Source organism: Podarcis raffonei, chromosome 6 (assembly GCF_027172205.1).
Source record: "Podarcis raffonei isolate rPodRaf1 chromosome 6, rPodRaf1.pri, whole genome shotgun sequence".
NCBI lineage: Eukaryota > Metazoa > Chordata > Lepidosauria > Squamata > Lacertidae > Podarcis > Podarcis raffonei.
The window spans coordinates 33606736-33678272 of NC_070607.1; the positions used below are offsets into that span (position 1 = coordinate 33606736).

At 41.1% G+C, this 71537-nt stretch overlaps 3 protein-coding genes across 3 annotated transcripts; 1 reads left to right on the forward strand and 2 right to left on the reverse strand.

The window, feature by feature from the left end:
- Positions 1–326: 326 nt before the first annotated feature.
- Positions 327–38605, forward strand: LOC128415576 (vitellogenin-1-like). Its single transcript, XM_053391961.1, has 35 exons — positions 327–369; positions 1271–1288; positions 1407–1549; positions 2793–3044; positions 5391–5552; positions 6643–6803; positions 7841–7988; positions 8118–8278; positions 8392–8557; positions 10018–10143; positions 11387–11596; positions 12324–12541; positions 12643–12740; positions 19537–19661; positions 20320–20391; positions 21156–21275; positions 21506–21692; positions 22290–22383; positions 22523–22708; positions 26429–26564; positions 27393–27579; positions 28231–28346; positions 29153–29569; positions 29687–29770; positions 29884–29958; positions 30393–30518; positions 31866–32066; positions 32791–32933; positions 33035–33173; positions 34036–34168; positions 35273–35471; positions 36159–36262; positions 36729–36823; positions 36941–37106; positions 38382–38605. The coding sequence occupies exons 1-35, from the start codon at positions 327–329 to the stop codon at positions 38420–38422; spliced, it is 5052 nt and encodes a 1683-aa protein (XP_053247936.1). The 3' UTR covers positions 38423–38605.
- Positions 38606–48382: 9777 nt separating this feature from the next.
- LOC128415578 (interferon-induced protein 44-like) lies at positions 48383–56286 on the reverse strand. The gene is made up of 8 exons (XM_053391964.1): positions 56171–56286; positions 54454–54953; positions 54311–54362; positions 52602–52797; positions 51159–51311; positions 50194–50365; positions 49884–49984; positions 48383–49029 (listed from the first exon to the last, which is right to left on the reverse strand). The coding sequence occupies exons 2-8, from the start codon at positions 54944–54946 to the stop codon at positions 48817–48819; spliced, it is 1380 nt and encodes a 459-aa protein (XP_053247939.1). The 5' UTR covers positions 54947–54953; positions 56171–56286; the 3' UTR covers positions 48383–48816.
- A 4008-nt stretch (positions 56287–60294) lies between these two features.
- On the reverse strand, positions 60295–70206 carry LOC128415577 (interferon-induced protein 44-like). The gene is made up of 8 exons (XM_053391962.1): positions 70191–70206; positions 68623–69122; positions 68480–68531; positions 66654–66849; positions 65710–65862; positions 64641–64812; positions 62082–62182; positions 60295–61180 (listed from the first exon to the last, which is right to left on the reverse strand). Exons 2-8 carry the CDS (start codon positions 69113–69115, stop codon positions 60968–60970), a joined length of 1380 nt encoding a protein of 459 aa, XP_053247937.1. The 5' UTR covers positions 69116–69122; positions 70191–70206; the 3' UTR covers positions 60295–60967.
- Positions 70207–71537: the final 1331 nt, after the last annotated feature.

The window sequence follows — 71537 nt, forward strand, 5'->3', positions numbered from 1 at the left end:
CAAAACAGATAGCTTTGAACTCACCCCTCTCCTTTTTTAAGTTTAGATGTGACTGTTTTTATTAAATCTGTACCATTTTATTTCCCATATCTATAATTTATTAGAATTTTGCTTTCTTAGTTTACATCAAACATATATTTGAGCAAAGTCCTGCCATGGTTTTGTAATATCTCTTTCTGACCCAAGCAATGTTTGTTTGCTTGGTCAATCAATAATGTACCCAAAATATGCTGGTTCATCAAAAAAGATGTCCAAGATAATCATGTGACCGAATATCCCTCACTATAAAAGTGGCAGCAACCCATTCAGCTATACCTTCCTCATCCATGATGAAGGCCTTAATTCTAGCACTGGCATTGACCCTTGTGGGTAAGTATAGATGTACTATCTGTCAGAAATGTTGGGGGGGAAGTGTTATAGAAATTTCAAATGTAAAACAGTACAGTGGTACTTTGGCTTACAGACACTTCAGGTTACAAATTCCGCTAACCCATAAATAGTACCTCGAGTTAAGAACTTTGCTTCCGGGTGAGAACAGAAATCGCACAATGGCGGTGCTGCAGCAGCAGGAGGCCCCATTAGCTAAAGTGGTGCATCAGGTTAAGAACAGTTTCAGGTTAAGAACGGACCTCCAGAACGAGTTAGGTTCTTAACCTGAGGTACCACTGTACGGTGCTTGTTTCATAGCTCTCTATTATAGCAAATAATGGGATGTGGTTCATTCTGGCTCATTCCAACTCAGACCCATTGAAATCAGTGGGTGGTATTCAGTTAAGTCTGTCTCAGAGCAGACCTATTAAAATCAATGGATATAATGTATTTTTCCGAGTATAAGACACCCCTGTGTATAAGACACCCCCTATTTTGGGGGGGCTCCAAATTAAGAAAATGGGAGGAAATTGCCCCATGTATAAGGTGACCCCCCTTTTCTTAACATAATTTTTAAAGAAAAAAACCTAGTCTTATACACGGAAAAGTACAGTACCTTAGTCACATCCACTAATTTCAATGTGTCTGGTCTTCTCTGAGTATGACTGAGTGTGAACTTAAAATTCTTTTCAGTAAATGGAAAATACCTAAAAGGTTTGCATGAATAAAACAACATTTTTTTTAAAAAAACTCTTTTTTGGCACAATTTGGAAGATGCTTAACTGTAAATAAAACCTCTAAGCAGTTTACAAAGATTTCATGCCTATGTATTCCCAAAAAAAAACATGAAGTACAAATATTCATGGAACAAATGCATTTAACTTTATTTTTTATTTTTCAGGTTGTCAGCAACAAAAACGTAAGTATCTAAAAAAGAAGTACGCAATTTTGAAAGCTGTTTGGCAGTTTTAGAAATATTTGACGTGAAATTTTTCACATGTTGCCTATAATATTTCTTTGGATTTCCCTCCCTCCAGAAACTGAAGGTGATGTTGCCACATATGCAGTCGAATTTCAAAACACGATCAGACTCCCAGGAAAAGGTGCAGGAAGCTCTGGACTGAAATTAAAATGTAAAATTGCCATTGGCCAAATTGCACCAGACCGTAAAGTTCTACAGGTAAGGGAACTTTTTCAGTCTTGAAAGTTAACTTTCTCTGTGAATTTTTAAAGTTGAGGGGGAAATAATTCAATTTTGTCATGCAACTTGCATAGACTTTACCTAACATTATTATTATTATTATTAACATTATTTATGCGATGACCGAAATTCCTTTTCACACATTACCAGGCAATTCTCAGTCAGCTCAAGCCAAACTCAGGCTTGAAGGATTTATTCTGCTTAGTGGTCAAAAAGACAATAGGATGTAATTTCAGATGCACAATAATTTTATTGTGGCATCAATTCAATTGTTCTCAAACTGTGATGCCTTGAAAATTATTTAATCAAATGGTGGTTGTAACTAATAAACAAAGACTAATGCATTTTCTAACAAAGTGGGATGTCATTGAATATTGACAATTCTTAATTTCATGTGGCTACTTTAGTACCTGCAGACCGCAAATGATATTCTATGCACCACTCTGCATATTTTGAGCAATCTGGTGACATTTAAATATCTTTTAAAAATAACGAATGCAGCATGAAAACCTTTGCTGCCTTTTCCTACTGAAATTGCAGGGGAGGAGTGAGAAAGGGTTTACCCATAGGTTTGCAGCAGAACCCATTGTTCCCTGTCATCCTCTCCTGGTGTCAGAAGTAACCCTGTTTACATAATGTCTGTAGCAAAGGGTCTAAGACAACGCCATTTCCATTCCATAGACCTGAATGTCTGTACCATTGCTAACTTCCCCCAGATGGTAGAGATGCAAGAAGCTGCAATAGGAGTGGTGGCAAGTGAGAGAACTAAGGAACAGGAGGAAGCAGCCAGACTGCTTTGGTTAGCTGATCAGCCTGTCAGCCCAGGACAAAACTGGTCTCTTGGCAAAGGGGAAGGATCCTATTACCATACTACATTTGTCTTCACTTGTAGTGTTCTTGAAAACTCTTAAAGGTCAAGTCAGTGATACTAAAATGGCTTCGTTAGCGTCACTTCAGTATTCTTTTAGGCTTCTGACTTCAAATGGCTAGCCTTAGATACAGTAAAAAGATTCTTACACATGTAATAATGAAGTCCTGTCATTAACATGAATGTGTAGTTTACATGTGGTGAAATAGATGCTAGGCGGAAAACATTTAAGCTCTAATTTGTGTGGTTTTGAGAAGATGTGGTTTTGAAGACTGCCGTTTAAATAACCTAAATGGATTCTAAAGGGAGGTGGAAAATAACATGAAATTTACTCTTTTTGTGTGTGTGTGACAGCTTCATAGCGTTGAAGTGCTTGAGCTCAATGGCATCCAGCCACAGCAGGACTTCAAGCAGTCATCCAAGCTGACCAAGATGTTTGAGGAAGACTTACCTGGCATAGTTACATTTCGCCACAGGAAAGGCTTTGTTGATGACATCATGGCTTCAGGACACTTCTCAGAATATAAACTTGGTGTCTACAAAGGACTTCTGAACAACCTGCAATATTCCATGAAGCTAGACCAGAAAAGCTACAACTTAAGAGAGGTGAACTTTTAATTTCCGTTGCATCTGTAGTACTGTGGCTTTTATTTTCACACCAGGCACTTACAATTATATGTTATTTTTATTGGTATTCTCTCTACTGCTGAGAATTTCAAAGAACTTCACGTACATTTTATCAGCAGTCCTTTCAATAGCTGTAAGATGGCCAGTTTATTTCAATATAATAGTTTGCAGGTGGGTGGGGAGCAGCTGTAAACTGAACGAATGTGTCTTACTTAAGGCTACTTGCTGAGTTTGTAGCTCATATTTGAACCAGCACATCGCTGTTGACATTAACTACTTCATATTCCTCCAATACCACAACAAAGTTAATAGACCAATATGGATTATAAATATATAGAAATAAGCAGGAGTCAAACTTCCATCCCTAAAATGAGGCTCATGCACTTGAATTCAAAGAATGAATTGGAGTCAACAGATAAACTTCTTAGCTCTGGTTTAGATCATAATGATCAAATGATGTGGTCATTCCACACACACACACACACACACACACACCATAATTTCTATTTGCAGTTGCAGATGATCAAATTACCTTTAGAATACCTAATCTCCTACAAAATAAATCTGTCCAAGTTAAAACTGCCTTGGGGATAAGCTTACAATAAAGTGATGTCAGGACTACACTGTGTTAAATTGTAATTTGGCTCATATTGAAATCCTGACTACAGACTACAGTTAATTTCACTTCCACAGTCCCATATTTACATTAATCAAGCCAATTTTGATTCAGATGTTGATATTTGAAAACGTTTGAAATTATTTTTTGGTATGAAATTTAGAATAGGGTTGCTTTAATTTAGAAAACAAATACTTTAATACAGTAATATTTAATTTAGGAAATTGGTTTGGAAACTGCGACCAATATTCTGTCCCTGTATCACATTGTGCCTAGTTTTACAGCCATCCTATTTTTTCTCCACACTTCCCATTGCCTTAAGTAGGCATCAGACAATGGCATGTGACATCTGTTACCTGATCCTATGTACTGTGAGGGAAAAGTTATTCCTTTTGTCTCTCCTGAATCTCCCATCATTCAGCTTTGCCTCAGATTCTCATATTATAAAAGTGGGATAAAAAATTCTCTCTTTCCATGTCAATGCATAATGGTATACACCACTTTCATTGCTGCCGCGCCTCCCCCCCAAAAAATTGCTTGCCTTTTTCTTAACTAAAAATCCAATTTTGAATTCCTTCCATTTAAATCCTTTTGACTTAATGCAGGCAAACCAGGCAAACCAGGTGATACCAAGGTTAGCTGTACAGTTTTAGAGATTATTTTTTATTTTGTTGCATGATATCAGCATTAAGTAGCTTATTATCATTTATATCACCTGATAAACAGTTCGAGGAGGAGTAGGCAATGAGATTTTAATGATCAAGCCTAATGACTTAAATGACTGTGATCACAGCTTGCCAAGGTGTTCTGTGTGGCCAATGCGATGTCCCTACTTATGGTTACTCACCCACAAGAAGCTTGTTTTGGGAAAGGGCAAGCGTGGGAAATACTTCAAGGGCCAAACGTCACACATTTTGAACTGCATAAAGTGCCAGCATGTTCATCCAGTGCAAGCTCTTCCCCCATCCTTTCATTTAATGTTGAGTTCCTAGTTTGTGAGACTGATCTGATTTGCAGGGTGCAAATTTGCTCATTAGCTAACGGCCGAGCATAAGGCATATGGAAGACACTCCAGACTTGAAACACTTTGAAAAACAGTATTCAAACTTGGTAAAAACTCTCCGCATATACTAATATTGCACTTCTGATGAATACAAAATCATGTCGTGATGTTATAGATCTGAGTGAAACCTGCTAATGTAAGAAAAGAGAGTTAAGGTTCCTCAGTTCTTCAGTGGTGCTTAATTATTGCTGCTTTCATGGCACATCTGCTTCTAAGGATTCTAACAGAGGATTGTGTGAGTTGTAGATTAGGTGTAATGGGATTTTTAGGGGCAAAGAGCCAGCCCCGACTCTGAAATCTCTTGCTTTTGAGGTTTCATTCTGACTGATCAAATTATTTCACCACATTTTTTATTAAAATTTTCAAATTATCCTTCATATACAATAAGCCCTAATTGGAACTGAATAAAGAACTTCCCAGTGGGACAGGCCATGGCTTCACTGAAGTCCGTCGGGGTTTGCCAGTGATCTTTCAGTAGAAACCTGTGTTGGAATTTTTGACGAGAAATGTGTGTAAGGGGAAGGGAGGGAAGGATATAAGAAAAACTGAGAGGTTCATTAAAGGAGTTAGAGTTAGAGCAATTTCACAAGAAGACCAATATTCTCTCAATGAACCTGCCAATCTGATTTATTTATTCGTTTTACAGAATAGTATTTGGGGAAGGTGCAATACAACATACCTTGTTCAAAATGCTGTAAAAGCCGATGAGATCTTCATGACCAAGTCCATGGACTTAAACGACTGTGACAATGCTGCTTTCAAGATCTTTGGTGCGTCGCATGTTACTCCATGTGAAGCCTGTCAACAGGTTAGTATGGGGGTTGTGTGTATATAAATATATCATCTGTGGTCCTGTTCACATTTGCAAGAAGATCCACGATTGGTTGTTCATTTGCAGACAGTTGCATGGATGCTGACCTCTGTTGCAAGTCATTCATTTGTGAGATTTGCCATTCTGTTCAAGCATTTTTAACATGCGATCACAAGCTGCTCGGTGGGTGGGGGTGGGGGCAATGATGTGGTAAAATTTCTAGTACCATGTAGTTAGACACACATGGGTTTCCATGTAGAGCACTCGCAATGTTGCATTGCACTGCAACCAATCTATGCAGCTGTTTGCATGTGCCATTCATGCCTGAGTTGGAAAGCATAAACCACAGAGGGAGGCAGTCAAGTTGGTTGCAAAGGTGAAGAGGAGAAAGAGGTCTAGAGGACCCTTGTCAGTGACCCACCCCCTTGTTGGGTTCTAGACCCAGGTGGCCATGTTACATATAATTTACTTTGCACCAATTTTTTCATCTCCACCTTTTTTCTTCAAAATGGTTGGTGGAGTGGAGAGCAGAGGGAGAAGGGGTGGGGGGAGCTCAGAAACAATATTATTTTCTGATAGGGCAATCCATTTGTTCTTTTCTTTCTCCTTCTCTCTCTCTCTCTCTCTCCTCCCCACCCAATCACTTGACCAAGCAATCCAATAGAGATCTATTGGGCATCAGGTGCCTGGATAGATTCTGTGGCCTGCTAGCTGCCAAACACAACAGTAGAGATTGCTAATGTAAAATAATATTGATTGGGTTGTATCCAGTGCTTTTTTCTAGAAAAAAATGCTGGTACTCATCATGAAGTTGTTACTATAAGTGTCACACTTATTAACCAAAAAAAGAAAGGTGCCGGCAATACACATCCTTGAACGCACTGGTTGTATCCAAACAAGTTCTCCTCATCAGATTGGACCAATTGAAATGAATGGGCATAAATTAGCCATGTGCCCATTACGTTCCATGTGTCTGCTCTGCATGGACCCAGCATTGGGTGCAACCCTATGTGTGATGATTTCTGGACTTGCTATGATTATGTTAAAAATTCTAATATATGACTTGCCGCTGCCTGTTTTCATACAGAAAGTCAAACCTTTCCAAGGCTCAGCTACATTCAAGTACAGATTTAGGGATGCACAAAAGGGAGACAACGAGAGAACGATTATGCAGGTCGAAGGTGTGGAAATCCGTGAGTTCGCACCATTCAATGAGCTTAGTGGAACAACAGGCATCATGGAGGCCAGGTACCGTACCTTTGTATAACTGCTCCCTTTTTACAAATGCTTTTCAATTTATCAATTCGTTAGGCTTGCCATATGTCAGGAAAATTCCTGACATGTACTGGTTTTCGGGTTTTCACTATTTTTGAGTTAGGTTCCTAAACAAAAAGCTCGACCATTTTGTGGGTTTCCTAATGAAAAATAAAAAAATGGCAACCCTAAATTCATCATCCCAAAATACCTAGTCAAACTCCTTAAGAGTAGTCTCAATATCTACCAGCATTTCATTTCATAAACCTATGGATTTCCCTGGAGTGTCATGGTTAGCTATAAATCTGAAACATATGCAGACATATAAAAACCATAACAAATATAATTTGATTTTTTAAAAGGTATACACTAATTTAAAGCGTGGAAGCCCAGTGAATAGGAGAATCCTGGAAAATCACAGTACAGTAGTGAAAAAATCTCTTCAGGCCAAAGTACATGTGATAGCAGTTCATGTTTAAACATGTGCTTAGCTTGCCTGGTTTTATTTTGGAGAAAAAGGAGCCCTGATGCCCCAATCTGGAACAAGCTCCTAATCTGGATTGGGGATGCTGCACTGATTTTCTCCTGAATGTCTTCTTTTGGAGGGATGGGGTAGTTCTCTTGTACTTGATATGACTGCTTCCCTTTTTTAGGACTGTGTTTCATATTAATAAATAAACAAGGGTTTCTTTAAAAGAACAGTACACCCATTGAAATGAATATGCAAAAGTTTGTAGAAGTCAACAGATATGATTAAGACAGAGTATTACCCATTATGTGTTTAGATGCAGCAAATCTTCATAATCCAAAGGTCAGATCCACCTTCAAGTAAAGAAGCATTTTAAATTTACATACTATATTTGCTATATAGTTTAGTCCTGTTTTTTCTGCTGCAAAAGGAAAATTATTATTATTATTATTATTATTATTATTATTATTATTATTATTATTATTACAAAGCCAAGAGACAAAAAACAGCTTTCTGTATTTACTATTTGCTCACTAAATTTCATTGGGTCTTTCCACACTAGGCTTAAAATGGTATTCATCGATATGCATGGCCACTTGCCACATGTCCCTTCTGACTTGAAGAGATGGGGCTCACTTACCTACAGGTTTAATTATGAACTTCCTCCTCTTCCTATTCCATTGATAAAGAGCAACAACGTAGAGAGAGAAGTAAGTTTTAAAAATGGTAATGCAAATGGAACTTTGCAACATACCAGTGTTCTTTGCCTGACGCTTTAAACAATACCTGACAATGCTCTCTTTTTTATTTTATTTTTTTTAAAAAAATCTATCCAACAGATTGAGGAAAGATTGCAGTATTTGGCAGGACACCCAAATGCAAAGTTTCCAAGAGATGGTGCAATTAAATACCTGCAGGCTATCGAACTTGTGCGTGACATGAACGATACAAAATATTTAGATTCGCTCTTTAGAAAACACGCCAATGAGCCAACACTCAGGTAAGATAACAGAGGAAGTGTGTTATGCTTTTCATGCTTGAAAAGCATAATTGAATAAGATCTAAATTAAAGTGATCAGAGCTCAGACTTGATTGCTGCTTCTTTTGTTGTAGACACCTCATCGTGCAACTAGCTGCTGCTGCTGGTACTCCAGATGCACTTAGATTCTTGAAACATAGGTTTGATCAGAGAGAAATCAGCAGGATTGAAGCGACAATGGCATTTGTTACCTTCTTTCATACCTGCACTCCATCTCCAGAAATCCTAGAAACAGCTATGGTAAAATACATCTTGCATTACGGGGTTTTTTGTTTGCTGACGTTGGCTTTCCCTGAATTGATCTTTTTGCGGGGCGGGGGGTTTGCAAGAATAAGTGCATGCAACTTTAAAATTTGACAGTTCCTACAACCTAGGCATCCTGAAGACTTCAGACTAGAATTGTTCCATCATTGTATCCTCCAGATGTTGCTGGGCTGCAACTCCCACCATCCCTGACCATCAGCCATGCTGGCTAGGACTAATAGGAGCTGGAGTCCATCAACATGTGGAAGGCGCCATGTTGGCTCTTCTTGATCTAAGTTCTTGTTTCCCATGCCTTTGAGCAGCTCTGGCCAAGTCCCAAGAGGCGACAATTCCCATGGGGGCAACAGTTTTAAAACCCTGAAACACACCAGTTTGGTAACCACCTCAGACATCCATCGTCTCCCCAAGTGCCACAAGCCACTTAAACCGGAGCAAATTCTGAATAATAAGTGATATCCAAAGCTACTGGTGCACAAAGTAGACCCACTGAAGTCAGACAGAAGTAATTTTGGTCCACACGGAGTTCAGTGGGTCTATTCTAAGTATGATTTCATTGGTTTTCCCTCAATATCCGGTAACAGAGCTGTGTAACCACACATCTGCCGGACAAAAAAACCCTATTAATATTTAACTTTAAATTCATAGCAGAGGAAATACAGGTTAGGTCAATATACAAAGGTGTGTGTCAGAGACTATGAGGCAAATAAAATCTAACCTATATGCATACCGGTTATGTATGGTCCTTTTAAAATGGCAATTCCTTTGGCAAGCAAGTCAAGATCCTATGGCTATGGCTATTATTGTTGCAGTGCAGATGATTGATAGCTCTGGAGGCCCATCTTATGGGTTCCCCTTAATTCAGGTCTCTGAAATGCTGTGGGCATCAAGGATGCTATTTGTACTTAAGTTAATTTTATTGGGTGCTATAGTCATACCCAGATAGATCCACTGAAATCACTGGACAAGTTCATCATGATAAATGAAGTGCATTTAATGGTCCTACTCTGAGTTTGACTTAGTTGGAGACAACCCATTTAGTCGAGTCTCTGAGAAATTGTTGGCCTCCTGAAGGCTAGTGTTCTTATGGGCTATGAAACTGAGCTGGAGTTCCCCAGTTCAAATTTTACCTCCACTGTGATGAGCCATTACTTCTCCCTTGGCAAGCCCATTATGTATCAGCCACACATTTATAATATAGGAGGAATAATGCTGTCTTACTTGGATAAACAGTTGCAAAGCTACTGAAATGATATACATTTGAAACTCTTGGAACACTATCAATCACTTTATACACTCCCAGCAATTGTTATGCTTTGGGCTATTTTTTCTCGTTTAGTCTGAAATGCATTCAGACCTGATTTAATTGATGCATATGTTAAAATGAGATGAATAATTTGTTTTCTGTAAGTTTCAATGACCAACTTTTCTCTCAATAGGCAATTGTGACAGATGCCCTCAAAGGCCCCAGAAGTTTCTACCGCAGCTTTACCTGCCTTGCCTATGGAACTGTTGTTAAAAAATACTGTTCTTCCTCAGAAACCTGCCCTGACAAATACATCAAGGTATTGTGCCATGTTTCAATGACATTTCATGTTTAAAGAGTAACAATATAAGGTGCTTAAGTAGGCCTATTATTATTAGCCTACAAGTTAAGATGCGTGTGTTGAGCACAGTCTTTAGAGGAAATTGCAACACATTGAAAAAAAATGAGATTTTTTGCTGCTAGTTTCAGTGAGTTCAGGATTACTGTCTTCAATTTGAAATAAAAATAAGGTGTGGGAGGGGAAATTATTATTAGCAGTACACTACCATGGTATACTTGTCTCAGTAGTTCTCAGAATCTTTACATATTATTTGCTTAATCGATCATTCAAATAATCATATAATACTGCTATAAAGTAATTATTACTGTAAATTCTTTGAAAATGTTTAAACTAAGTATCATTCACTCCTCACTGAAAGCAATAGCAACACATATCTGGTCATTTGTTCCAGGTTATCTTAACATTAAGCATGGGCAGGTCAGTCTATTTCTGGTCCATGGCAATTCTGCGTTACTTTCTATGTCCTTTCCATCCTGTTTCCACATTATTATTTGATTAAAAAATATCCACACAAATAATGTTTAAATATTTAATGCATTTTTAAATATGCATTTCATTTTAATGTACGTATTCAAACCTAAAATTGGCATTTTCTAAGTTTTTTGAGCCAAAATTTGTAAAGAAATATTTTGAGAAATGTGATATCCAAAGGATAATTATGTCCTGATTTTTGTATTAGTCAAGGAGGTGCAGCTTGTTCTGGATGGGCTTGTACATCCCTCTGAAAGAGCTTTTTTGGGGGGGTGCTCCTGTATTCATCTTTTTCACTAGAGCTGGTGCAATATTTCTGGCTGTTCCTGCTTTGGGATGGCTTTAATATGGTAGTCCAGGCATTCATAACATCCATATTGAATTACTGCAATGCACTCTGTGAGGTGCTTTATTGAGGTTGGTCCAGAACCTATAGCTAATGCAGAATGCTTCAGAAAGACTATTGGAGGGGATGCCCTATTGACAGTGCATAACACCTATTCTGAAAGACCTGCACTGGCTATGCATATGGTACTTGGCCAAGATTATTGAGACCTGCAACATAGGAGATGCTGATGGGCAACCCCTGTCAAACCTACTCGTGTCTAACTTGAGATCACAGGCTGTTCATAAAGCTGTCCCCAATATCAATTCAAGATTCAAATCATATCTTTTTTAAAGCAACTATTTTTCAGCTAATTTTGAAACCACTTTTTTCCCCCTAAAACAGCCTTTGAATGATTTTGCAATTAAAGCAAAACGTACATCCGACGTAGATGGACAAATGCTTGTCCTGAAGGCCTTAGCAAATGTGGGACATGTCATCATTGAGAAGCCAATCATGAAGACCTTTGCAGCTCTCATTTCTTCTCCTGACTCCCTGCATCCTTGCGCTGCCATCTTAGCTCTAAGAGGCCTTGTCGAGAAGTATCCTGCACGGGTAAGAAGGCATGGCATTTTTGTGGGGATCTTGTGGGTTTTTTTCAACAACATTATAGAGCTGTTAGGAATATCTTTTTTTTCCCCTAATGCTAATTGATCATGGTGATACATTATTTCTCAAAGACCAGTTGCATTAGGTACAGCTAGGGAATAAATGTCCAAGCGGGGGAGGACTCAGCCCCTGTCTGTGTAGATATGTATACCATTATGTACAGAATTGAAACTCATGGGGGGGTTTTACAGTGAGAGAGCGGTGTGTGATATATTGCTTTAAACAGTTGAGGCGGCAGATAATGTGCAAGTCACTCACGTTGCCAATGGGTGCTTTATCCAATCCAAATGTGTCTTTCTTCTGTACAAGCAAAAACACACCAACAGAAAATATGGCTTTGCATTTTCTCAAGTGGCAGATTTTTCTAGGAGCAGGCCTTTAGAGGCTCTGTTCTCAAAACGCAGAGAAGGAGAAGGGCCTAAATCTTGCCTGGGCATGTTATTCTGAAAAGCAGGAATCAGGAAAGTTACATTGCAGATAATTGCTTGGAAAGCTCCATCTTGTTTTAACAGAAGTCCCTTACATAATATTGCAAGCCACTGAATTTTGTATGCTGTGGAAGTTGGGGCTGGCTGCTTAGCATTTACAAGCTTTTTGAGCTGTGAGCCAAAGTCATTGTGGGAAGGAGAAAAATAAGAGTGCAAAATTTATATTTTCAATCTATGTTGCACAGGTGGAAGCACTTACTGTTCCAATCGTCATGGACAACAAGATAGAACCCGTAACTCGAAAATGTGCTGCCATGGTTTATATGGAATCCCTACCAGCTCTCCCTTCATTGATGGCAATGACTAATTATGCATCAGAGACACCCATGTCAGAAGTGAAATATTTCCTGTTAACTCTTATACGTGAAGCGGCCACTTGCAGAGCTCCTGACTGCCAAGAGATGTAAGCATAATTTTTAAAAAATGATTTCTTTTTAAAAGGAGCAGTGCACAGCAAACAGCAGTAGTAAATATGAACATTGTTGGTTAATTTGCTTTATTCAGGGCTTCTGCCTGCAGAGTGGCACTTAAAGTACTGAGCATCAAGATTCAACGGCCTAGCTATCGCCACAGCATGGTTTACTTCTTTGGTCTTCACAGTGGTAAGAGACATGTGTTTTTTCCCCAGATACTATTTATTCCTCCCAGAATAATAGTGATTGCTTAAAATATTAAAAAGATGAACCTGTTGTTTCAAGAGTAAAAGCTGTTTGTTTCAAGAACCAGAAAGAAATCAGCCATGTCTTGTCATGTGACTAGCTCAGAAAGCACAGGGAAAGACCTGGGGAGGAAAGTATGCATTGGGCAGGGCGGTGTGCAGTCTGCAAAACCAAAATGTTCTCTCATCCCTAAACTAGAACCTATAAGCATTTTGACTCATATTTTAAGGGGGGGGTACATTTGCTTTTTATGCCACAAACCTATGTTATACAGTGGTACCTCGGTTTTCAAACGTCTCCATTGGCGAACGTTGAAGTTTTCGAACACCGTAAACCTGGAAGTAAATGCTTTGATTTTTGAACGTGCCTCGGAAGTCGAACATGAAATGCGACTTCTGTATTGAGTTTTCTGTTTTGAGTTTTCCCGCTTTGAGTTTTCGGTATTCGAACGTTTCGGAACACGGACGGTCTTCCGGAATGGATTACATTCGAAAACCGAGGTACCACTGTATTTTTTTTTTACTTCATCCTCCTATTAATAATGTAATACCAATGATACATTTACTGGTTGTTTGGAGGGAGAACAAGATAACACACCTTGTGTATTCTAGGCCAAATGTCATGTTATTTTCAGGCAAGTCAAAGTTTTACATTATATGATTTAAGTGGCTCCATTCTTAAAGAACCATGAAAATCCTAGAGTTTTTCTGCATATCCCTGGGGAAATATTTTTAAACAACAACCACCCTACAAACAAACTCAATACCATACATAACTTAATAAAAATAATATAGGCTCATTTAATAGTTGTGTAACTTATTAGTACACTTGAAAAGCTAATGACAAATATTTCATGAAAATTTCAGAAAATGCGAAGTTAGATTTTTGCACAGTGCCTTAGGTTACTGCTGTGCCTCATGACTTTTACATGACCATGAAATCAGTTTCATAATAAAAATAAGTACAATGAACATGACTAGGATATACAGACCTACTACTTCACAGAGGTATGTAGGGAGCTCTTGAAGAGATAAAATAATTTCATGGTATATGAAATTTTCTTCCCTCCAAAGCATCTTTATTGTCATATACTATTTTAAAAGTTAAAGGAATGAGATTTATCTCCTTAGTCCTTGCTCAGTTTTTTTCATGCACTATAAATTTAAGTAGAGTGCTTAAAGTGGCATAAACTGCTGGTAACTGTTGATGACCATATTTGGATATTAGCTAAATTGATATCATAGCACGAAAAATCTATTAGAAATTACTAATATTCTATTATTAGTATCTCCAGAGCAGGAGTAGCCAATGTTGCATCCTCCAGATGCCACTGGACCACAACTCCCATCAGTCACATATAACATACTGAAAATGATAAGAAACCAAAAGACATTTGCCACCTTTGCTAACAGTTTCATAGAGGTGGCATGGTGTCCTGTTAAAGACAGATGTTAAGATACAGATTGCTGCGACAAATTACTTTTAGGAAGCTTAACATGTCTAGCAATACATGTTGAAACGCCAAATCAAATGGCACTCCTTTTTCAGTAACAGTTAATTATCAAGTAAGCCGCAGCAAGGGTGAAATGCTATATAAAATATATTCTTTCCCTTTCATCGCATCCCAGCACTGTTTTGTGACAGCCTACATAGAGAACAAGTAGTTCAGCAACAGAATGGCTTGCATTTCACTTTTGCATTCAAGCTAGCATAGCTGAGGGGGATATATTGAAACTCCCTGCTTGATGTCATACAGTCATATAGAGGAGGGAAATAAATCACACACAAAAAAAGTCACATTGGGCATTATAAGAGAAGGGTGGAGAGCATGGGTCTACCATTTTGACAGCCCTATGTCTGTCATAACATCTTTCTTGTGTGTCTATTCACACTACAAAAAGAGTCACTTTTCTGTGTTTCTTTAGGCGAGGCATAGGCAACATAGCTTCCTCCAGATATTGTTGGCCAATGAGGTGTGGACATTGCAGGGGGTGGGACTAGATGACCCTTGGGGTCTCTTCCAACTCAATCTACAATTCCATGAAACATCTAGAATCTGCCCATTGATTTAAACCAGGGATGGGGATATTTCCCAGTCATGATAACAACATTTTTTTAAAAAAACCAACTGGAAATAACAGAGAATCGGTGCATAGGAAGTGCTCTCCTCCAACATGTTCTATAAAGTCTTGCTCCCTCTCCCCCTTCCAGAAGAACTGGTCAAATGTAGAGAGAGTGCCAAGCCCAAATCACAGTACACAGACACAGTAGCTTATTTTTGTTATGCAGCTGGTCTTGTAAATGGAGTTTCTTCGCTTTTTCATAAGATGCTGTTTTTGTTGAATGGTTTATTTAAATGTAAAGGTTCATCATTGTTCCACCTGATGTGTATGTCTTTAAGGGGCCAGAGCAAGGGCCAGAGTAAGATAACGAGACCCAGCTTTACAGCTGTGAAGCATAGCAGGTGCTGCTGAGTTGTATTTGATTAAGGTGTGTCAGCATTTGGGTGTAGTATATAAGGAGCAGCACCTAGCTCTCCCATTACCCTGGGGGATGGGTTGGTGGTTGGGTCTGGTTTGGTTGTTAATGTATTTAGTGTAAAAGGAGTTTTTGTTTTTCTTATTAAAACCTAGTTTAAGTTATTTTTGAGTCCTTAATTTTTTTAATGCATGGTCTCCCCAGCAAGCTCTCTGCGCTACTAAACTGCAAACAGCCAACATCTTTGGTTATGGGCCCAGCTGCTGAGTGGATGACTGCATATTTTTGGACTCTGAGAAAGGTTTGAAAACTCCTTCTCCTGTTAGCGTAGTTCTGTGGGTCTGGAAGAGTTCCAGAATGGTTGACCGGGTTCCTGAAGCTGAGAAGGCTCTGGTCTTCCCACAGCTAACAGATGAGAACTATAGTTTATGGTCTTTTCGGGTGGAGGCGCTTTTGACCTCTAGAGAAGTATGGACCTATGTAACTGACGACCCTCCTGACCCTGTGACTAATGCTTGGTCGAAAGGAGATGCAAAAGCCAGGGCGATAATTAATTTGGCAGTCAGCGACCAGCAAGTAGTCTATATAAGAAATAAGAAAACTGCCAAAGAAATGTGGGACAGTCTTGCAGCAGTGCATGTTAGAAAAGAGTCAGCATCTGCATTGATGTTTTTCAAGCAGTTGTACCAGACGAAGTTGCAGCCTGGTGGTGATTTGGCAGCACACTTGAGACGTCTGGAGGCAATACGCTGCGAATTAATTCGAAGGGACATGGAGATACCTGATATTCAGTATGTTTTTATCATTCTTTGTTCCCTTAATGAGGACTTCGATGGTATAGCTAGCCAGATATCTGCCGTTCCACCAGCACAATTAACTGTGGAAGGGGTAACGGCAAGATTAATGGGCGAGTTGGATAGAAGGGAGGCTTGTGTCATAAGCACTCCTATTTCCAGAAAGAATGAGGAACGCCATATGCAAACCTGTGGTGATACAACTACATTTAAAGCTGCAAAGCGTTGTTGGTTCTGCAATAAACAAGGACATTTTGCAAAGGACTGCAGATCCAAAAGAAAGCAAAGTACTCCCAAGCCTGTTTCTGTTTGTCAGTCACGGTCGTCAGCCCAGCAGCCGACATCGTATAGTAGAGACAGAAACGAGCCGCGAGTTTTCCATGCTAGGACAACAGATCGTAAAAGACTTAAACGTGCCAAGTGGAAGTCTTTTGTTGTGGACTCAGGAGCATCTCAGCACGTTTGCAATGATCGAAGCTTGTTTATTTCTTTCGAAGAGGAAATTGGTAATGTACATTTAGCCAATTCACAAGTCTTGCAGTCGCTTGGCAGGGGTACTGTTAAACTTGACTCTTTAAACATTACAATAGTGAACTGCATTTACTGCCCGTCAGTGGACAATTTATTGTCAGTAAGGTGCTTTGCTCGTCAAGGCATAACTGTGCGTTTCTTAAAGTCAATGTGTGAGTTTTTCGATGGGAACAAACGTCTATTATATGCCCGGGAATCTGATGGTTTATATAGACTGTATTTTCGCACCTACTCCCAATCGCCTATAAATTGCAGAGCAGCACAGTCAAGCCAGGGGTTGAGGAATGTAAGGCCACATTCCGGGTGTGTCCATGAGGCGCACAGAATTCTGGGACACCTGAATTTTGCTGATGTAATTAAGACAAAGAATATTGTTGATGGCCTCAACTTAAAACCATGTAAATTCTTTATGCAATGTCTATCCTGTTGCAAGAATAAGATTAAGGTTGCACGCAAGGGTAGATGCTCAGATAGGAAAGTAACTGAGCCATTTGAGCGTGTACATTGTGATTTAGTTGGGCCACTCCCACCATCATTAGGAGGTTCTAAGTACTGGCTTACTCTGATAGACCAGTATAGTAGATATTGTTGGACTTATGCAATAGCTGAGAAGTCCCAAGCATTTGAGAAGTACAAAGTTTTTTGCAACTGGGTAAAAACGCACTTTAACAAACCAATTAAGAACCTATTTTCTGACCGGGGCGGGGAATTTGTTTCTGAGGATTTTGAGAAATTCCTGGAAGCGCAGGGGACTACTCATGAGTTATCTTGCCCCCGAAGTCCCTGGCAAAATGGGCTTGTTGAAGTTGTGCAGCGTGACCTACAGGCAGGGGTTAAAACGTATCTGCACGATGCTAATCTGCCCAAAGACTTTTGGGCTGAAGCGCTTAATGCGTTTTGTTATGTTAGAAATCGCAGTTATCATTCTGGTTTAGATGTCACCCCCTATGAGAAGCTGTTTAAAAAACGCCCTAATCTGAAATACCTACGCATTTGGGGTTCAGATGTAATTATGCATTATCCCGCTAAGCAGAAATTGGGTGAACGTAGTGTCCAGGGAAAATTAATGGGCTACCAGCAGGGGGCGTACAGAATTTACATACCAGCAACTGGCAAATTTCATATTACCAGAAGCATGATACAAACTGTAAATTGGAATGGAGTTGCTGTCTTCCAAGATACTGATGGTATAGATAATACTGAGGAAGAAGAGGAAGCAGCAGCAGCAGCAGGAAATGGTGCTTCTGAATTAATGGAAAAAGACAAAAAGTCTGTTGAATCTGATTTGTTTGATGATTTAAAGTCACAGGCACCCGAGGGGAGGTTAGATTCTCTTGAGTTTTCTGACTGTGAGCTTAGCCTACAGGCATCTCTTCAATCTGACAATGATTTACAACCTGAAACTAGTGGTTCACTTAGTCCCATTAAGTCTGAGGAGTCTGACTCTCCTTCCGGACTGAGACGTTCAGATAGAAAGAGACAGAAGCCACAACGTTTTGCAGATGAACATTTTAATACTGTGTATGCCAATAAGGCAGTTTTTGAGCCAAAAAGCTACAATGATGTTCAGAAATTACCTAAGCAACAAGCTGCAAATTGGTATAAAGCTATGAACTCTGAGATAGCTTCTTTAAAAGAGCATAACACTTGGTCTCTTGTACCACAAACCCCAGATATGAGACTTATTGATTCAAAATGGGTTTATAGAGTTAAAATGAATGACAAAAATGAAGTTGTAAGGTACAAAGCAAGACTAGTTGCTAGGGGTTTTCAACAAATTCCAGACGAAGATTATGATTTGTGTTACTCACCAAGCGTAAAATATGAAACAGTTAAGCTTTTATTAAAAGATGCATCACAATGTGGAAAAGCCTACTACACAATGTTTCTCTGCTCTTAAGAGAGTGGTAATGTACCTTAAACACACCAAACATTATAGGTTGCAGTTTACAACATGTATTGACAAAGGTTTTGAAATTTTCTGCGATGCATCTCATGCAGTGGAACAAAATAATTGCAGGGGTGTGTCTGGTATGGTGTTTTGTTATAACGGTTGTCCATTTGAATGGAAGTCCCAGACACAAACCATTATTTGTCTCTCCACAACAGAGAGTGAATTATGTGCATGCGTTCAGGCCACTCGTGATGTAGAATGGTATCTGCAAGTATTTGCAGACCTACAGATGCAAGTAACACTACCAGTAAAAGTTTACCTTGATTCCCAGAGCGGACTTGCTATCCTGTGTTCAGAGACCAATACGCAGCGCACTAGAGTCTTAAGGTTACGTTTACAGTTTGTAAAGAAACTAATTGCTGACGAAATGATTGTATTTGAATATGTTCCAGGTGACAATCAAATTGCGGACATTTTTACTAAAGCACTTCCAAAGGTTACACACGAAAGACATGTACAAAATATGCTTTATGTTTTTGTTCCACAATGATGAACCGCAGGGGAAATGTTGAATGGTTTATTTAAATGTAAAGGTTCATCATTGTTCCACCTGATGTGTATGTCTTTAAGGGGCCAGAGCAAGGGCCAGAGTAAGATAACGAGACCCAGCTTTACAGCTGTGAAGCATAGCAGGTGCTGCTGAGTTGTATTTGATTAAGGTGTGTCAGCATTTGGGTGTAGTATATAAGGAGCAGCACCTAGCTCTCCCATTACCCTGGGGGATGGGTTGGTGGTTGGGTCTGGTTTGGTTGTTAATGTATTTAGTGTAAAAGGAGTTTTTGTTTTTCTTATTAAAACCTAGTTTAAGTTATTTTTGAGTCCTTAATTTTTTTAATGCATGGTCTCCCCAGCAAGCTCTCTGCGCTACTAAACTGCAAACAGCCAACAGTTTTCACATTAAACAATTAGGAAATTAAATTCATATTATTATGCAGTTTGAAGAACCGACCGGCCTTATTACTTGTTTTATCTCCCTTTTCAGAACGACTTATGGCTGGTTTGAGAGCTGAGGTTGTCAGCATAGGCAAAGAAGGAAATATCCTCCCATTGTTTGCCATGTTCAAAACCAGGGCGAACATCCTTGGCGTCTCCTCTGATCTTGTAGAGGTAACAGATGCTGTCCATTATAAATTCCATTAGGCCTGTACTGTTAGACCTTGAATTTATTTTCTTACAAAATTCATTTGAGTCTGGCTTGTTTCTATAGCATGAGCATTCCATACACTAAGCTTTGATAAGAAGGGGGCAGATCATCCTTACATGATGTCTCCACCCCCATCATTCAGCCCGGGTGCTGAGGTCCAGCTCCAAAGGCCTTCTGGCGCTTCCCTCACTGCGAGAAGTGAGGTTACAGGAAACCAGGCAGAGGGTCTTCTTGGTAGTGGCACCTGCCCTGTGGAATGCCCTCCCATCAGATGTCAAGGCAATAAGCAACTATCTTACTTTTAAAAGACATCTGAGGGCAGCCCTGTTTAGGGAAGTTTTTAATGTTTAATGCTGCATTGTGTTTTTAATATTCAGTTGGGAGCCACCCAGAGTGGCTGGGATATAAATAATAAATTGTTGTTGTTGTTGTTGTTAACAAATTACAACTTTTGCCTATAATGGTTTAAGTTAACTCATGCTCAACCAGCCTTCATAAATGTATTAAATGCAAGTGAGTGAAACATAGTTCTTAATTGTTTAAAATATTCTGAAACTGCTCTGATTTATGTAAAGCATAGAAAGCCCTTTTAACTGTTTCATACACCCCCTTTCAACACAGGTCGGTGTTAAGAGTGTAGGACTATCTCGCCTTTTTGAAAGGGCATATGCAGAAGGAAGGCTCCATGACTTGGTAAGTGGGCAGCATAATAAACCTCGTAATGTGTTATTCCTACAAATGCTATGTCTGTTTAAGGCCCAAAATCATTTAGGCACATGATACCTGCCATACCAGCATGCCCAGTCCATAAAATTTGATAGAGATGCTCTTCTCTGTGTCCCATTGGTACCCATATCCAAGCAAGGCATGGCTGGTTGGGATGTGCTAGATGCTTGGGATGTGCTTACCTTTTCTGAATCTATTTATTGATTCATTTATTGGATTTATACACCGCCCTTCGGAAAAGAGCTCAGGGCAGTTCACAATACAAAAATAGAAGAGAAAAGCACAAATAAAGAGTTAAAACAGAAACAACAAAGCAATAATTCACCCCCAAACACATTTTAAAGGCTGCAGAATGTTAATTGGCCAAAGGCCTAGTTGAATTTTCCCCAAATCGTGAGATTCCCTAACTCAGGGTGTGCCTCTCGTTCCTTTTCACAGCCTAGCTTATTTATTTGTTTCATTCAAGAAGACATTCGAACTGCCAGAATGAGGATTTTTTTGTAGCTGATTCCCCTTCCCCAATCATTTTGGTTTCACCTTCAATTTAATTCTGTTGTTGTTGGTTGTTTAATCACCATTAGATTTCCCTGTTGTTTTGTTTGAGTGTTTTAAGCCACCCTGAACATTGCAAACGCATGTGTTGCAAAAAAACGGGTACACCATCATTTCTTAAAATAATAAACAAACAAAACAATAAAAATTTCAGTACGTTTCTATTGCTTATCACACAGCCCTTCGATCAGAAAAAAGGAGGACACGACCCAACTTTTGGAGGACTATATCTCAAATTAGCACGCCAAGAAATCGCGTATTTGGAGCTCACTCCTGATGTGATCCAGGATGCATTGCAGGTGCCTCTTTTGACTTGCATGTTGTTTAGATATAAATTATATTTTTCTTCTTCTTCTTCTTTTAGGCTCTTGAACGTGATTGCTTTCAGGATTCAATTGGGTGCAATTATAACTTTTCAGCATTAGTTACTATTGCACTGGCAACCTCTTTTTCCTATGAAAGGAACAGTGACGTGAAGCATGTGATATTCTCGTTCTCTTTGTTTAATCAGCGCAAACTTTCTTTGCAGATATTCCATGGCAAAATGCCTCTCCCCTGGATAAAAGATTCTGCAGATGGCCTTAAAAATCATCCAAACATGCAGTGGGAAAACAATTTAGTATCTGCAGAAATCTACGGTGTTGTGCCTACATGCACTGGACTTCCACTTCAAATAAACTTGGTTCATTTTACTCACACATCAGTCAATGGAAACGGTAAGGCAATAGAAATTTATCAACTACCAAGAACAGTGATTAACTAGGGTGGTATCTACACACGTATAAAAAATGCCACGAAAATGTTTTTTTAAAAAAAAGTTTTGAAAAATACATTAAATTTGCCATAGCTCACTGTCGCCATCTAGAGTCACATTTGTATATTACTCTTTACAACACACTTAAAACGTTTCATTTGCAGCTGTATAGCTGACTCCCTAGGACTCCCGGTCTTGGGTTTTACCATGAGAATGGTAGCACCTCATTAAAGTGGTACAGGAAAAATATATAAGGACAAAAAATGTAACGTGAGGTATCCCTAAGACTGTGTTCCCAAGCACATTGAGTTGGAAATGACTGGGTTTCAAATATATTTAGAATAAAAGATGCTGGGGGGGAGGGATTAAATAAGCATTCCAGGGTTAGAGTTTTCCCCCATTATTAACTGTGAGACAAATAGCAGTGCTCAGGGCAAATTTATCCCTTTATCAAAATAATATCAAAATAGAAACAAAATAATTGCATTTTTATATATCACATTTTGCATAATAATTATTTTATAGCATGCATTTGTTTTATTTGCTTGCTTTTAAACAGTTCAATTATCCATGAGTCCCGAGCCGACATCACATTTGAGTTTGCCTGACTTGCTTAACATCGATATGAAACTGAAAACCAGATTGTCTGTCAGGTAAATAGACTCATTGATACATAAAATGACGAGATGCAATTCAAGTGGTGCAAATGTGCCCTCGGTATTCGTAAACTCTTTAACGTATATTTGCCATAACATCACTATAATGGGTTTGTTTGGGTTTTTTCATTTTTAGCATGAACAAAGATATGCTCGTGACGATGGGAATCGTTGTCCCTGAATTCCAGGCTATAATACAAGAGAATGTCAAAATGGTCACCAATATCCCTGTGAACGTTGATGTCTCTATGAACATTAAGGAAAAGACCTTCAAACTTGAACTTCCACCATGCAGAGAGGAAACTGAACTCATGTCTTTCAGGTAGGGGTAGCGAAAATTGGTAGAACACCCCTCTCCCCCTTCTCCCGCAATACATTTTATAATTAGTACTTGATCTCTGGAGTTAATTATTTTATATTATCTAGTGCAATTGACTTATTTTAAAGTTAAACACTCCAATCAAATTTATGGAGGTGTCAAGTTGAGATTCACAGAGTTGAAAGAGAGTGCTTTAAATTAAAAATCAGCTTTAAATGCTTGAAGATCACGAAATATGTTTAAAATGTTTGACATAAGCTTTTTCATAGATAATTAGATTGCACAGAATAATCCTATAATTGGATTTTTGAAACCGTATTGTAAGGTTTATATACTATACAATTTTCCCCTCATCTCTAACGACATTATTAATTGTTACTTTAACATGTAAATATACTGGGGCTTTCTTTTACAGTCAATACAACAGTGTTGCAAGGTAGATCAATATTGGTATCTGTTGTCTGTTTATCTGGGTGACAAACTTCCCATTAGAATTCATAATGGCCTTTGACATTTAAAAAAAAACCCACAAAAAACACAAAAATCTGAGTACTAGTAAAGTTAAAGCGAATGGCATAAACTGTGTAAACAGAAAGTATTTCAAAACCTTACCAAGCAACGTATTTTTGCATTATTTGGTGAGCCAACAAATGAATAAACTTAAAATTACAGTTTTCTACATAACATCAAGAGGAAGAATGAGCATATAAAACTTGTGGAAAACCTAAATCTGAAGATTAAAGCAGAAATATTGGAAAGCCTCCAGAGTGCATTGTCCAAAATATAGCCTACATTTCAGTGACAAGTTGTTGAAAAATATACATAGTACTACCTGCATTCCAGTTTTTAAAATACTTATGAGCAAGGCCAATAAAAATAGCTTCACTTCACATATGTAAATTATTTGCATGGCTGATCACAAATGTGATTGATTATGCATCCTTAGAGGATTAATTGTTTTTCATTTTTCTTTTTGGTGAAAGCTGGGAGAAGATTTAATTTTTCTTTTTCTTTGGTGCTACATTGTATAGAATGGCACAAATAAAAATCGTTAGGAAGGACACTTCCATTTTGAAGGGCATTATTCTTTTTTCTTGTCCTCACAGTCCTTGTACTTTCTACTTATCCTCACATGCTGGTACATGTACCTTCTACCTATTTTTTTCCCCCCTGTCAAACCTTCCTACTTGCTCCAGTATTATCCAACATTCCCCAATCCCTCCTAACAATTTTGCATGTTGGCCTATGGAATTTGTATGGATGCATAAGTCTGGCAGAATCGGTTAGAAGACTGGCCCCTTTAGCCTTGATTACTCAGTAGTTAATTAAGAAGCTGTGCAAGTATCCTAACACAAGGAATGAGTGGAAGATGTTTAGTATCACATCGTTTGATCACTCTGATCTGATGGTGGGAGTGGCCATTGCTTGAAAAAAATGGGCTTTAAGATGTTCTCATGGCATTTGATCTCTGATTGCTCTTCTCAATCAAGAATGTCATATGCTGATGTTGCAGTCAATGAACAGTGACCTCCTTACGAGTAAGGAGCCTTCTGCCCAGTCACATGATTTGTTGTGGCTCCCTGTGCTCACCAGGGACCTGTCTGGAACCTTTAGGAAGTTCCTTGTAACTTTTCTCCACCCATTCTTGTGCTAGAGCTGGATCAGGCAGCTGATTTCTGCAGAAAACAATATGTGACACCTGTGTTACCACTAAATTTATTGGCTCTCTCTTATATTCAGTGGGGAAGAACTGATCATTCAGTTCAGTGGCAAATGTAGACTATTGGGTTAAAAAAAAATAACAGTACTGAGAGAAAGATTAGGGTGGGGGAGTGATGCCAACTATTTCTGCCTGGAGATACAAACTGTAGTTTGGTGACGGTTTAAATTATTAAATGTGAATCAAGTGAAAGCCACTTCCTTTTAATCTATTCTGCCCAGTTGAGACATCTTAAAATGCAAGTTGATTTGTAATTTCTTTCATCCCCTCAGCTTGTCTGTGAGAATATTTTTTGTCCCTTTTCTTAATAAAAGAAATAAAAAATTCCTGAAGGTTCTAGCTAAGCTTGGTGCGGGGTGCAGCTGTCATGCCCTTTCTCTGAAACAGAGAACTTGAGCAGAAAACAAAGCCTGTGGGTGATAAGGTGTCATTTATTTATTTTGACTTGACTGAAGTGCTCCATGTGAAGCACAACTTGCATGTTCTCTACAGTACCCTCAGCACTGCAGGCACCGACAAGAGGAAGAGAGAGAAAGATAAAAGGAATGCAAATCCGCCTTTCAAATAAAGTAGATTAGGTGTTCTTAGGCTTCCCTCACAGAGTGTGAAGCCCATTATTCTCAACATGGGAACACTGACCACCTCTCAGTTCACAGCCAGGCAGGTCACTTCCACCCATCTGTGTTCGCAAAACAACCCCCAGGTGACAATATCAGTTGCTTCCGTGAAATACTAACAATGGAACGTGTGTGTGTGTGTGTGTGTGTGTGTGTGTGTTTTAATGCATTTTGAAGCCATGTAGTTAGAAATGTAATGCCTACATCATAAATATGATTGGACTACCAGCAGCTTAGAGAAAATAGTTTGTTAAAATGCTGTTGAGTAGATATACTGCTAGTGTTTTACAGGATGCAATCTTCAGGCCCACCTCCCTTGGAATCAAACTCACTGGATTTAGTAAGACTTGCTTCTGAGTTAATCTGTGGGATGTGGAAAAGCAGTAGTTTGCTTGGAAGCAAATTGCTCATGTCAGCTGACTGACTCAAAGGAATGATAATGTAGTATCACCTGATCACATTCATAGCAATAGTTTTTATTTTATTTTATGTGACTAATAAGCCAGTGAGTTAGGCTAAGCTAATCCAGTGAACATCACACTGCAGACTGAAGGCTCAGCCTATCCACCATGGTAAAATATCCTAGCTGTATTTCTATGCACCAGAAATAACAACGTAATGTTTTTGCTATTGAGATTTGTGGCTTTAACTGATTGATAGATTGATTAATTAAGATTTTCTCCCCTGAATGGTTTCCTTTGTTCTTTTCTTTTTTTCTTTTTTTTGTCCACTGTACTAAATGCCACACCAGCTTGGGGGCAGGATGGAACATGCCCCACAACCCCTTTCACCGTGCTTGCTCATTGCACACAAGTAACCCATGACAAGGGCTACGTTTTTAACAGAGATCCTATGACACAGGAAATACCTTTGTGTCTAACTGCCCCATGGAAAACATATCATTGTACCAGAGCTTTTGACTTCCTTATATTTTGAAGTGTGTCCTTTCTGCAGCAGTGTCCTAGACAGAACAGAAACCCATCACTTTAGCAGCTAGGATATTGATTAAATTCCAATGCTGGGATTGAAACTATGTCAGTGGCTTGTGCATTGTTTGTTTGTTTGTTTGTTATGTTTTTAACTTTAGTAGAAAATTAGGAGCAGTGAGCATGAAATACTGCCTTTAAGTTGAAGTCTGAAAATGGCCACCCAAAATAGATGACACTAACTTGATTTTGTTTTAAAATATGACTAGTCATGGCTGCCTAGTCATTTTTGCCTAGTCAAAATTGTACCTAGGCATTTGGGTTGCCTAGGTACAATTTATAGAGCAATTTGCAAGGAACTCCATGTGTGATCAAGTCCATACCACAAGGCACAACCCAGATATTTTTTAACATATTTGTGCTTCTAACACAGCATTTCCCCCCTCTGCTTATCCAACAGTGCTATGACATCTGTTATCACTCGCAACCTTGAAGAGGCACCTGCTACCAAGTCAACTCCACTTTTCGTCCCTCAAACTGTGTCTAAAATAATAAGAGGCTCCTTTGAGTCAGCAGAACAACGGAATGAACGAAGGGTAACCCATATTAGATTTTTGTGTGCACTTTTTTTTGCTTGAGAAATGTTTCTTTTACATAGAAAAGAAGTTGTGTGAGCTATTTTTAATGTGCCCCCCCAATAAAACATTTACAGTTCAGTCCTATACACATATACTGAGAAGTATATATCTCAATGAGACCTACTCCCAGGAAAGTGTAAAAACTGACCTACTGGTACAAATATAAATTTAGCAGTCATAAAAGCACTATAGCTACCATAAAGCATTTATTTGTTATTAATTAAAGACTAATTCCCATTACAATCAGAACTTTAATCATGTATTTTATTTCAGGATTCTGGGGGGATTTAAAACTGGGGTGTAATAGGTAGAGAACAGGTATCTTATCGTGTCAATGAAGAACATAATTGCAGTTCTCAGTGTCAAGTAAATAAGTAGTGGCCTTGATCTAAATAAACTTAGCTATGATAAATCCTACTGTGCCTGACAGCTCTGGGATGTAGTTTTAATGGTGTAGTGGATGTAACTTACACTCTTGAAGCAGGATGTAAATTGATGCAACTAAAGATGTTAAGTCCTGAAAGGGTGAGCGCAAAACCCTAACGTAAATTAGAGCAGACCTATTGAAATCAGTGGACATACATTACTTCGCACTGGAAATCATCCTGTATTTCCCCCCTATTAAATATTAGGGCTTCCCTTAACCATTGGTCGAGATGCCGTGTTTATATATGCAGCGTTCCAACTGAATTACTGTTCTTTACCAAAATAATAATAATGATGATGATGAGGCAGAAGTCTGAGATTGCAATCTCTCATGCTGGACTATGTTCATCATCCATCCAGGACCAAATTTCTGCAGAACAGTCAGAACATTACAGGCCTGCCCCTCGTCACACTGAGTGTGTTGAAGCATGCACATTTGGATGTAGGGCTTGCGTTGAATGGTCAAACATTTATGCTGGGTGCTCCATAGATGACTCTCTGTACAACTTGGCTGGCGAACATACTTTTAGAGTAACACTCAAGCAAGGTAACTCTTCTTTATTCTATGATGTTTGTTGGGGTGTGTTTGGTTTTTTTTTTACAAAATGCAGAGAGGTTCAGCAAAAAGAACAGGAGCAATATTTCCCTGGACAATTAGCAGTCCTTCTGGATAGTGTGGGTTGTGTCATATGGGACTGGTGGTGGTGGAGAGCAGCTCACAAAAGGCTGTGGTCATGCTGAAGTTCAGTGTCATCTGTCGGCAAATGGCACTGTGAACCACAGTGGATGAAAGCCTAGGAAAATATACAGAAGGAGATGTGCACACAGAGACATACCATAAAGACTTGGGCTTGGTTAGAACAGACTCATTGAAATCATCTTAATGACAAAGATATTATTATTATTATTATTATTATTATTATTACTACTATTATTTATACCCCGCCCATCTTGAACAGGTGACAAAACAATCTGAGGTTTAAAGTTTTACTACCATAGTTCTCAAGCTGGTCTTTCATTAGGCCTACCAGTGAAGCCACAGATTATGCATTGTGGTCACATAACACATTCATATGCCATACAAATCAATGGACCCAACTGGTGGCTGCAAAAGCGCCCATTGACTATGTTTCAGAAACCATGATTTATTGCATAGATAAACCATGCAGTAACACTAATACTGACTCTATAATTTCAGCTGAGAGAAGAGCACCCATTGAGAAGTTACGATTGACTGTTCAAGGAGGCGCTCATTCTAGTTTACCAATGGTGCGTTTGACGAGAGATGAAGAAAGACATTTAAGAAGAATTCAGGTATTTCTGATAGCAATACATATCACCATGTGGAAGGGGCTACTATCCATATATTTTATATTCTACAACTTGTTCTAGCTTTCGGACAGTGTGTACAGTATTACATTTAAGGCGTTAAACTCAAGGGTGGGGAACCTTTGACCTTCCAGATGTTGCCAGAGTCCCATCAATCTCAGCTAGCATGGCCAGTCGCCAAGGGTGTTAGGATTTTGAGTCCAACATAGGGCTGCCATACACCTGGAATTTCCTGGACATACCCAGGATTTGTTTGCTAAAAATAGCGTCCACGCAGAATTTCCATAAATCAGTTAAAATAAAAATTGCTCAAAAATAGCTCAATTTTTTAAAATTTCAGTTTTTTTATGCAAAAGCAAAGCTCAACAACTTTTGTGTCTGGATTTTCTCTTATTGAAGTATGGCAATCCTAGTCCAACAGCATCCAATATCGTGAACTAAGGAAGCAATTAGTTGAAGACTGATCTTGATTGTATATATGACCTATGCATTTGTGTAAAACATTTTCTTGTGCCCCACAGAGGTCCCTTTTTTTGCTGCAACAATGTAGGAGGCAGCAGTTACAAGCTGTCTTTGCATACACAGCAGGCGCAGTGATTTTTGCCCCCGGAACAACACTCCATTGTCTCTTGAGACAGATGGGTGCCAACAATTCTGTGCAAATGAGAATCTGCAAATTAGCTTTCCCCCTCTGGCCAGACAAGAAGTACCTTGTCTGCAAAATGTTCTTCTCAAGCTTTGAAAACTTAATATGACTGTGTTTGTTTTTCTCTGGGTTCTTCCCCCATTAGCCCATCAGCAGCTCCAGCGAAAGCGATAGCGATAGCTCTAGTGATAGCTCTGACAGCTCAAGCAATGATTGGGATGACCGTGATGACGATGAAATGATAGATATGAAGCAGCAGGAACGTTATCAGAAGCACCCCAGGAAGACTTCTTTGAAGAGCAGCAGCAGCAGTGACGACAGCAGCAGCAGCGACAGCAGCAGCAGAAGCAGTGACAGCAGTAGCAGCAGCAGCGATAGCAGCAGCAGCAGCAGCGATAGCAGCAGCAGTAGCAGCGATAGCAGCAGCAGCAGCAGCGATAGCAGCAGCAGCGACAGCAGCAGCAGTAGTAGCAGTGACAGCAGCAGTAGTGACAGCAGCGATAGCAGCAGTAGTAGCAGCGACAGCAGCAGCAGCAGCAGTGACAGCAGCAGCAGCGACAGCAGCGACAGCAGCAGCAGCAGTGACAGCAGCGACAGCAGCAGCAGCAGTGACAGCAGCGACAGCAGCAGCAGCAGCAGCGACAGCAGTGACAGCAGCAGCAGCAGCAGTGACAGCAGGAGCAACAAGAAACAATCCAAGGGACGCCCAAGCAAACAGAAGCATGTTAAGGACAGCCACATTGGCAGCGGCAAGAGACCTTCAGTAAGTGCTTTCTATGAAACAACTGCCAAATTGTTCCTCCATTTACCAGAGTGCATTTGATTTACCTTTTCCCCCTTCTTCTTCTTCTTCTTCGTCTTCTTCTTGGAATTTAGAAGGACTTGCGAGGTCTGGAATTGGCTAACGCGAAATACATGGCACACAAGGCAAAGCAGCAGGTGAAGCACCAGGTAGTTTTGATATTCTTGATTCTTTAAAATGGACTTCCTCTCTGAGAAAGATGACAGAAATCCATGTCACGCGGGTCAACCTTCTTTGGGGCAAACTCACCCAAATAAAAGGCAATCCACCAGTGAGACTTTTTCTGCACCAATTTAAACGGTGCCTAGGAATATAGCCTGCATGACTTTGCAACATTGGATGCTGCAAATAGAGTTGGCTTCATAACTCTTTAGTTACGAAGCATCTGTGGCTACTGTCTGTAAAGAGGTTGTGAGCCATCCATGTGTCTGAAAAGCACTTGGGACTTTGGAGACAGGGGAAAAAAATCTACCTTATAGTGTGAGTGACAGGTCCTATATATCACAGTGTCATCTCCTTCTCATGCTCTCTGTTTATTTCTCTTTACATTTTTTTATTATTATTATTATGGGGTGAAAATCAGCAAGCATCAAGCAGTTCATCATCATCCTCTGAATCCAGTAGCAGCTCTAGCAGTGACTCCAGAAACACCAGAAGCAGCAGCAGAGACAGAAAGCAGAAAGGTGGAAGGAGCAGCTTCTTGCGAGAGGTAAGTTAATAAAAGTGAAAAAGAAGTCATTGCTTCATTCCTTAGCTTAGGTCCAGGTTTCAGTCAGGTAATTAATGTACAGGAAGTGGCTAGCAGAGTTGTCAGTTTTTCTCCCTACTTTTATTTATTTCCTAAGTGCTTCTTTAAACTGCGATCTGAAGGCAGCCCTGTAATGGGAAGTTTTAAATGTTTGATAATTTAGTGTGCTTTATAGACAGTCGTACCTTCGTTTTTGAACAGCCTAGTTCTCAAACATTTTGGCTCCCGAATGATCGAAACACGGAAGTGACTGTTCCAGTTTTCAGACGTTCTTTTGGAAGCCAAACGTCTGACGTGGCTTTCACAGCTTCTGATTGGCTTCAGGAGTTTCCTGCAGTCAATCAGAAGCCACTCTTTGGTTTTTGAACATTTTGGAAGTCGAACAGACTTCCAGAACGGATTATGTTCAACTTCCAATGACTGTATGCCGTAAGCCGCCCAGAGTGGCTGAGGAAACCCAGCCAGATGAGTGGGATATAAATAATTAAAGTTGTTGTTGTTGTTGTTGTTGTTGTTGTTGTTGTTGTTATTAAATACAAGAGGAAAGCATTTTCAAAACAGCTACAATTCTTGTTCATGTGTCTGTCCTAGTCAAGTGGAGGCTAGAATCTAATTGCAATTAAACAAATGAATGTGGTTTCACTTGCCTTATGCTTTGGGTGACATCTGTAATATTGTTGCTGTTTTTAATGCGGTGTGTGTGTAATCTTTATAAAATGTTTCAAGATTTCTCTTCTAAAAGTAAGTGGTATAAAAATATTACTGAATAATTAAGAAAACATTACTCTTCCTATCTCTGGTTCACCCTTTCAGAAGTACAAATCAAATCAACCGGGAGAAAGCTGGGTGGCAGAGCATAAGGAAATGGAAGCAGAGTTCAGCTCCCCCTCCCCACACACCCTTTTTAGTGTTAAAAGTGGACCCTCCCATTTTATAGATGAATGGGGCAGGCAAATAATTACACCTCTAGATAGACATCTGATTTTGTTCTTAGACAGCATGAAGTACATAAGGTGTCAACCACAGACTTCCTGCTACAGTTCCCAAAGTTTCCTGTAAAGAGATTTGATTGTTAAACCATGCTGGAAATTGTAGCTCAGTGAAGGGATTAGGAGTCTCCCAACATCTCTTAGCACCCTTAGCAAAGTACAGTTTCCAATAGTCTTTGGGGAAAGCCAGGACTGTTCAAAGTGGTATCACAGAGCTTGAAATTTATGGTGTGAATGTGACTCTAGTTGAAGGCAACTGATCATCATAGGCATTAAAATGGTGCCCTTTCATTTTTCTGTCTTTCAGGACCAGGACCAGGACCATGGTGATTCACTACGACCTTACGTTACCATTGTGGCTGAGGCAGTTAGGAGTGATAAGAAAGAACAGGGCTACAAATTTTCAATGTACATGAAGCATGACCGCTACAAAGCCCAGATGAAAATAGTTGGAAGTGAGCTTGCCAGAACCAAGTGGAGAGCATGTCTTGATAGTGTTGTGCAACCTTACACACTCCAGGTAAAAAAACAAAACATTTTTTTAAAATGTGCTTTCATTTATTTTTGGGGTTTGTAAGACAATTTTCAGCAATGCTTCTCTGAAGCTACACGTGATAAACTACTGAAATACAATAAAACAAATTTTCACTAATAATAAACATCGAATAGATTAAGAACCGAGGCAGAGCAGTTCTTATTTTTAAAGATAATAGAAACAATTATCCCACACTAGCTAGGGGGCACGGATTATTACAGGCAGAAGAACTGCTTAAAGTTGAAAGTTCACTAAACTTCAGAAATCAAAAAGCATCTCCTAGAATGTAGAGGGAGAAGTTGCTGCATCCTGGTGCAATAACTTGAAAAAAGAAGTGTTCCACCATACCTATGCCAATCTCAACATGCAAGTTTGTGAGGGGTGAGATAGTTCTTTAAATATCCCTTACCCAAGATCATTTAGGTTGGCCAATTGCTTGTTTATGAACTGTCAACTCATAGGAAAAAAATAACGGTGGTCTACAATATAGTTACTAAAGCACTCATTGGATTCTGTGATAATAAAACACAGAGCAAATGGCCAGTTCCAAATACTCTCATTGATAGAACAAAAATATTTTCAGCATATATAACAGGGGCATTCCCGCCCCCCATGCAATGAGGATGCCATTGTGATAGGATCCAAATGGGTCATTGGCTTTTCATTCCCATGGTATTAAATAACTTTTTTTTTTAATTTCCTACCTAAGAATGAACTGAGCTGGGGTGACAACTGCAAAGATTACAACATTCGAGTAAAGGCTTCCAGTGGGCTGGTTGCAGAACGGGACGCATTCGAAATTGAGATGAAATGGACAAAGGTTCCACGCTATCTAGAGAAATGTGCTGCTTGGTATAGCATCTACCTCATTTCTTATTAAACCTAATTGTCGCACATATTGGGGGGGGTTAATTTTAAAAAATCTGACTAAATCCTGTTTTGATTTCATCAAGGGTTATGGATCTCATTCCTGGTATTGCATACATGAAATACTTCACAGCGGTTTATCAGAAGAATCCTTCACGTCAGGTTCTGTTCAGAATAGTCCAGTCCTCTCCATGGACAACAGCTACAATCTTGAGAGTTCCCGGGGCATGTATTTGTTATCTCTTTTATTAAATATGGGTTATTAAATAAGTGTAGTTTGTCTTCAGGGAAGCAACTGGGTGGTCAGCAAGTATAGAGAATATATATTTTCAGGTTTAATTCAACCACGTACCATCAAATTTGGGTGGTACACACACAGCAGGCCCCCTACTCCACACCTTTAAAATTCAAAGGGGGGGGGAGGAAAAAAGACAATACTCGAATATAAGCCGCTCCCTTAAAATTCCACAGGCACTCACATCCGTTCCATTTTACCGTATGTCTGCTTCAGCAGCGATATCACTAAAAGCCCATTTTTGTAAGATCGCAAATTTAAGCCGCAGTTTAACATTTCACAGTCGGAATTTGGAAAAAGAAGTGAGGCTTATATTCAGGCCAATACGGTAACTTGCCCCAAACAAATCAAAATGGTTGCTCAATCAACAGGCCCCTGGAAGCAATCTGTAGGTTGGATCCACATTCTGTTTGTGTCCTTTCCACAAACAGAAGGGATTCTTCTGTTTGAAGATTCAGTCAAGATCCAGGGAGGAAGGAGGGAGATATTTTCTCGGTGCAGCTGCCTATATTACTTTTCATGCTTCTCCCAATAGTCCCCAACATGTGGAGAAGATTTTGAGGGGACACAGGGAACTTTAAGGGGAAGGAAGAATTGACAAAGATACCACCATCTCCACTTCCTCTAGTGAGAGTGGAACTGCTGAGTTTAAATTGGGATGTATCCCTATGGGTTTAGGGGAAAAAATTAAAAAGAAAGATATGTTTTAGCTTATGTAGTTAAATGATAAATCAAAACACAAGCTTTGATACAGCCACATTGGTCCTTATACATTCATTCTTTGTTTTCTAGGAAACCTTTTACAGAGATGGCCTCTGTTTTCCATTTTCTTTACCCGCTTTCGAAACTCCATATTATCAATCTTCAGCAAAAAGGGCATATGATTTATTTGAATTAATGTCATGGGCACCCAAAGGAGGTGAAGGTAAATTAATACTTTACTTACATCAGGCAAGTCTTTAAATTTAAAGCATTGCCTGTTCTTAGCTTCTAACAGGACCATTTTGCAAGCATATTGTTTCTAACTTTAAGCCTTCTGTTTAGCAATTATATATTGTAAATGGATTTAGTGATTTTATATGGATTTACCGGCTCATTTGATATATTTTTTTAATAATTATTATAAATTATGATGTTCTTCTTCTGTTTTGTAACCCACCTTGCGACCTTAAATACATTGAAATGAATAGATAAATAATTGACAGCGCACAGTCCTATGAACGTAAACTCAGACATAAGTCCCAATAAGTGCAATAAGACATACATATGCCCAGAAAGTATATATAAATTACAACCACATTATCATCGATCAAACTGCCAGAAGGAGTTTTCTTGCTTGCTTATAGCCACAAAAAGGTCACTTATCCATGATCAGGGTGGGCAGCAGTTATGGCCTGGCGCAGTGCCCCAGGACCGGGGGGGGGACCAGCCCTCTTCTCCAGTCTGGCTGCTGGTTTTGGCCTTGGGCAGCTGCAAGGCGTAATGGGATTGCCTGCCACAACTTTAAATTAAACTGGTCAATAGAGGCTAAAGGGGCAGATGGGGCCTAGGCAACGGACCAGAGTGAGCGAGTCTTCGTTCTGGTCCACCGCTGCTCTAGTTAAGCCACCTTGAACTTGGCAGCGCAGTCAGCAGAAGATCAATCCTTGGTGTAGCTTCTGAAGAGTAGGTTGAGTCCAAGCATTACTCCATCCTCAGGCAGATACAATATCTCAGGGTATCCCAGTAAAGATGGCTGGATGGAAGCTTCTGTCCTAATGGCAGCCTGACGGGGGCCAGCTTAGTTGACCTGCATCTTTTGTAAAAGTGGCAAAAGTCTGACAAAAACTGAGATCTAGTTGAACTGAGAGGCCTTTTTGATCAAACAGGCTTCCCCGGTTATTCATCCGAACTGCAAGGGATGGAATCTAAGTCTAACAAGAAAATGTACTTCCAGCCATCTGCCTAAACATTGCATATTTCTGGCTACTGTATCTTATGTTCACTCCTGCATCTGACTTCTTTTTGGGGGGGGGTGTCATCTTGCCAGCTGTATGTGAGGTGGACAACGAACGGATCATGACCTTTGATAACAAGGTATTCAATGTAACTACAACCAAACATGCCTGTGACCTTTTGGTAGTCCAAGACTGCAACAAAAATGAAAATTATGAACCACGGTTCCGTGTTTGGATATCAAAGTCCAGACCTGATAGTCCAGGAGAGGTTCACGTCAATATCTCTTCAGAGTAAGTTTTAACAAATACACAGCTTTTTCAGATAATATAATCACAAGGAAAAAAATAAAGGTTTAACCTTTACAGTGGTACCTCAGGTTAAAAATTTAATTCGTTCTGGAGTTCCGTTCTTAACCTGAAACTGTTCTTAACCTGAGATACCACTTTAGCTAATGGGGCCTCACGCTGCTGCTGCGCTGCTTTCTGTTCTCATCCTGAAGCAAAGTTCTTACCCCGAGGTACTATTTCTGGTTCAGCGGAGTCTGTAACCTGAAGCATCTATAACCTGAAGCGTCTGTAACCCGAGGCACCACTGTATTTCTGTTTCCCCCCTTTAATGGGAACTGCATTAGAAATAATTGCAAACTGGGCCACAGGACCCAGACTGCAGAAATGTGCAGTTTTCTCAGATCTAAATGGAATCAGATCACAGTTATCCCATGCCATGCTGCTGATGCCTTGAGGGGTCTATAGCAACCAATATTGGGGGAAGAAATGCATTTGGTTTCAAATTTAATGTGAACCTACTTCCTTTCAAACCACAGCGAAGGCAGCATGAGGAGCCTCAGGGGCGAATTGGTGCAGTTTTGCAGTGCACTCGTAAATGACAACTATGGGAGAAAGATGGGCTGCTTCACACTGATTGTTAATATCAGTTTTTTCACCTTCTAACAAAAAGCATTCCCCCCCCCCCCCCAGGATCAGAAGTTATATCAGAATCTTACCTACCATGAATAAGCTTTCTTTGTTATACAATGAGAATCGAGTCCTGCTTGACAAAAAGGAGTTTGAGGATGAGAAAGGTACTGCATCTGATATTACGCTTTTTCTTAAATCACAACACAGTTCCATTCACCTGAGTCAACTTAAATCCATGTACTCTGACTATTGGTTATATATTGGTAATCAATTTTATTTTTAAAAAAAACAAACCTTGAATAACTTGGGACACACCCACCCCGCATAATAATGAAAGTAAACATTGAAAATAAGTTAGTAAGCCTTGATCAGTAAAGGTGTGATGGGTTAGCTGAGTATCCTACCCATAAATTTGATTAAAATTTCTGTACACGGTAGTCAATACAAGCTGATGTCACAGAATCTCACAGCGAAAATTGCTGTGTCTCTGGTCCCATTCTGTAGGCAAGACTCAAAAAGTAATGTAAAACGAATGAACGAAATGTGCACATTTCTATGTACACTGCTGAAACATGCTCTTGCTCTTGAAATAATTGGTAAGCCATTTTAAACTATCCCATCTCTCCACAGCGCATGTTAAAATGTGTAAAAATGAGACAACTATTGCTATTGAGGCACCACTGATAGGCCTAGTGAATGTGACGTACGATGGCGAAACTCTGATGGTAAGTCTGACAGCCTGCTGCTTTTTGTGCTAGGATTTCTTGCTCCATTCCTTTAATGCACTGCATTGTAAGGATACAAACACAAGCTTCTACAGTAAATATCCATTATCCATGCAGATTACAGTCGCTTCCAGCATGAGAGGTAAAACCTGCGGACTCTGCGGAAACAATGACGGTGAAATGAGTAATGAAGCCCAGATGCCCAATCAAGAACAGGCATCAACCACTACAGAGCTTTTGCGTTCCTGGTCTTTGACGGATAGGTGTGATAGAGGTGATAGAGGTCAGTTAAATTTGGAAACTACATTTTCCATACAACTTCCCTAGAAAAAAAATGGCATAGCACCACATCACATCCCTCCCAGAGGCACTTGTAGCCGTGGATGGAATTGCCAGGCACTAGTCATGGTGGCAGCAACACCTTCTAGCCACTTAAACTGGTTTTTATCTGGAATTGGGGCAGTCTTTTAAGCTTTAAAGGCAGCCTTCAGAGCAGCCTGTAAAGTTGTAAGTAGCCTTCAACAAATATTAGGGGATGAAATTTTCGGTGAGAATGGAACAGAATAGACCTTGGTTTGTCCACATGCAGAAGTGCCAAGGCTACCTGTCCATGCCTAATTCCCGACTACACAAAGTTGGGAGGGGACAATGACAATTGTGTTGTCATTGATCTGCTATGCATCTCTCAGCTTGAAAGTTCAAGTCTCTCTACTTTCTACCATTACTAAGGCTGCAAATGTGTCTCTTTGAGCAGAATGCATGTCTGAAGCAAAGAGTCTTTTAAGACAGAGGTGGATTGCCATATACCCCCTTCAACTGGGATCACAGCTGTGCCTTTCATAAGGCAAAGCTGACTGCCACTGCAATGGAAGGAAGAAGGGAGAAGCGAGGCTTTGTATCATCAATGCAGACAGCTGGTGCAATGTCACTCTCCTTACTGAGTGGCCCTGTCCAGGGTTTGCCTCCCTTCTCGTTCTTGAAGAGGCTGGTTAGTTCAAACATATGTGTGCCTGTAGAAAATGTAACTTGAGAAAAGAGACATTGCACATACTTTTGTCAACCAAGACAATAAAAAATATGTAAAAACAAAAAATGTATGCGTGACATTCAAATCCACCACACCATTGGGTTATCTGCCCATTAAAATTTCACAGTTAAGAGCTGGATGTAGTTGCTTGGTTGACTGAACTGATCTTTAGCATGTTGCCTTAATAGGATAACCCACATATCCCTGCAGAAGTTTTCTTCACCAAAAATAGCATTATTATTTGATTTTAAAAAGTTCTTTTTAGCACTTGCCTCTTTCTTTGCTTCTTTCAGTATGGAATTGCAACTGTGTGTAAATAACTGAAAGAATTACCAATTTTATGCTGTTTGTAGATGTAGAGACAAAAATTAGAATTGTATACAGCATTGTAAATATTCCATACCCATTCCAACAAATTATTTGACTGGGGGGTTTTGTTGTTGTTGTTAATTCAAGGTGGGAATGTCCACACTGCTAAAAAATATATCGCTTGGACTCTGTTGATTGATGGTAATTTTCCTTTTTTGACAGAAATGGAAGCAACGTCTGACTCAGAGGCTTGGGCAGCTTAGCTCTGAGAAGACTCCAGACTGGGTGAACATTACCCTGACAACGTACTTCAGATCAACCTTTCGATATCTCAAATTAACTGAGTTATCTCGAAAACCACCTTGGGGATGCCAGTGCTACATCAAATGATAAATATATTAATTAATGTTAATTGGAACTAAACTAAAATCAAATGCATTCTGCATTGTATGAAGTTCTAAATAAAAAATACATTGTGCATTAAATAAATATGTGTGATCATTTTGTTCCTTTTCCACAAAGCAATTGGGCTGAAAATATTTTAGAGAGAGAAAGAATCATTTATTGTTGGTTACTGTTCAGCTGTCACTAAAATAACCTCAACATCTTTCATAATAAAAACATGCTAACATAGTCTACTAGTTAACAGCTGACAAATTAACATGCCATACAGGCACAACACAGAATTTGGATTTCAGAAGGTTTATTTCTTTATTATTAATGACATTTATATACCACTTAATTATTCACATTGCTAGGTGATGTACAGAAAAACAATCCACAGAAAATGGGACAACAAAGCCTTCAAAATTTATCCTAAAACCAAATATTACCTTCATATGCCTGCTGGAACAAGGAAGTCCTAGCCATGCGCCCAAAGTTCAACAAGTGGGAGGGAGTTTCACCAGCTTGGACCCAATACTCTGACTCCATGCCTTCTAGTACTTATGAGTTGTATGTCTGAGCCATGGGGGAACGCTAATAGACTCCTCAGAGATTGCAGTGATCAGACAGGTCCTTAAAATATTCTAGGCCCAAGTTGTTAAGGGCCTTGTAAATTAGCAGAAGAACCTTGAACATAGCTTGGTAACATATGGGCAGCCAGTGAGCGCTTCTAAGGACTGGAGTTGTGTGTTGGCAGTAGTCTGTTCCACTCAACAGTCTAGCAACAGCATATTGCACCAGCTGGAGCTTCCAGGCCAGACACAAGACTAGCCCCACACATTGCAGTCCTCAGGTACCGATACCTGAATCACCACAGCTAGCCTATTCCTGTCAGAGTTGGCCAGAGTTGGTAAAATGCACTCCCAGCTGCTGAGGCTACCTGAACGTCAACTGATAAAGATGGATCCAGGAGCAACCCCACCTGTTCTTTCAGTGGGATAATATATTTGCCAGGGCAGGGAGACGGTCAGCTTCCCAGACACTGGAATTACACCCCCACGGTGCCTCTGTCTTCTTGGGATTTAAGCTCAGTTTATCAGCCCTCATCCATTCCACAACTGCATCCAGACAAGGTTTCAGACTATGCTTAGCCTCACCTGACTCAGAGGTTATGGAGAAATGGAGCTGGTTATCATCAGCATACTGAACACCCTTCGCCCCCAAACTCCTCTACATGACTCTCAATGGCTTCATGTAGACGTCAAAGAACATTCACAATGGGATTGTTCCCTGAGGCACACCGCAGCACAAGGAACAGGGAGCCAAGAGACAATCCCCTAATGTTATTCTCTAGACACTGTAAAACTGTATCCCCAGTACCCAGCCTACAACGTCGGTCCAGGAGGATACCATGGTCATTGACACCAACAGACTGAGAAGGTGGTACCCTGTCCCACTCTTGTTACAGGTTATCCATCTTGGTGACCAAGGCTGATTCAGTCCCAAAACTGTACCTGAACCAAGAGTGAAACAAATCCAGATATCCTCCAAGGACTCCTGTGTCTATTCTGTCAGAGTTCAGCTCTGCCTTGTCTTAGAAACTGAGGTCTCCTTGGATAAGGATATGTCTCCCATTCACCCAAGATGTTTCACTGATGCTTTCAAAGTGTCCAGCTAGTGGCACATGAGACTACTTGGGAGGAGGGTGAAGTGCATGGAAGCACCCATGAAGATCAGGATCTGACTGAGAATCAGAAAGAGGTAGAACCTTGACGGAGTCCAGCCGTCATTAAATGGCGCACAGCATAGAAAAATGACACAGAAAGCCAGCTATATTTTCATGATGGATAAGAGCAGCTCCTTTCTCTGCCCTCCTCCGATTTATTCTCCTTTGTTCTCTCCAGCCGCATGGCCGTTTGCCAATGTCTCACGTTACCTCATCCTGTCTAGGCTTTTATTACACACATCACCATATAAGGTCATCACTGCCCAGAGGAAACACAACTCCATTTAAGATCAATACATTCCAATACATTGTAAAGCTCAGAGTGCTGGTCAGCCGAGGTCAGGGGGCACCCTGCAGTATTACAAGCCTCTGCCATGGCTTTATGACTCCCACAGAACCTCAAGTTCCTGCGTAAGGTTCAAGACTGAGATGCTTCACTGTTGAAGCAGCTTTTTCCCCAAGCTCCAGTCTTCCTGAACTAGGCAAATGGACTGTCAGGACTGAGACAGCTCCAAGTGAAAGGTTGCAGTCTGCTGAAGAACAGAGAGAGGCAGATCACACACAGGCTGAGCTGAGTTCACATCAGACAGGGGTAACTTCACCGCCCCGTGGAATGCAGGTTGCCAAGGGAACAATCTCGAATGAGCAAGATCTCAGACAGGACTCTCATGGGGAGGAAAAAGACATGGGAGAGAAGATTGACAGTCTGTCTTCTCAGGAAGAAGTTGGAGGGTATCCAATGAGCCCATGCAGTCGTCGCTGGGGGAGGATGTATGACAGGAAAAAGAATCAGAAACAAAAGGGTCATAGGTTCCGTTTATGTTGGCGGAAGAGGAAGGACTCTTTAGAAGGGTCATCATGATGGATAAGACTGGTGGCGTGTTAGAGCCATCCAGAGAACTCTGTGTTTTGCAATAAATCTTCCTTTTTAATTAACCATGCTTGCTGTGTTATCAAGTCAGAAACTGGGACTCCTGACATGGACATAGAGTGCTCTTTTCCACATAAACAAACACAGCTCCATTACTGGGTAGTTCATAGATTAGCATTATATGTACAAGCCTTTGGCAAATATGGTCCCCTCACCACCAGCAGCAGGAAATAAATAAATACATACATACATACACACATACATACATACATACATACATACATACCCATCTGGCTGGGTTTCCCCAGCCACTCTGGGCGGCTCAGTTGTCTTTTAAAAGTTGGGATAATAATAACAGGGCTGCCTTCAGATGTCTTCTAAAAGTCAGATAGTTGTTTATTTCCTTGGCATCTGATGGAAGGGCATCCCACAGGGTGGGCGCCACTACTGATCAAAAGCAGTCCCTTCTGTTTTTAGCTACCCACAGTTCGTTGTGTCCAAACTTGGATAAACTGTAGTTAGTTTTAGCTTTTACAAACAATGCAATGTAGGACTCTGTTTTGCTCATTCCTGCATTGCAGGGATTTTGGCCAGATGACCTTTGGAGTCCCTTTCAATTCTACAGTTCTACGATTCATATAAACCATACAAACCATAACCAAAACTAACCACAGTTCCCAGTTCAGACGACATGTCAAACTTTGCTTAGCTGGATCTCCTAATGGCCATAATGGAGGAGGAGAGAGGGTAAGCTAGCCTGCACACATAACATTAAATAATGGTTCAGCATTATGCCTGAACCAGACACTGTGCCACTAACTGGTCTTTTTCATTTATAAGACATTCAGTCTTATTTATTACCTGCCAATAGCACATTTTATCAATTCCAGACAGAACATTTTGCCTTATTTGCTTCTGTTGAGAGCATTAAACTTAGAAATGTGCCATGGGCACTTTACAGAAATCTCTGCTATATATAATTTAAAATATTTGTATGTTATATTTCTATGCCAGCCCAACATTACATTAAGTGGGTGATGAAAGCTTAACGCCATTAGATTTCCTTTTAACTCCCACTTGCATTTACAAAAATCATATTTTCCATACCATAAAGTCACAGTAAGCAGTTCTTTCCTTTTTTTATAATTTTGGTAAACAAGGAAAATCTGTGCTTGCAGCTTTTAGAGGAACTCTGGTCTAATGTATTCATTAAAGGAAAGCTTTTGTCTACCTACAGTACTAATTTAAATTACCATTTCCATGAAAAGTTAGCCCAGCAGGCAGAGGAATCGTAAAGATGAACAAAGGTGGGCTGAAAACCCCAGGGAAGGTCTTTGTGGATGGGGACAAATAATTGCAAGGAAATAGATGTATCCTGAACAAAGAGTGTGAATTTGGGGGCAAGGATTGGGGACTGGGTTTTTTGATCCTAAAATGCAAAAACATAAAACAAACATTAATCTGAGGGGAAAATGTGAGGCTAATTTCTCCAGCTTAAAAAAGACTGAAGAACTGCTCTGCTGCCCTGTTTTGTGAGATGCACTTGTAGTACTGATATATTCAAACTTTTTCTTTCTTTCTTTCTTTCAAAAAAAACTTCTATCAAATAGTGGGTAATAAATACACAGCAGGGCAAACAGGACAATCCTTTCTATTTAGGGGACCAGGTTGTTTATGTATGTGCAAGATGCTGTACCTAAAAATCAGTCTTTCTCCCAGGTTTACAACAATGCCTTGACCATTATCTCACTCCTCTTCTTATACTTCTTCATTCTACTTGTAAACTTTTGTGCATTTAAAATTGACTCCAGAATTTATTTTCTTTAAATCAGATGTTCAAATAATTTTGTGTGTACGTGCATAAGCATGAGCATTGGTGTATGTTAAGCGTGATCATATACTTGTACATATATGACCCAGCAAGGTAATTGTGTTGCGATGGAAAATTACAAATATTTATGGCCCTATCAGACATCATGGATATTTACCTTCCATTTCCTTGTTTTTCCCATTACTTCTCATTGCACATTTTCTATCCCTCAAACTGTGGGGGGATACAGTCTTAGAATGGATTACAATGTGGTGAGAATATAGAGCGAACAGGAATGATATTGAGCTTCTTGTTCCTTCTCTGACATATATGATGAGAAGTCTGAGGTAAAATACCATATAATGTAGCTTCCCCTGATCATTTCCATTCTTCTCAGAACACCCAAGTCACACCAGGACATGTTGAACTTATAGTATACAATTGCCCTTCAGGCATGCTCTGTATGTAGTTCTCAGGCCATATGTGGTTACTGTAAGGTGCAAAAAAACCAAAAAAAAACACCTAGCTATAGCAAATGCTTTAAAAATGAACTGCTTTTTTCCAACTTAATAGGAAACTGTTAACTATAATATTCACCTAGCCTACTGGAGTATATTCAGAGCAAGCCTTTGAAAGCAGCTTTGAATCTTCTCGTCTCCCCAAAATCTCTCCCACCATCCTCCTTAAGTGGAATTTTCGTTCTGTTTTACATCTGCTCTAAAATTGCCTCAAGCAGAATCCTACCAGATTGGAAGGCAGACAAGACTCAATTTATATGTTCCGTAGTCATTTAAATAGGAAGTGTGACATGCACCCCACCCTTGACATCACAATACAATTGCCGCTGAAATGCAGCAGTGAAAACAGCATCCTTGTCTCGTCTCCTTCTTGTGGCTTTGACTACCATGAGTTTGACTCTTTGCTACCCCTCCTGCCACCTCAAATGGGAAACACTATCCAGTGAGATGGTTCATTCAAAGGCCGGGCTGGTAGGCTAGGAATGAATGCAACCTGGAGATCTCAGCAGCTGCCAACCGGCTCCGAAAGAGAGGTGAAGCGAGCATGCTGGGAAGAAAGGGAAGTGATGCAGCAGCTGTTTGGTTTTACCTTTGGTAGCACAGAGAGTGGCAGCCATTCATTCATAGTCAAGCAAAGTTCTGTTCCAAAAGCAGCTTCAAAAACTCTGGGAGTGAAGGATGGGGGGGGTGCTTTTGTGAAAGGTGGAGGGACCGGCTTTTATTTCTTCTGTTCCATTCAGGACAGAGGTTAGTCAAGTTTCATATTATTTCCATTTTTAAAGAGCCTCTTTCATTTTTGTGTGTGCGCGCATTGGCTATTCTGCGGACGACAATTCGCGTTCATTAGTGCCCCCATACTGAGATGGCTGAGCAACTATCAAAAGACAGAAGAGATACCCACCGATGCTCCTGGCTGTGAAATCCAAACATAATGAAATCTAGTAATGTGCCTTGAACTGGGTGAAGAAAAGAATAAACTCAGATGAAAATCCATCTTCCCCAAAAACTTAAAAACCATATTAATGTTAGAAGTGTCAATACACAGGTGCTCCTTTCCCCAAATATACCACACACAGGCATCGGTTCCATTGAGGCACATAGCAGGTGTTCAGACTAAAAAGTCACTGGAAATTATTCTTGATCTGTTTGAAAAAGTTATGCCTAAACTGGGTGTGGGGGGACTTCAAATGTATATTCCACAGTCTTCAGTACATACAGTACATATATATAAATTGCTGATTTTGTAGTGTTACTGTAAGGTACATATTGTGCATATTGTATTGTTGGTTTTATTTTGATTTGATTTCATAGCAAGGGGAAGCTGAATAACAAATGTAGGCCCCGCCAGACAATCTCTTTCCCTTTCACGAGCTATTTTGGATGTGATGGTTAGCAGGATCAGTACTACAGCACTCCAGCTGGGCCATATTGATAATAGTTGTTTCTGTGAAAATACATCAATGGGACTCTTGCCCTAGGCTAGAAAGCCTACTCACATTAGTCTTAGGAGCAGGCGTAGACTGGATGAAGGATGATCTTGTATAGAAATGCTTTGCGGGGGACCCCACAAACCACTTCGCCACTGCCCCAAGCTCCCATGGTTGCTTCCTCCCTTCCCACTTTCCAGAAGACAATATAGGAGGGGAATAAGCACAGGAGAAGAAAATGCCCCCTTTCCCTTTCTGATATATGAAAGAAAAGGGGTGATATTCTTTTTCCCCTCACCTTGATCACCACCTTAGCAAGATAGCAAGAAAGGGGAGATTCTTTTCTTTCCCATAGCAGAAAGGGAAAGGGAACAATTCTTTCCTCTTCACTCTCCATCACCACAAAAGATTCTAGGAAGAAGCTGGAGAAAGAACAAAAAACTTTCCCCCCTGATGCCTGAAATAAAAAAGGACACCCGTTCTCTTTTCTTCTGCCCCACAACTGCCTGACATGAAAGTAACGGGTGGCGGGGAAAAGAATGAGTCTCTTTTTCTTCCATGTATCAAAGAAAGGGGGGGCTTGTACTTACCCCTCCCCACGGTTAATAATCGGGAGTGTGGAGGAAATGCATGGGAATGCATGCTACCACAGAAAGTGGCAAAGAAATCAGGCTTATAGCAGTGCCACCATACAAAAAAGCAGCAAAGGAAAGGTAGCATCAATGGCTGGAATTGCCATCTTTGGTATTCAGTTGGTTCGTTTGTACAATGCAGTGAGCTAAACCATGGCTAATCAAGACTGCATGAATGTGCAGCCTCCTAGAATGGAGATCACAGCCAATCCGTTTCTCCCTGGTACAATTTACTGCCATGTCATGCTGAGCGGAGCCAAAACTCTGAACTGGGACTCTCTCGAGTTTGCTGTACTTTGTTTTGCTAACCAGGCCAATGTTTACCCAGACAAAGAAGTTATTTACTCAGGTATTTTCTTCTCTCTCTTTACCTTCAGTATTCTGTGGCTCCTGCAAGTTCACTGTGTGGTTTGGATATTATTATTTTTTATTGCTTTTACTTTTAATTTACAAACTTACATACACCTGCAAATCTAGGAAGTCACCTGAGCATGTAGAACTTTAGTGTTGGATCGCCCTGTTGTGCTTCCAAATTTGCCATAAGAAGGAAAGAAGGAATAATGGATGAAACACAGCACTTTCCTTCACGAGTACAAAAATAAACACATTTGTAGGCATACCTGTAGATTCTTTATATAACCCCCCTTGTGAGTTTTTATTATTAAATCCTAAACTAGAATTTCAGCCTAATAAAATAGTGTATGGATATATGCACAGCTCATCCATAGTTCTGTTGGAGAGTTTGCATCCCATTTCTAAAAGACGTAAGAAAAAAGATCATTTAAAACCAAGGATGTGCCTCTTAACTCCTGTTAAGCTGCTGTATAAAGCAGAAGAACTGCTTTACCCCAGAGGGCATTTGGTACCATATTGGCCTGAATATAAGCCTCACCTTTTTTCCAAATTCTGACCATGAAAAGTTAAAGTGCGGCTTAAATTCACGACCTTACAAAACTTGGCTTTTATGATATTCCTGCTGAAACAGACATACGGTAAAATGGAACGGGTGTGAGTGCCTGCGGAATTTTAAGGAAGCGGCTTATATTTGGGTATTGTCTTTTTTTCTTATTTCCCCTTGAATTTTAAAGGTGTGGCTTATATTCAGGTGCAGTTTATATTTGGGCTAATATGGTAGATCTAGAATGCAAATGTGAAAACAAAGAAATTGACTAGGATGTCTCAGAATCTCTGAATTATGGAGCAAGCAAGCTTCTTTCCATTATTTTCCCAAACACCCTTACATAAAATAGAAGACTGGGGCTACAGCAGTAGGCACTACAACAGTAAGTTAGGCACTACAACTCAAAAAGTATTTCTCTGCAGTTTTTAAAAATGCTAAATTATGACCCCTTTCTGCCATCTAGTGGTTCTGTTAGGTTATTATAGAGTGGCTCAGTGTTCTGTTTTGCTGGTTGATTTCCAGGTTTGAAAGTATTTGAGGGGATGTAACACATATTCCCACCCATCTCTTTTCAATTCAGAAGCATGGCATTATAAATGCTGAAGATTTGCAAGCACCAATTTCCCATTATGTCTGTAAGTAAGCAGGCACTTTCTAGGCCCACCTTGTTTTGGTTATAGGATAACTAGAAATATATATCACCACCATTCCTAGCAGGGTTAAGGGCACAATTTTCTTGAAACCTATCCGAAGCGTTTGTGATTCCCACATTAAAAGCAAGCAGGTTTAGAATTTTCTATACATTTCAAAAACTGTTTTTTGTTCAAGGATCTCATTTCCCAAAGAGGTAAGAAGTTCCAGGCAGGATTTCTGGCAAACTCCCTTGTGAAGAAATAGTACTAGAGGCTATTATGACTATCTCTTTCAAGGACAAATCAGAACCTGAGGAGCTGTTGGTGGGGGGTAGCATTTGTTGTTCAGAATCATGTTTGTATCCATTACTGCAATCATTACTCATTTTATCCACAGCAAATGTAGGGTTTATGGAGCAGAACCTGTAACAAAACTTACATTGTCAGAACCCCCCTTTCTACTGTGCACAAGTCTATCTATAGCTGTTAGACTTGTGGCTATATAAAGCACCCACGTTTAGAGACAGTGTAATTGCTCCTGAACAACAATTCCTGGGGAGTAGCAGTGGGGAGAAGCTTTTGCTTTCATGCCCTGTTTGTACATTTAAAACAGGACTAAAGCCCTAACAAGTGGACACTCATGGTAGAGAGACATTTGCGGACAAAGAAGATCCCTGGATGGTTAAGTCTATGGGGTTGTGACACTCATCTTGTTTTCAGGCCAAGGGAGCCGGCGTTTGTCCAGATACAGCTTTCTGGGTCATGTGGCCAGCATGACTATACTACTTCTAATGGAATGGGAACTCCATGACAGAAACTAGAGTGCACAGAAACCCCATTTACCTTTCTTTCACAGTGGTACTTGCACTGGTGTGCTTTCACAATGCTAGGTTAGCAGGAGCTGGGGCAGAGCAATGGGAGCTCACTTCGTTGCGCAGATTCAAACTGCCAATATTCCTATCAGCAAACCCAAGAGGTTCAGTGGTTTAGACCACAGCGCCACCCACATACTAAGTCACAAAGTCACAGCTGGAATGGTGTTCTCACTAGGAATAAATAATAAAAACACTTCCTGCAGTAAGGGCACAGGCTAAACTCTCAGGAGCTGAAGACTACACATAGCAAAGGGCTGTAGGAAATCCCCTCTTTTCCAAAAGGCCATCTCATTATTTCAGCATCAAGCCACTAAATTCAATATGATTCAGAAGAGCACCTTATCTTTCTTAAATTGTCTGTATTGTTCTCCACTAGAGGGCAAACTTGATCGGCATTTAAAAACAAGACCCTGAAGCAAGACAAATACTAATAACAGACGTCGCCTCTAATTGTAATGAACATTTTATAACAGAAAAAAAATCACACACAAAAAAAATAACATTTGCAGAAATATTTTTTGTTCAGATTTCAAGTCTACGTTTTCCTCCTAAGTAAGTTAGGATCAAATTATCTTACATTTGACTAACACCAGGTTATTTCGGCAGGGTAAATTATTGTTCAGGAAATACCCCCCTCACCCCAATTATAGAGGAAATGCATGCCTTCTGATGCATTGGCAACAATTCCTACAGTGGCCCCCTCGGCCAATCTGAGAACTTGAGATGGCTGATATGGGGAAAGATATCTAAGTCCCAAGTCATGCAGGTCTTTATAACTTTACATGTTTACTATGGTGGCATCTCTGGAACATGTACCCCAAACACGTTCCTTTAAGTAGCAGATGTAAATGCACATGAAGGGAGCAATTCAGTCCTATATATTAAGGCTCAGCGTAACAATCCTTTGTGGAACGATTGACCGAAGGTTCGTCATCAAAGTCGTCAAAGTAGTCTTCAGCTAAACGAAGCATCTGCCTCACTGCCATAAGTATCAGGATATCAACATCATTCCTCAGTTCCAGCTCTGAGGAATAATTTTTAACAGGAACTATATGAGACAGAGGGATGCCAAGTTTCACTTCTATTAGCCGCATCTGTAAAGAAATTAAAATGTGATTTGTTACCAAGGGAACACTATTTTTATGCCCCTTTGGTTCCACCAGCTGACACAAGGCCACTGCTGGCCATATTAATTAATTGCATTTTTATGCCCCGTATCTGTACACTGACCCCAAACAAAAAAAAATTCAGGGCCACTTACAAGAAAGAAGGTCCAGTCCATTTCCAGGTCCAACTTAAAAGTGTTGGTTTAATGCCCTATGACCTTTAATGCCCTAGACCAGGGTGAGCCTCACTGTGACCCTCAGGATTTTCCTCGGGCCACACGCTCTCCAAACCTCAACAGCCCTGCTTTGCACATCTAGAGCGCAAAGATGTTATGACAGTTTTTCATAATACAATGCAATAAAAAGCAAACTAATCTAAACAGAAAGAGAAAGAAAAATGCAAAGGTAGCTCTTAAACCTTATCTCACACAGAAAGGGATGGACCTTCCCAGCCTCTCAGCCTGGGACCTCTTCCCTTTCCTGCCTCTCACACAGGGAAGGAATCTACACACATATTTAAAAACGCTGTGAAAATGCTTTCTTAAAAAATGTTTTGAAAAATATACCGCACTGTCGCCAGCTAGTGTCACTTTGGTATATTGCATTTCACACACCTTTTAAAATGTTTTATTTGCATCTGGGTAGCTGAGTCCAGGGACATTTATCAGCCAGCCATTACCTTCAAGTGTATATTCTCATTAGAGGATATAGAGAATATAAAAAAACCCAAGAAGTAAGAGCAGAAGCAAAACAAAACAAGGAAAGAAAAAGTAACAGAAAGATTAAAATATTAAAGAAAAGCCTGACTAGCTTTAAAGATAGCTTTTAATTTAACAGTTCACCTGCTTCTGAACAGCCATGCTTTTGTATATGTATGATATATCTTCTTCAACAATCGGACAAATCTGCTCCACTTTAGTTAGAATAACAAGCTGTGGGACACCTGTAAGAAGATTAGCTTATAAAAAAGGAGTACAATAAATATTTGTTTTTTCCTTCTGAATTGGGAATAGCCACCACAATTATTATTGTGATTTTTTTTTAGCAATGAGCAAAGAACTATTTGAAGCCATTTTTAAAAATATGAAATAAGATAGCAACTACATTGAGGTTGATCAAAACATAAATGTAAAATAAATTAAAAAGACTGACCAAAACTGTTCGCTTTTCGACGGATGTCTTTCAGTTTTTCTTCCAGCTTCTCAGGGAGGATCTCAACCTTGGACCCATCAATAATGAATGCAACACAATGAATCCGGTCTTTTGGAGAGGGGCATTTGATATAGTATGGCATATTGGGGCTCATAACACAGGATGGATTGAACTGAAAAGGAAAGGGGTAATAGAAGGAAAAATATAGGATAGCTGCAACGGAATCAAATTCCAAAAGGTTGTGTGAGAGACATAGCAATGGATGAACCTACATACAAAAGATGACAGCCCCCATGTAGTGCTCATGGAGCAGCCATCTTTGATAATATAAAGTGACCATTTGTGCATACAGGTACACCGAAAATGACATGTAGTCAGTTGCCGCCCCATTTTGAAAAGCATTTTTACCCAGTGTGGTGAGGGTGTAGTACCTGAATTAGTACTCTGGCATTCTCAATCTAGTACTGAGGATACCATTACAACAAGCAATTTCCCAAATTCTCCTCCAAGGGCTTTTCCACATTGCCTCTTCTTCCACTGATTCCCCAATCAATTGCATCCAATCAATTGCAGATGGAAACTAAAAACCCAACCATGTTCAGGCTGCTCAGCATGATAAGCTGATCTGTGAGCTATTTCCCAAATGGTTTCAATTTTTTTTTTTACTCTGAAAAAGATGAGTTTTGATGGCATGGGCTGAAACTACCATGGCTCCATGATCAGCTTTCCCCAAGGACCAGTCTTCTAGCAACTGTGTTTCCAAGCCATGTCATGGATTTGTAGATGTAAATCAGTCCTTAGCCTGGCAAACCACTTGGGAAAATAAAACTACGCTTGCTGGGGTTATAATGGTGGACCACAGGAAGTGTGATGTTTGCATTATAGAAGTAAATTAGAAATGAAAAGCAGAGGTTCCTAAATGATCATCTCTCGATCTAAAATGAACAATAGAGGATGCATCTTACCGAGTACCGATCAGGAATATGGCCCTCCAATATGCTGCGCACGTCCTCAATGTCCAAACCACCGTTGGGTTGAGCTTCAAGTCCCATGGTATCACAGAAGATGACTGGGAGTGGGGTTCTATCACTTCCGCTTTTAAGATGATAAGTCCTATACTATTTTTTAAAAAATGCAAATAACACCATATTGAAATCTATTCCTATCTGCTTTCCTTTCTATTTTACATATGTAAATGACAAATTTCACCTACTAGTATATATACTAATCAACTGTAATTTTTGTGGCTCTGTATAAAACCACAGAAGTTCCATTACACAAGAAACAGGTTAGAAAGGCAAGTTAAGTATGGGTTTCTGGCCACGTCACGAGTCAATGGCAGTAGCTCCTTGCTGCCCTCCGTGGGCAGCAAGGAGGTTCAGGCAGAGGAAAGCCAGGATTTATGTGCCAAAAGTTGTGGTAATGTTCTCCAGTGGGATCTGGGGAGCTCACTGCATCCTGCTGTGCCAAGCAAGCCCGTATCTGGATGTGTGTCCCTGCCATAAACGAGCCTCCGTCTCCAGCGTTATTTGGTTCCACTTTAATTTGGACAATTGGCATTAATCAAGAGGCGCTTCTGTGCCAACATATGCTTATGGGTTACAATCAGTCAGCTGCCAAAAGGACTGGGCTTGGCTCCTTGAAGGTATCTGAATGTTTTCTTTGCAGCTTGAAAATCCTTACAACAGCCGGGAAAGGAAGGGGGAGGACAAGGTGTTTTGTGCTTTTTATGGTTTTCAAATGGTCTCCTAACAAGGGCTGATGGGAGTTGTAGTCTAGGAACCCTAGTTGAAGTATATATTGAATCTCATGTATCATTTTGTTGCCATTAGTTATTGGCCAACATGTTTAGAAATACAGTGGTATCTCTGGTTATGAACTTAATACGTTCCTGAGGCCCATTCTTAACCCAAAACCATTCTTAACCTGAGGTGTGCTTTCGCTAAAGGGGCTTCCTGCTGCCGCTGCACAATTTCCATTCTCATCCTGAGGTAAAGTTTGTAACCCAAGGTACTACTTCCGGGTTAGCAGAAAGTGTTTGTAACCCAAGGTGTTTGTAACCCGAGGTACCACGTTATCCTTTTTGGAGCTCTAGACTGCCAGCTTAGGATATCACCTCTGAATAATGTATCATGTACAAATTTTACCATCTCAGCAGTTACCTCTAATGACAAATGGTTTGTTTCAAAACGCAGCCACAATTGAAAGAATGAAGTTATTTCCACTCAATAACCCTTATCTACAGGTCTGCAGATTTAAAAGGCTTGTGAGGCATGAATTCTCCTTTCAAAATGGACATTCGTTATAGCTAGGATAAACAATGTATTTTGAAACAATACATGCATTTGAAACATTGATTGAAAAATACTGAATGCATTTTAACTTTTGCTTTAGCAGTGCAGAGCTACCTGCTTTGTCAGACTTGTGGAATCTGATCCTGCTGCAGCTTGACTTGACACGTAGCCTCGGAAAGTTGAATACACAGAGTTGAAGAAACTGGACTTCCCTGCTCCAACTGGCCCAGTAAGCAGAACCCGACACTGGGGCACAGCACTCAAGCAAGGCTTGAAAGTTCTTATTTCTTTCATCAGTGCTTCCCTTTTCCTGCCAAGGTAGCAAAATAAATCTGTCTATTAACCATATTAGCTTAATCATATCTACATATATCCTGGTTATACAGTGTTAAAGCTGATAAGCAAAGCAACACTCTATTATGTTGAAGCCTGAGGGTTTTAATTGTGAATCAAATGAAGATAATGTGTACAAACCTTCTGAAATTTAGCACAGAGTACCTACATGTTTAGTGACCTAAACTGGCCACATTTCAGACACAGCTGTTGAGAAATTGCTTAAATACTACCTCCAAAAAAAAATTCTCTTTGGAGACTAATTTCTGCTGTTTACCACCATGACCTGCCAGGCCGTTAGGTCCAAGTTACACCCACCTTCCCATCATCTGACGTTACCTGAGGCTAAGGTCATGACAGGTAAAGCTGTAGCCTCAAATAGCACGGTGCATGCTTCTGTTTATTCCCCAGTGCTCCCTGATAGCCCACAGATGAATTTAGGTTAGCACGGTAGACTCCAATGCACCGCCAATGCATTTCATATTGGGTTGTGGTTTTGCAATATCAATAAATTCTATTTTGATGTTAAAATGGAGTCATTTTGAAATCAATCATTAATTTTATTTCTAGCACAGACTTTTGAAAGGGGCCTGCCGGACCCAGCATGCATAGTGATACCATTAAAATAAATGATGTGCAAGGGTTAAGGATGCTGTTCTATATCTGCAATGAATGGAACGGGATTTCCTTCTACACTGACTATAAGGCTGCCGTATAACTCTTCTTTTGGACTGAAGGGGGGCGTGTTCCAAAAACACAACTGGAGGTCATCCTGAGATGGTAAGGTAAAGGTAAAGGACCCCTGGACGGTTAAGTCCAGTTGAATTCGACTATGGGGAGCAGCACGCATCTCTGCTTTCAGGCCAAGGGAGCCAGCATCTGTCCACAGAGGTTTTTTCTAGGTCACATGGCCAGTTTCTGGTGCACAGGACACCATGATGAGTGCCAGAGTGAACAGAAACGCCATTTATCTTCCAACTGCAACGGTATCTATTTATCTGCTCATGCTGTTATGCTTTCAAACTGCTAGGTTGGCAGGAGCTGGGACAAAGCAACAGAAGATCACCCCATCGCACAGATTCGAACTGCTGACCTTACGATCAGCAAGCTCAAGAGGCTCAGTGGTTTAGATGGTGTACCTGAGAGGATGGCTAGCCAAGGGAGGAAAAGATAAGAAAGTGACACCTGTTAGAAGCAGGGGTTGGGAAACTCAGGTGCAGAGGCCAAATGTGGTCCTCCAGGCCTCCATCTTACCTCTCAGAACTCTCCACAAGCCACACCCCTCTCTTGGCCCTCACTGGTCAAGTGCTTTAGCCCAGCTGTAATGTGCTCTTGAACTGGGGTAACTTTGAAACCACTTGGAAATTATATGAATTAAATTGTATATAAATGCCTTAAATAAATAAATGAAACAATGCCCCTGGCTTGCCTAAATGGTGTGTGGGGTGGGGGGAAATGGGGTGAGAGTGTTTCTCGAGTCAGTAACCTACTCTGCTGTCCATGTCATCTCCCGCCATGGTTTTTCCAAAATGCTACTCAGCCCTAAGGAGAAAATAAAATTTGATATTAGCAAGAGGGCAAATCAACGGGTTTCAAAAAATGAAATAACTTTTAAATGATTGTTTCAGCTCACCTTCAACTCGATATACTTCACATTCCAAAAGGACTTGGTCATTTCCATGTAGGTCTTCTGCATTGAGTGTGTAACTGTTAGTGTCAGCATCTGTGGTAACACTATTCTTGCTTTCAGACAGGAATACAAGTGTGTTAGCTCCAAAAGTAGGACCATATGCACTATTGTCAAGGACAGCCTCAACAGCATTCTTGACTGGGAATTTTAGTACGCTGAGCTCCTGCTCTTTCCCTTTCAATCTAAACAGGAAAGCATTGTTATCAAACAGGTATCTCCCAGCTGAAGCATAATTCTGTTCTGTAAAGCCTCCAAAGATATAGCCACTTGCATTGTATCCCACAACTACAGTTGGGCCCTGATGGTCGCATTTGTTATGAAATGCATTGACATTGTAGGTATGCAAACTTGCTTTATAGAGAAGGCTTAGATGTTGGCATCCCAAAATATCCAGCAGCGCCTTTCTCTCAGTTTTGGTCAATCGAGATTGGGCCATCTTTAATCTGAAAGAAATGAGATATAGTAGGAATATAAATATTTCTGGAATTAGGAACAGCCAAACCTAGGTAGCAGAAGGTCCGAAGTTCAATTTATAGCATCTCAAGACAGGTTTAGGCGATATCCCTGTCTGAAATTCAGAAACCCACTTCCAGCCAATGTAGGCCAGGACTGTGACGATTTGCTACAAGGTAGGCGAAAAACCAAGTGGCTGGTGCCAATTTGCCAGTTGGATAAAAAATCCTACCAGGCCCCTTGGGCAACCAAGGTGACCAACCACAGGTCTATAGCAAGGTCAAGCACGAAGCGATGAACTAAGGGGAAGGGTGGGTGTGTGATCCGTTGAAACGCGGCAGCGCAATGAGGGGCAGGAGCTGCCGCGGCTGCATTTGAGCGGCTAAACTCCACCCCCAAGACTCCCCTTGATTGGTAGGCTGCCTGGGAGCGCAGCACGGCAGCAGTGATGGCAAACAGGGGCCGGAATGCCCAATGCAAAGCGCAGGAACAGCTCCCAATCACAACTCCGGGAGGAGGAGGAGAGGCTCTTTCAAACACATATGCCACATTTCTCTTTCAAACCTCCACAGGGTAAATGTTAAGAAGACTTCAGTCCTACAGCCCCACCCAAGACATGCTAGAAGCTGGAGAACAAGCTTTGAAAATAAGAGCCTTTGAAAATAAGAGCCTTTGAAAATAACAGCAGCACAGATTTGTGCTGCTGGCCTGTGAACTGCAGCTGCGATACTTACTTAGGGGGCTAGGCCCCATTGAACATGCCTGAGTAAGCATGGGGAGGAGGCTTGTTCTGTGCGTGCCTTCAGCTTGCTGTATTAAATAAGCATCAGGTTTCATGGTGATCTGCAAATATAAAGCAGCTTTCCCCCAACTAACGGTTGAAAATCAGAAAGCACCACTAGATGGTGAAGAATAATATTTTTCTTTTCACATGGACAATACCAGCCGAGGCTTTCTGACTCCACCCAAGATATTAACACATGCTTGTAGATAAAGTTAGAAAATTTCGGTGCCCTCCCGAAAGCTTCCCTTTCACTGAAGGATCAGATTCAGAAAATCTCTCACAAGAATACATGCAAAGCAATTGTTAAGCTGAGCTGCTGAATCACCAAAAACCGTATGGAGCAGCCAAGCAACCGTTAAAAAATCCCCATTCTATTTTAATAGCTGCATGTGGCAGGAAAATATCATCATGACATGATCTTACCAGCTTAGGGGAATTTTTTTTCCTGTTTCCAGAGCTCTGTTTTACTTCAGATTGAAAGCCCGGGAGCGTCTGCAAAGAAGCCTCTTCCCTCTGAGAAGCAGCTCGTGTCTGCAAGGGAGAAACGAAAGTGAAAGTGCAGAGGTGCTCAGGAAGCAGAAACACGTGTTCTCAGGTTTCCTGGAGTCCGTGACTATGTAGGGGGAAATGCTCTTAGGGAGGAAGGTAGAACTAGAATAGAAATTTCTTGCAAGATACCTGACAGTAAGACAGAATCCTACATAAAGCTGAAATGACTGTGAGCATATGGGGAGGGGTGCAGTGGGTCTTAGCTTGTGCAAGAGCAAATGGCTCACATTCCTGAATCCAGGCTGCAGAGATCCTGCAAATGGGTGGGGATGAATGGCTGCTCTTGGCTGATAGAGGGCCTGGCTAATGCAGGGAAGAGTCTGCTTTCCCTTAGCTTGTGCAAGGGAGCATGTCCTCCCTCAAAGAGGGCACGTGTTGTGGTGAGACCTGGAGACTGGCCCTCTGGTTGTGGGTAGGCACATTGGTCAGCCATAACACCCAACTGGTAGGTCCCTCATTGCTGGGTTTAATCTGGCCAATAGGGTACTGTCTAAATGGATTGAGGGACCTATAAATACCTATGCATGTGACCCAGAGTTTCCTCTTTCGGCTTGTGCATCGGAGCACCCGCCCACCTCTCCCTATATTTAGGGCATTTTGCGATTGACCTTGCTATGCCATCATGTGTCGTCTGTCGTTGGGACAGAGGTATGGCAGGAATTTCCCCCACTTGACTGATTGGCTGTTGCCACTTGGGTTTTGCCTGCCACGTAGGCGAACTTGTAAGGTTGTGGATAGGCACTGGTTCAGGTGATAGGGATGGGGGAACAGTCTTGCCATCCCTATGTAAAGGATATTCTGTTAAAGTAATCCAGGGACTCAACTTGGTTTGGTCAACCCCTGAGAGGGAGTTGTGCCCGTGCCTGAGTCCCGGAGGGCATCTGGGGAGTGGACATAGTCCGTTCCCGAGCTTTCCGCCTACCTCAGGTTTTCACCCTTGATAGAGCTCCTGCTCAGCACTACCTGCAAGGGTGCAGGGAGTTATTCGAACCAGAGCCTGTGCAACCACTCACTTTCTGTAATCAATAAAGTTGTGTCCTAAATTCTGCCAAAAACCCAAACTAAAATTTGAGTCAAATAGGTTTTTATTTAGAGGGGAGGTCTCTGGGTCTGAATGGATGTATACCATATATCCTCAAACCTTACTTACTGCTGAACATGGCCTAGAGGTTGCAATGCTTGTAGTACCAGTACCGGAAAATGAGGCTGGTGTGTGTGAATGCGAGTGGGAAGAGTGACATTTGTCTCTGAACCCTAATAATGTCTCTTGCTTGCCTGGATTTAGGATGGGGGTGGAACGTAGAAACTAAGTCTTCTGTGCAATAGTAACAAGCTCCCTGCAGGTGTTTGATTTCTGGCCTGACTGCAACCAGGCCAGTCTTGCATTAGTGTTCCTTTAGGGAATGAAGGAGTCATTCATCCCAATGAGCAAATAGATGTGTACCATATATCCTCAAACCTTACTTACAACAGGCCAGAGTGACTTACTTCTCTTCGTTACCAGGGCTTTTTTTTTTTAACCAGAACTCAGTTCTGGCACCTCTCAGGTGGGCTCCATTGCCATTTTAAGAGAACAAGGGAGTTGTTCATGGTGAGTTCCAGCACCTCTTTTTCTATAAAAATAGCACTGCTTATTAATGTAGTCAAAAAAATAAAAAAGTAAAAGGTAAAGGACCCCTGGATGGTTAAGTCTATGGGGGTGCAACTATGGAGGTGTGGCGCTCATCTTGCTTTCAGAGACAGAGCACACGCCTGGATGGTTACGTCTATGGGGGTCTTGCTTTCAGAGACAGAGCACACGGAAACCTCGTTTACCTTCCTTTTGCAGCGGTACCTATTTATCTACTTGCACTGGTGTGCTTTCGCAATGCTAGGTTAGCAGGAGCTGGGGCAGAGCAATGGGAGCTCACTTCGTTGCGCAGATTCGAACTGCCAATATTCCGATCGGCAAGCCCAAGAGGTTCAGTGGTTTAGACCACAGCGCCACCCACATCCCGAGTCACAAAGTCACAGCTGGAATTGTGTTCTTGCTAGGATTAAAGAATAAAAACACTTCCTGCAGTAAGGCACAGGGCACAGGCTAAACTCTCAGGAGCTGAAGACTATACATAGCAAAGGGCTGTAGGAAATCCCTTCTCTTCCACAAGGCCATCTCATTATTTCAGCATCAAGCCACTAAATTCAATATTAGAAGAGTGCCTTATGTTTCTTAAATTGATTCAGAAGAGTGCCTTATCTTTCTTAAATTGTCTGTATTGTTCTCCACTAGAGGGCAAACCTGGTCAACATTTAAAAACAAAACCCTGAAGCCAGACAAATACTAGTAACAGACTTCACGTCTAATTGAAATGAACATTTTATAACAGAAGAAATCACACATATAAAAATGATGTTTTCAGAAATATTTTTGATCAGATTTCAGGTCTGTTTTCCTCCTAAAGTATGATCAAATTACAGTGGTACCTTGGTTCTCAAACCACTTGGCTCCCAAACAAATTGGCTCCCGGAAGCCGCAGACCTGGAAGTGTTCTGGTTTGCAAATGTTTTTCATAAGCTGAACGTCTGACAGTTTCTGCTTGAGTGCAGGAAGCTCCTGCAGCCAATCTGAAGCCATGCCTTGGTTTTTGTGCAGTTTTGGGAGTCGAACAAACTCCCAGAATGCATCAAGTTTGAGAACCAAGGTACCACTGTATGTTACATTTGACTAACACCAAGGTATTTCAGCAGGGTAAATTATTGTTCAGGAAATACCGCCTCACCCATTATAGAGGAAATGCATTCCTTCTGATGCATTGGCAACAATTCCTACTGTGGCCCCCTCGGGCAATCTGATATGGCTGATCTGAGCTGGCTGATATGGGGAAATATATCTAGGTCCCAAATTGTGCTGGTCTTTATAACTTCACAAGTTTGCTCTCAGTGTGACTTGGTTTTGCTACTGTGAACATGCCAACAGATGCTAATGGTAAACATCCAAAAGGATGAAATACCATTTCCTCATTGAACAGCTTAAAAAGACAGAGAAGCTCCCAACAGGCAACCATGATAGAAAACACTAGTAGATGCTATTAGGGAAAAAAGCATTAAATAATTGCTTTGACCATGGGTTACGCCAGCTACAGATTCCTGTACAGACTACGGTGGCATCTCTGGAAAATGTACCTCAAACGAGTTGCTTTAAGTGGCAGATGTGAATGCAGTGTTGATCTTTTCACCCCCACCCATTGCAAGAATCTCCTGATCTGATGTTTTGAGAGAGGGGGAGGAAACTGCTCTTCTACTCTTCCGCTCCTGACTGACTGCCTGACTCTGTGTGTGGAGAGAGTCTTATCTATGTAGTGACTAGATGGCTGAGTGGGAGATTGAACTGAACTGCTGCATTGCTGAGATTATTAAAGGTAAAGGGACCCCTGACCATTAGGTCCAGTCGTGGCCGACTCTGGGGTTGCGGCACTCATCTCGCTTTATTAGCCGAGGGAGCCAGCGTACAGCTTCCAGGTCATGTGGCCAGCATGACTAAGCCACTTCTGGCAAACCAGAGCAGCACACGGAAATGCCGTTTACCTTCCCGCCAGAGCGGTACCTATTTATCTACTTGCACTTTGACGTGCTTTCGAACTGCTAGGTTGGCAGGAGCAGGGACTGAGCAACGGGAGCTCACCGTGTCGCGGGGATTCGAAACACCAACCTTCTGATCGGCAAGTCCTAGGCTCTGTGGTTTAACCCACAGCGCCACCCGCGTCCCGCTGAGATTATTAGCCAAGCAATTATTAACATGCCCCCAATATGAGCAACAGTTTCAGAAAAATCTATCCACAGCAGCACTATGTGCTCTTACGGGGATAGTTCTTTTTCTGTGATTTACAGCAACAGGCTAACTACCCTTCCTTTCCCTTCTTCCTTTCCCCCTTTTTCAAGATCCTCCAAGTTGAGTAAGGACTTCAGGGACCAGGAGTAGCATATTTTGCAGCTGGTAACTTCAAGATTCATTCATACACTGAGTTTCACATGCATTTATTTATTTGTTTTAAGGAAGCAGTGACATTAAAAAGATACAAAACATCTAAAATATTTCTCATCAATATGGAAGTCCATTTTATACCTAGTTATTTATTGATCTGGAATATCACGTGAGAATCATCAACCCCTGTATATAAGCCCCCCCTCCCTAGTATCACGTCTATAACTTGAGGTTGCACCACATTCTGAACTTTTCCAAGGCCTCTGGTTAATGGCTTAGTTACCCTCTTGCACTTGCTCATAGCATAACTGGTTTTCCTAGCAGCTGGTATTTTTTATTTCTCTTTCCCTTCAGATCACATCTCTAGTGCACACACCAATCTGGTTTCTAGCCTGGAGTCGCAGTGTAATGGACTTCGTGCAAGCTACCTATATAGTATTATTGTCTTAATGATTGTCTTATAATAGAAACAGAATTTTAGGTTTGGAAAGGATGTTGGAGGCCAAAAGAACATAAAAGCCTTGCAGCTCTACAGTTAACCTGTCCATTAGCCACAAACATACAGCAGGAGCAGCAGCAAGATACTGAGATTAGTATGTAAGAATGTTTCAAATCTGGAATGGCATCTCCCTAAATGGAGAATAAACTTGGTCACTTTTATTAAAAATCTAAAGCATAGACTAGAATTCTAATGGGCTTCAGTAAATATATCAAGGCTCAGCATAACAATCCTTAATGGAACGATTGACCGGAGGTTCGTCATCACAGTCGTCGAGGTAGTCTTCAGCTAAACGAAGCATCTGCCTCACTGCCATGAGTATCAGGATATCAACATCATTCCTCAGTTCCAGCTCCGAGGAATAATTTTTAACAGGAACTATATGAGACAGAGGGATGCCAAGTTTTGCTTCCATTAGCCGCATCTGTAAAGGAGATAAAATGTGATTTGTTACCAAGGGAACACTATTTTTATGCCCCTTTGGTCCCACCAGCTGACACAAGGCCACTGCTGGCTATATTAACTATATTTTTATGCCCCATATCCGTACACTGAACCCAAACCAAAAAATTTCAGGGCCACTTACAAGAAACAAGGTCCAGTCCATTTCCAGGTCCAACTGAAAAGTGTTAGTTCAATGCCCTATGACCTTTAATGCCCTAGACCAGGGTGAGCCTCTTTTTGACCCTCAGGATTTTCCTCAGGCCACACACTCTCTAAATTACAAACACACTCTAAATTGCAAACACACTCTAAATTACAAACCTTTGTGCTTTGCACATCTAGAGCGCAAAGATGTTATGACAGTTTTTCATAATACAATGCTATAAAAAACAAACTAATCTAAACAGAAAGAGAAAGAAAAATGCAAAGTCATCCTTCAAAGGTAGCTCTTAAACCTTGTCTCACACAGAAAGGGATGGACCTTCCCAGCCTCTCAGCCTGGGACCTCTTCCCTTTCCTGCCTCTCACACAGGGAAGGAATCTACACACATATTTAAAAACGCTGTGAAAATGCTTTCTTAAAAAAAAATGTTTTGAAAAATACACTGCACTGTCGCCAGCAAGTGTCACTTTGGTATATTGCATTTCGCAAACCTTTTAAAATGTTTTATTTGCATCTGTGTAGCTGAGTGCAGGGACATTTATCAGCCAGCCATTACCTTCAAGTGTATATTCTCATTAGCCCAGAGTAGAGGATATAAAAAAACCCAAGAAGTATGAGCAGAAGCAAAACAAAACAAGGAAAGAAAAAGTAACAGAAAGATTAAAATATTAAAGAAAAGCCTGACTAGCTTTAAAGATAGCTTTTAATTTAAGTTTACCTGCTTCTGAACAGCCATGCTTTTGTATACGTATGATGTATCTTCCTCAACAATAGGACAAATCTGATCCACTTTAGTCAGAATAACAAGCTGTGGGACACCTGTAAGAAGATTAGGTTATAAAAAAGGAGTACAATATATGTTTGTTTTTTCCTTTTGAATTGGGAATAGCCACCACAATTATTGTCAGGGAACTGCCATCGGAACTAGAGGAGGAGGCGAGGCTCCACAGCGATGCTGGAGAGGGGCCAAGCAGGGAGAGAGGCAGGTCTCCTATTGGGGAAGAAAATCAGCGCAACACCAGGGATAGAGGGGGGCCAATGGGGGAAGCAGAGAGCAGGCTCCGGGACTCTTCACTGGACACCAGCAGGGAGAGCACAGGTCCTCCACTACCCACGCCCTCCCTGCGCAGAAGACTTCCGCGCAGGGAGAGTAGGAGGAGACTGGGCGTCAAACAACTTTTATGTTGGAAAAGGTTTAAGAAACGCCCACTGACGGATTCTGCCAGCGACTGAACAGCCACGGAGTGGATGGCTGTCCAGCGAGAAATGGTTTAACCAGCCAACCTAGCCCAGAGTGGCGGCAACTTACGCACAAGCAACCCCTAAAGCCATTATACTTAGAATCATAGAATCATAGAATCATAGAGTTGGAAGAGACCACAAGGGCCATCGAGTCCAACCCCCTGCCAAGCAGGAAACACCATCAGAGCACTCCTGACATATGGTTGTCAAGCCTCTGCTTAAAGACCTCCAAAGAAGGAGACTCCACCACACTCCTTGGCAGCAAATTCCACTGTCGAACAGCTCTTACTGTCAGGAAGTTCTTCCTAATGTTTAGGTGGAATCTTCTTTCTTGTAGTTTGGATCCATTGCTCCGTGTCCGCTTCTCTGGAGCAGCAGAAAACAACCTTTCTCCCTCCTCTATGTGACATCCTTTTATATATTTGAACATGGCTATCATATCACCCCTTAACCTCCTCTTCTCCAGGCTAAACATGCCCAGCTCCCTTAGCCGTTCCTCATAAGGCATCGTTTCCAGGCCTTTGACCATTTTGGTTGCCCTCCTCTGGACACGTTCCAGTTTGTCAATGTCCTTCTTGAACTGTGGTGCCCAGAACTGGACACAGTACTCCAGGTGAGGTCTGACCAGAGCAGAATACAGTGGCACTATTACTTCCCTTGATCTAGATGCTATACTCCTATTGATGCAGCCCAGAATTGCATTGGCTTTTTTAGCTGCCGCGTCACACTGTTGGCTCATGTCAAGTTTGTGGTCAACCAAGACTCCTAGATCCTTTTCACATGTAGTGCTCTCAAGCCAGGTGTCACCCATCTTGTATTTGTGCCTCTCATTTTTTTTGCCCAAGTGTAATACTTTACATTTCTCCCTGTTAAAATTCATCTTGTTTGTTTTGGCCCAGTTCTCTAATCTGTCAAGGTCGTTTTGAAGTGTGTTCCTGTCCTCTGGGGTGTTAGCCACCCCTCCCAGTTTGGTGTCATCTGCAAATTTGATCAGGATGCCCTTGAGTCCATCATCCAAGTCGTTGATAAAGATGTTGAATAAGACCGGGCCCAAGACAGAACCCTGTGGCACCCCACTAGTCACTCTTCTCCAGGATGAAGAGGAACCATTGATGAGCACCCTTTGGGTTCGGTCAGTCAGCCAGTTACAAATCCACTGAGTGGTAGCATAGTCAAGACCGCATTTTACCAGCTTCTTTACAAGAATATCATGGGGCACCTTGTCAAATGCCTTGCTGAAATCAAGGTAGGCTACATCCACTGCGTTCCCTTCATCTACCAGGCTTGTAATTCTGTCAAAAAACGAGATCAGGTTAGTCTGACATGACTTATTTTTCAGAAATCCATGCTGACTATTGGTGATCACAGCATTCCTTTCCAGGTGCTCACAGACTGTTTGCTTAATGATCTGCTCCAGAATCTTCCCTGGTATTGATGTCAGACTGACTGGGCGGTAATTATTTGGGTCCTCTCTTTTCCCCTTTTTGAAAATAGGGACAACATTTGCCCTCCTCCAGTCTGCCGGGACTTCGCCTGTTCTCCAGGAATTCTCAAAGATGACTGCCAGTGGTTCTGAAATCACATCTGCCAGTTCTTTTAATACTCTTGGATGCAGTTCATCTGGCCCTGGAGACTTGAATACATCTAGACTAGCCAAGTATTCTTGTACTATCTCCTTAGTTATTCTGGGCTGTGTTTCCTCTGCTGAATCATTTGCTCCAAATTCTTCAGGTCGGGCATTGTTTTCTTTATCGGAGAAGACTGAGGCAAAGAAGGCATTGAGGAGTTCAGCCCTTTCTGTGTCCCCTGTTTGCATTTCACCATCTTCTCCTCTGAGTGACCCCACTGTTTCTTTGTTCTTCCTTTTGCTACGAACATACCCATAAAAGCCTTTTTTGTTAGACTTATTATTGTTGTTGTTGTTTTAGCAATGAGCAAAAAACTATTTGAAGCCATTTTTAAAAATATGAAATAAGATAGCAACTACATTGAGGTTGATCAAAACATAAATGTAAAATAAATTAAAAAGACTGACCAAAGCTGTTCGCTTTTCGACGAATGTCTTTCAGTTTTTCTTCCAGCTTCTCAGGGAGGATCTCAACCTTGGACCCATCAATAATGAATGCAACACAATGAATCCGGTCTTTTGGAGAGGGGCACTTGATATAGTTTGGCATATTGGGGTTCATAACACAGGATGGATTAAACTGAAAAGGAAAAGGGTAATAGAAGAAAAAATATAGGAAAGCTGCAACGGAATCAGATTCCTATAGGGTTGTGTGAGACATATAGAGATGGATGAACCTACATACAAAAAGATGACAGCCCCCACGTAGTGCTCATGGAGCAGCCATCTTTGATATGTAAAGTGACCATTTGTACATACAAGTACACCGAAAATGACATGTAGTCAGTTGCCGCCTCATTTTGAAAAGCATTTTTACCCAGTGTGGTGAGGGTGTAGTACCTGAATTAGTACTCTGGTGTTCTCAATCTAGTACTGAGGATACCATTACAACAAGCAATTTCCCAAATTCTCCTCCAAGGGCTTTCCCACATTTCCTCTTCTTCCACTGCTTCCCCGTACCGCTCTCCCCTCTCGGGGAGGGAGACTGCTCTTTGGTGGTCAAAGAGAGCAAATGGCTACTTGGGTTTTCCCAAAGAGAGAGGTTTACTTGCACATCCAATCAATTGCAGATGGAAACTAAAAACCCAACCATGTTCAGGCTGCTCAGCATGATAAGCTGATCTGTGAGATATTTCCCAAATGGGTTCAATATTTTTTTTACTCTGAAGAAGATGAGTTTTGATGGCATGGGCTGAAACTACCATGGCTCCATGATGAGCCAAATCACATGATCAGCTTTCCCAAGGACCAGTCTTCTAGCAACTGTGTTTCCAAGCCATGTCATGGATTTGTAGATGTAAATCAGTCCTTAGCCTGGCAAACCACTTGGGAAAATAAATCTGCGTTTGCTGGGGTTATAATGGTGGCCCACAGGAAGTGTGATGTTTGCATTATATAAGTAAATTAGAAATGAAAAGCAGAGGTTCCTAAATGATCATCTCTCCATCTAAAATGAACAATAGAGGATGCATCTTACCGAGTACCGATCAGGAATATGGCCCTCCAATATGCTGCGCACATCCTCAATGTCCAGACCAGCGTTGGGTTGAGCTTCAAGTCCCATGGTATCACAGAAGATGACTGGGAGTGGGGTTCTACCACTTCCGCTTTTAAGATGATAAGTCCTATACTATTTTTAAAAAAATGCAAATAACACCATATTGAAATCTATTCCTATCTGCTTTCCTTTCTCTTTTACATATGTAAATGACAAATTTAATTAATTTTTGTGGCTCTGTATAAAACCACAGAAGCTCCATTACACAAGAAACAGGTTAGAAAGGCAAGTTAAGTAGGGGTTTCTGGCCACGTCACGAGTCAATGGCAGTAGCTCCTTGCTGCCCTCCATGGGCAGAGAGGAGGTTCAGGCAGAGGAAAGCCAGGATTTTATGTGGCAAAAATCCTGGCAATGTTCCCCAGTGGGATCTGGGGAGCTCACCGCATCCTGCTGTGCCAAGCAAGCCCGTATCTGGGTGTGTGTCCCTGCCATGGATGAGCCTCCATCTCCGGCTTTATTTGGTTGTTCTGTAATTTGGACAATTGGCATTAATCAAGAGGCGCTTCTGTGCCAACATATGCTTATGGGCTACAATCAGTCAGCTGCCAAAAGGACTGGGCTTGGCTCTTTGAAGGTATCTCAATGTTTTCTTTGCAGCTTGAAAATCCTTACAACAGCCAGGAAAGGAAGGGGGAGGACAAGGTGTTTTGTGCTTTTTATGGTTTTCAAATGGTCTCCTAGCAAGGGCTGATGGGAGTTGTAGTCTAGGAACCCTAGTTGAAGTATATATTGAATCTCATGTATCATTTTGTTGCCATTAGTTATTGGCCAACATGTTTGGAAATACAGCGGTACCTCGGGTTACGAACTTAATACGTTCTGGAGGCCCGTCCTTAACCTTTGCTTTAGCAGTGCAGAGCTACCTGCTTTGTCAGACTTGTGGAATCTGATCCTGCTGCAGCCTGACTTGACACGTAGCCTCGGAAAGTTGAATTCACAGAGTTGAAGAAACTGGACTTCCCTGCTCCAACTGGCCCAACGAGCAGAACCCGACACTGGGGCACAGCACTCAAGCAAGGCTTGAAAGTTCTTATTTCTTTCATCAGCGCTTCCCTTTTCCTGCCAAGGTAGCAAAATACATCTGTCTATTAACCATATTAGCTTAATCATATATACATATATCCTGGTTATACAATGTTAAAGTTGATAAGCAAAGCAACACTCTATTATGTTGAAGCCTGAGGGTTTTAATTGTGAATCATATTAAGATAATGTGTACAAACCTTCTGAAATTTAGCACAGAGTACCTACATGTTTAGTGACCTAAACTGGCCACATTTCAGACACAGCTGTTGAGAAATTGCCTTTGGAGACTAATTTCTGCTGTTTACCACTTTTTAGCCTACTGCCCCATACAATATCTTCCTTCCCTGCCTGATTCTCCTAAAATAAGAAAATGCAGACATCTTTCTACATCCCTTCATGAAGTGATCAGCTTTTAAACTAATCTCCACTGGTGGGGAGCTGCAGCTTGTGGGCCTCACTGGGCCTGGCAGCCTTCTCCATTTGACCTGCAAGGCCGTTAGGTCCAAGTTACACCCACCTTCCAATCATCTGACATTATCTGAGGCCAGGGTCATGACAGGTAAAGCTGTAGCCTCAAATAGCATGGTGCATGCTTCTGTTTATTCCCCAGTGTGGTTTTGCAATATCAATAAATTCTATTTTGATGTTAAAATGGAGTCAATTTGAAATCAATCATTAATTTTATTTCTAGCACAGACTTTTGAAAGGGGCCTGTCGAACCCCAGCAGCATAGTGGTAAAGGTAAAGGACTCCTGGATGGTTAAGTCCAGCTGAATTTGACTACGGGAGCAGCTTTAAGGCCAAGAGAGCCAGCATCTGTCCACAGAGGTTTTTTCCAGGTCACGTGGCCAATTTCTGGTGCACAGGACACCATGACAAGTGCCAGAGTGCACAGAAATGCCATTTACCTTCCCACTGCAACGGCAACTATTTATCTGCTCGTGCTGTTATGCTCTCAAACTGCTAAGTTGGCAGGAGCTGGGACAAAGCAACAGGAGATCACCCCATCACACAGATTCCAACTAGTGACCTTATGATCAGCAAACCCAAGAGGCTCAGTGGTTTAGACCGTGTACCTGAGAGGATGAGTAGCCAAGGGAAGAAAAGATAAGAAAGTAACACCTGTTAGAAGCAGGGGTTGGGAAACTCAGGTGCAGAGGCCAAATGTGGTCCTCCAGGCCTCCATCTTACCTCTCAGAACTCTCCACAAGCCACACCCCTCACTTGGCCCTCACTGGTCAAGTGCTTTAGCCCAGCTATAATGTGCCCTTGAACTGGGGTAACTTTGAAACCACTTGGAAATTATATGGATTAAATTGTATATAAATGCCTTAAATAAATACACTTGTACCTCGGGTTACAGACACTTCAGGTTACAGACGCTTCAGGTTACACACCCTGATAACCCAGAAATAGTATCTTGGGTTAAGAACTTTACCTCAGGATGAAAACAGAAATTACGTGGTGGCGGCAGCAGGAGGCCCCATTAGCTAAAGTGGTACCTCAGGTTAAGAACAGTTTCAGGTTAAGAACGGACGTCCAGAACGAATTAAGTTCTTAACCCATGGTACCACTGTAAATGAAACAATGCCACTGGCTTGCCTAAATGGTGTGTGGGGTGGGGGGAAATGGGGTGAGAGTGTTTCTCGAGTCAGTAACCTACTCTGCTGTCCATGTCATCTCCCGCCATGGTTTTTCCAAAATGCTACTCAGCCCTAAGGAGAAAATAAAATTTGATATTAGCAAGAGAGCAAATCAACGGGTTTCAAAAAATGAAATAACTTTTAAATGATTGTTTCAGCTCACCTTCAACTCGATATACTTCACATTCCAAAAGGACTTGGTCATTTCCATGTAGGTCTTCTGCATTGAGTGTGTAACTGTTAGTGTCAGCATCTGTGGTAACACTATTCTTGCTTTCAGACAGGAATACAAGTGTGTTAGCTCCAAAAGTAGGACCATATGCACTATTGTCAAGGACAGCTTCAACAGCATTCTTGACTGGGAATTTTAGTACGCTGGGCTCCTGCCCTTTCCCTTTCAATCTAAACAGGAAAGCATTGTTATCAAATAGGTATTTCTCAGCTGAAGCATAACTCTGTTCAGTAAAGCCTCCAAAGATATAGCCACTTGCATTGTATCCCACAACTACAGTTGGGCCCTGATTGTCGCATTTGTTATGAAATGCATTGACATTGTAGGTATGCAAACTTGCTTTATAGAGAAGGCTTAGATGTTGGCATCCCAAAATATCCAGCAGCGCCTTTTCCTCAGTTTTGGTCAATCGAGATGAGGCCATCTTTAATCTGAAAGAAATGAGATATAGTAGGAATATAAGTATTTCTGGAATTGGGAACAGCCAAAGCTAGGTGGCAGATGGTCATAGTTCAATTTCCAGCATCTCAAGACATGTTTAGGAGATATCCCTGTCTGAAATTCAGAAACCCACTTCCAGCCAATGTAGGCCAGGCCTGGGGAACCTCTTGTCCAGACATGTTCCTCTAAGCCTCCCATGTTGTACATGAGACCATTTTCATAAAGCAATCCCTACCTGCCCCATATGACATCAGATGTGGAACAGAAAAGGCAGCACTTCAGAGGAACAATTGGGAGCATAAAGTTTTGATGGAGCAAGTCATGCTTCCACATAAATGGATGGGCAGCAGCAGCATGCTGGAATCAAGGCTTTCAAACACATATGCCACATTTCTCTTTCAAACCTCCACAGGGTAAATGTTAAGAAGACTTTAGTCCTACAGCCCCACCCAAAACATGCTAGGAGCTGGAGAACAAGCTTTGACAATAAAAGCCTCATTTGATTCAACCTGCACAGATTTGTGCTGCTGGTCTGTGAACTGCAGCTGCGATACTTACTTAGGGGGCTAGGCCCCATTGAACATGCCTGAGTAAGCATGGGGAGGAGGCTTGTTCTGTGCGTGCCTTCAGCTTGCTGTATTAAATAAGCATCAGGTTTCGTGGTGATCTGCAAATATAAAGCAGCTTTCCCCCATCTAACGGTTGAAAAAACAGGAAGCACCACTAGATGGCGAAGAATATTTTTCTTCAGCCGAGGCTTTCTGACTCCACCCAAGAGATTAACAGGCGCTTGTAGATAAAGTTAGCAAATTTCTGTGCCCTCCCGAAAGCTTCCCTTTCACTGAAGGATCAGATTCAGAAAATCTCTCACAAACCTACATGCAAAGCAATTGTTAAGCTGAGCTGCTGAATCACCAAAAACAGTATGGAGCAGCCAAGCAACCATTAAAAAGTCCCCATTCTATTTTAATAGCTGCATGTGGCAGGAAAATATCATCATGACATGATCTTACCAGCTTTGGGGGATTTTTTTTCCTGTATCCAGAGCTCTGTTTTACCTCAGATTAGAAGCCCGGGAGCGTCTGAAAACAAACCTCCTACCTCCGAGAAGCAGCTCGCGTCGGCAATTGGGAAACGAAAGTGAAAGTCCAGAGGTGCTCGGAATCAGTAACACGTGTTCTCGGGTTTCCTGGAGTCCGTGACTAGGGGGAAATCCTCTTGGGGGGGAAGATAGAACTAGAAAAGAAATTTCTTGCAAGATATCTGACAGTAAGACAGAATCCTACACAAAGCTGAAATGACTGTGAGCATATAGGGAGGGGTGCAGTGGGTCTCCGCTTGTGCAAGAACAAATGGCTCGTGTCCTGAATCCAGGCTGCGGAGATCCTGCAAGGAGAAAGAGCAACTGGGTGTTTGGGCAGCAATGCAAATGGGTGGGGATGAATGGCTGCTCTTGACTCATAGAGGCTCTGGTTAATGCAGGGAAGAGTCTGCTTTCCCTTAGTCTGGGGGGAAGAAGAGTGTTGGAGCAAAGCAGACCTACAGTTACCACATTCACATGAGAGGCAGAGAGAGGGAAAGGATCGCATCAGTTGTAGCCAAAACTCCCCCTTTCTTACATGTGTGGGGCACTGCACCCTGGCAGCCCAGTCAGCGGTGGTTCTGTGTGTAGGGACATGCAAATCTGTCAATTTCAGTTCCATGCAAATTCAGGTTAGAGTTGTTTTTAAATAAATAAATAGATGGAATTTGACTGCATTTTTGAAGTTGAAAAAACTATTGATAAAATTAGAGTATGGTCTGTTATGCTTCCTTCTCCACCCTGGAACAGTCAGAACTAAATCCAGTTTAAATTCACCAATTTGTAACTATGAATTAGAGCACTTCTTTTACAGCAGAAATGTGGGGGGGGGTTATCTTATTAGAGCCTCCCCATGTTAATCTGTAAAACGTTGGGTGGTCTGTTCCTTATGATTTTGGCCCTGCCGTCGGCCTTGCCCGCTGCTGATGTCAGCCCCTGAGATAATGCAGCCTTCGACAGAAAAAAGGTTGCCCACACCAGCTTCCACAGCTGCATGACAGACAGAAAACCAACAGGTGGAGCCCTCCACATTTCTGCAGCTTTACAGTTGGTGGTGACAGTCCAACCATACCGGGTTAATGTTTTCCATTGGTCATTATTGGGATTCATGCAATTGAAATCAGCACAAGAATAGTATAGCCTAATTCTCTTTTCCTATAGTACTTGGGGAATAAGCATAGTCAAATATTAGAACCAGACATCAGGGATGATGTGCAACCCTTTTAAAATGAACCACCACCTGATAAATAGCTGATAAATAGATAAAACAGGAAGTCCAAGTACAAAGCAACAATTGTGTGAAATTCAACAGTATGTGTGTATT

What these genes read in the sequence shown, in the direction of transcription:
- LOC128415578 (XM_053391964.1), bottom strand. Translation starts at nt 54,946, where the DNA reads ATGGCCCAATCTCGATTGACCAAAACTGAGAGAAAGGCGCTGCTGGAT. An exon ending in TGAAGTATATCGAGTTGAAG is followed by an intron (nt 54,363 to 54,453) that starts GTGAGCTGAAAC and finishes TTTTCTCCTTAG; the next exon opens with GGCTGAGTAGCATTTTGGAA. An exon ending in GCATGGCTGTTCAGAAGCAG is followed by an intron (nt 49,030 to 49,883) that starts GTGAACTGTTAA and finishes ATTTCTTTACAG; the next exon opens with ATGCGGCTAATAGAAGTGAA.
- LOC128415577 (XM_053391962.1), bottom strand. Translation starts at nt 69,115, where the DNA reads ATGGCCTCATCTCGATTGACCAAAACTGAGGAAAAGGCGCTGCTGGAT. An exon ending in GAGATGACATGGACAGCAGA is followed by an intron (nt 66,850 to 68,479) that starts GTAGGTTACTGA and finishes CTACCTTGGCAG; the next exon opens with GAAAAGGGAAGCGCTGATGA. An exon ending in CCACAAGTCTGACAAAGCAG is followed by an intron (nt 65,863 to 66,653) that starts GTAGCTCTGCAC and finishes TTTTAAAAATAG; the next exon opens with TATAGGACTTATCATCTTAA.
- LOC128415576 (XM_053391961.1), top strand. Translation starts at nt 327, where the DNA reads ATGATGAAGGCCTTAATTCTAGCACTGGCATTGACCCTTGTGG. An exon ending in TGATCCAGGATGCATTGCAG is followed by an intron (nt 21,276 to 21,505) that starts GTGCCTCTTTTG and finishes CTTTCTTTGCAG; the next exon opens with ATATTCCATGGCAAAATGCC. An exon ending in AGCAGCAGGTGAAGCACCAG is followed by an intron (nt 29,959 to 30,392) that starts GTAGTTTTGATA and finishes GGTGAAAATCAG; the next exon opens with CAAGCATCAAGCAGTTCATC.